This window comes from Ascidiella aspersa, chromosome 4 (genome assembly GCF_963924565.1).
Source record: "Ascidiella aspersa chromosome 4, kaAscAspe10.2, whole genome shotgun sequence".
NCBI lineage: Eukaryota > Metazoa > Chordata > Ascidiacea > Phlebobranchia > Ascidiidae > Ascidiella > Ascidiella aspersa.
The window spans coordinates 16,083,978-16,156,066 of record NC_139450.1 but is presented as its reverse complement, the minus strand read 5'-3'; the positions used below and the strand labels follow the sequence as shown (position 1 = coordinate 16,156,066).

Below are 72,089 nucleotides of genomic sequence, written 5' to 3'. Positions count from 1 at the left end.
TTAACGCTAGACGCGTCTAGTGTGAACCAGCCTTTAGAGTTAAAGAAAGAATTGCTAAATGTCTAACTCGAGAGTTTTACGTTTTTTGATTTTTTTGGTAAATATCAAATTGAAAAAATCCGGGACAAATTGGTTAACCGGCCGGGACACCGGGACAAGGCCGTAAAACCGGGACTATCCCGGCTAAACCGGGACGTATGGCAAGCCTACCTATAGCCTCTAATCAAATTTTGTTATCGTTTAATATTTTTTTTTATTTAGGAAGCCTATACACTCGACGCTCTTTTGATGTTTAAAAGAGGTTCAACAATTTCGCAAAGCGTTCAGAGGGCATTACGGCTAGTATAGAATGTAAATTACGTTTATACAACGGTTATTTCTTTAATTGTCAATGTAAGCAAGGGCGTTCGGCTGAAAATTGTTTCTGTTGATGGCCAAAACACATCAAAAAGGTTTCCAATCTGCAGTTAAAGTTGACAAAAAATAGTTGCGTGCGGTAACGGGACAAAATGGTAATAAAAAAGCATTTGCCGATGGCGGACTGTTTACCAATTTGTTTACTTTATGGGAATTTTTTTCACAATTTAGCTAAACCTACTTTTTTTTAAATAGGCGGTGTTCACGTTATGAGACCGCTTTGAGCATAAGGCATTTGATCATGAGATGTAGCCAGCATACGTCACACATCTGCGCACGGCACCAATAAGGTACGAGTATGCTGTTATTATTTGTAAAATAAGGCGTTTATTACAGGATGTTAACGTATAGGCTAAATCGCCAACTAATTACGGAGTGTGCCAGATGGATTCGATAACTCGTACCATCACAAATTTGAGACTAGAGCACAGTTCTATATTCGCTTACCGAAATTTAAGATATTTTTGGTCTTATAATGCACATTCTAAACGGTTTACGCCTATTTGGTTGCGAACTGGCATGTGTTTTAAAGTTAACGAATCTAGTCTGTTATGCGACATTAGGGTAATTTTATGCTTTTAAGTAAAATTATGTACACTACACCAAACATTAAATTATTCTGTAGTTTTTTATTAAATCCATTGGGTGGCTAATTTTTGTTTCTTCAAAATTAACATGCCAAAAACGGCAACCAAAAATATGGTATGTAAAATTGGTAACAAGTGTATTTAGATCGAAAATATTACTACATTTCTATTGGTTGTATATGCATACAGAACAATGCGTCTTAGTATATTGTACACTAGATGACAGTACAGAGTAAACGTAACGGGCCAAAAAATATAGATTTTGCAAATCAACGCGTAGAATTTACACAATATAGTTCCAAATACTATATAATAAGTAAACTAATTCGTCAAGATATACCAAATCATTCGTGCTTACATTTTTAGACTTGGTGCACTAAGGCAGCATTTTTTAGACAATAAACGGGTAATAAAATTCTTTAAAGTAGTGTTACTTTTCTTCACGGGTCAAAGTTCGCGTGCGAGAAAGTTGCATTGTCGCGTGACAAATCGCTTTCATTTCAAACACTTGAAAGAATTTTGAATCTACGGTCATCACAGCCCCGCAATTTGCAGCTTGAGATTCTTCAAACAAACGAAACACTTAAGCGGTTCAAGGACTTTAATTGTCGGCTATTACACCTTAACTATATTTTCTTCCGTATGGTTGCGTGACAAGAAGGTTTAGCGCACTTACGCCTTATTCGGGCGCGTCGCATGCTGTGGCGACAAAATTGTGACGCCATTGTGTTTTCCATTGGCTCATGAATTCATTTTAGACAAAACGATTTCAGCGCGTCGTCATTGCATTGTGAAATAAAAGAAAGTGAAACGTTGGTTCGTTTCCAAACCTGACACGACCGTTGTTCAATTATCAAGAAAAACAGTCACAACTTGGTTAAGCTCTTAAATAGCCGTTTTTACTCAAAAAGTGAACTTATTTCGCTGACTAACTGGGCCCTTGCCATGTTCACAACGAATGCCAATAGGAAGCCTATGCCACATACAGACTGGGCGCCGATACGCGTGAACTCTCTCCTTCAAGTATTCAACTTGTGCGTGAGAACAGCGTTTAAAGTGGGCGGCTGCGCTAAATTGGAAAATCCTAACGGAAGACGAAAAAAATAATGAGCGCCTATGGCCAGTTGAGCCGCACGCGATTCGCCGCGGCTTTGTTGTCGAATAAAGAAGTAGAGAGCGCATCTTTGTCTCAACACAAACGGTCTGTGGAGTCATAACAGCGCGAACCGTCAAGCAGCTAACATCTCTCAATGATCGATTGTAGTCAAACAGTTCCGCGGTAATTCAGGATAGCTTTTGCGGCAGGTGGTTCGAGATTTTACGACAACGTAAAATAATATATTTGCAATGTTTAAAGTTGGATTTGCGATGTAAATTTTTAGAAAACTTACAATATTTTTATAGTTGAATAAATCTTTGTAATATTAGATTAGTATTACCTAAAGGTAAAAAATATTTTTGCGATTGATAATGATTTCTGTGTGTATACAATAATATTAAACGCCTTAAAAACAAAGTTAATCTTAATTGAAAAATAGTTGCTTTATCGGCGTAAATAATGCGCCGCCGATGTTTCTCCAGACAATAGGCAGTAGACAGTGATTGTCCGTAATTATGTGACGTTTCGCTGATCTAACCTTCAAATTCGCGGTTGGCTTCGCACGCAACTTTCTCGTATATCGGTTCGAGTTATTCGCTTATCTCGAGCGGAGATCAGCTGGTTGCCTGTGGGACAAACAGGCGGCGCTGACTGCGCCGTTCGGAGAGATGTTTTTCCATTGTCTGAGTAGTGTGGGCGCAAGTTTATGGTGACTATTTCGCCGACGTTGTTTAAAAATTAATATTCTGCTTTCGCATTGTTAAAATGTGAGTTGCTGTTTTTATTTATTGATCAGTTTATTGTTTAGTAACATTTCAATGATATATGACTTTATTTTTCAGAAGACGGTCTGTCGCATGTGTAACTCAAAAAAACTGACCGCTCGACACTAGTGATAACTGAACGTCACACTGTGCCTATTTGTTTGATCATCGAAATCATCATCATCACCAGTTCGAAAGCTAACCCCTCACTCATCGCTTAATTATTTTTTCAACGACGATCTTCTCTCGAAGTTTCAAGACCAACTGTAACGTCACAACAATCCATCGATGACAATCATGGAAAGTCCCGAGCATTGCATCAGAGATCATGACACTCCGAGCCCGACCCCCTCGAATGAGGACAGGCTCATGGCGAAGCAAAGCATCGACGCTGGTCACGTGAAGAGGCCCATGAACGCTTTCATGGTCTGGTCACGTGGTCAGAGACGCAAGATGGCACAGGAAAACCCCAAGATGCACAACTCAGAGATTTCGAAGGTAAGTCTACACCGCACACTTTTGATCCAACTTTCCAAAACTAAAACAAAACTAAAAGTTAATGCCTATTACTCAGTACTTGTTTTAAATAACGAAAAAGTCTTAACCGTTTTTGACAATATGTTTGCAATTTTAGAGATTGGGAGCATCTTGGAAGCTGTTAACTGAGTGCGAGAAGAGGCCCTTCATCGATGAAGCCAAGAGGCTCCGCGCCCTTCATATGAAGGAGCACCCCGACTACAAATACCGACCGAGGCGTAAGCCGAAATCCCTCATTAAGCCCAAGGACCGATTTGCCTTTCCAATGTTTCCATCTTCGGGAGTCCCATCACCCACCCACGACCCTTCCTCGATGGTGATGGCCGCGCAACAAGCAGCAGGTTAGTTTCAGAAAACACGCTGTCGACCTCTTTTATGTGAACGTTTCCTTATCGTATAAGGTTATAGACGTACTTGACAACAAATTGCTTGCATATATTTGAATCGACATTTTTGTTTGTTTCAGTTGCTCAACTTTCGATCGACGCCAACGTAATGGAGAAGGCACGCGCCGCCGCAGCTGCCGCTTTTTACCCGACATCACAATCACTAACGACGACTTCCTTTCCGAGTCTGAACCACCTATCCCTGACGTCACAAGCGGATGCAGTCAATCTCGCGGCGGCCATCACCCAGAGTCGCTTTGCAGCGGCCGTAGCAGCGCGCGATCACCTGACCTCGAGCTCCTACCGAGCCCCTTCTCTCTATTCGCCACCGATTCCCTGCACAGGTGTGTGTTGCGTCGTAATGGATTTTACCATATTGAGTTATTTAGCAAAAATCTGTAACGTGATTTGCGCGAGAGATAGTTTGCTACCTGCAAACACAGCCTATATACAAACAAGTGCCACTTGCGCCAACATCAGTTTTAAAACCGTTTATTTTCATTTCAGCCTCGAGCAACCGAAACGCGTTTCTCCCGAGTCCATCTTCGCCGAGCGCAGCAGCAATGGCGGCAGCTGTGATGGGTGGAAGTCCCTTCGTCTTCCCCACTTCACCACGGGCCGGCTCCTGGTCCCCCGTCATTAACCACAGCCCCTTCGCGTATATTCTGGTTCCAGGGGCCACTTCGCCGGTGGCGACCAGCCCCATCAAATCGGGACTTGATTACTTCTCGCCCGTCCCACTACCAGCGATGTGAGCGACAGCAGAGGAGGTGGTTGATGCTTAGCAACGTACATGGTGTGCGTGACGTCACACGAGATAGCAAAGAACGGCTACGTCACGACGAGAGGAGCATGAGGACACTTGTACTTTGAAAGAGCTTTATATATATATATTGTAATTTTGTTGAACATTTTTTTTATTATTTTACATTCACAAAGAGTTTCCAAACCTTTCGAGGGGTTCGCCTATATTCCAACCCCATTTCGACGACCCGCGCAGCTCGCGTGGCGAACAACCGCTGTACTAACATTCATTTCGTAATAACGATACTTTGTGGGTTCATAGGTGGTGATTTTGAATAACACGCACGAGTACCATTGTACTTCAAGTGCGCTGAGATTGGCCGCGCGTGCCTCATAACATATACATTAAATTTTGTATATCGCTTCCAATATCTATTTCTTCCAAAAGTAGTCAAAGCAAGCGTTTGTCTTCTTAGCTACCGGTTGTTGCATTGCCAATATCATACAACTCGAGTGCCTTACAATAGGGGCTACAGCTTCATATGAAAAAAAATTGTTTATTAAAAAGCATTACTAACCTTTTTCGCTGAACGATTAAATCGAACACACACCGAGCCACACCAAAACGACGAAAGCGAATTGTTTCGCTGATAGCTTTGCAGGTGTTTTGCGATGAAATACGAAAGTGACTTCAAAATTTATTCTATTTTGTATTGTTTTTCGTTGTGGATTGCTTCAGTGTTGTGCTGTGCCAAACGTTTTGACTTGAGTGGCCGCGAACAGTTCTCCCCCACATGATCCGAGGACAGCCGGTGGTTTATGCTCGTCTAGGGCAATATCTGTCAGGATCCGAAAAGCATCTGTTCTGTTGTTCTCGCATACTCTATGAATGGTGTCTTTGTGTAACATTTTGACCGCCCTTGCGTCGTGCACAGAGCGCTGCCTGTCATTTTCTTGACGAAACAACTGCCTGAAAACGACTGACAACAGTTGACTTTCGCTTTGCCCTATACATCGAAGCGTCACTGCGCATCGAAATACGTTTTAACTGTGTACGCCGATTTCAACTTTTTCCAAGCTGACCTTTGTGGTCGAAATACACAATCGAAAAATGTACCTTTTGTTTCTTTGCGTCTTAACCCATGACAAATGTTTAGCATCGCATTTGCGATATTAGACAACGAAGCTTTAAATGTTTTACACATATCAAAGAAACTTAAATACCTCAATGTTCAACTAAATTGGACAACACGCTAGTTAAAGAAACAAACGTGCAGTGTAATCAGATTATAGCAAATGTCTCAGGCTGTGGGTTGCAGCAACCCCGTCTAGCATTGCTTGCTAGTTTGAAGGACCCATAGTCGATTTTGATTGAGCCGTCAGAAACACATTTTACGTCACGTTAATAATAATTTGTTTGTTTATAATAGAGCGAGAAAAGCAAAGAAAAAAAATAGATATTTTTTGTCAAATGTTTTACGTAGAAACTAAATGTAAAACTTTTCATTTCATAAAAATGTTACCTAGCTCAGTCGAGAAAAAAGTGCGCAGCAAATCGAGTTTTGTGGCTCCAAACATTTTGCTTGCAAAACTCACTGCAAAAACAGAACACACCTCTGTTTGTTGTAGAACAACAAAACAGCCTTGCTATTATTCACAACACGCTAGACATCACGGAAAGGGCCATTTACAGGGAGCAAAATTGCGCGTTTTCGCCCAACTTGTTTTCGGTTTGCAAAGCGAATTCCTGCTCCCTGTTCGGGTGCCAAGTTTCAAAGGAAGAGAGTGGCAAAGCGATAGCGCTATTTATTTTGTAGCAACTCGCCACACCCTGAGCGTTACGTGTTGTGTCCGCGCCACTAACAACAAGGTAATTCAATTTAGCTTGTGCGCCCGCCTGCCTGGCATGCCTCATCATGCATGACCTGGCGACTGAGGTGCCCACAAACCGATAAACAAGGCTGTATAGATAGCAAGTGTTCACCCTCACTGGTGTCCTTATATGGAATTTATCGGGCTGCAATTCCGATTTCGCTGCACGTTGAGGCACGTCGATTGTCCTCCGACAAAGAAAAAACTCTCTTTAGCAATTTAATCTTTTAAAGAAAGATGCTGCAGTAGAATGAATTTTTGTGTTAAATATTAATTTTTAAAGCTCCAAATATTTGGCTAAAATTTTGCAAGTGAGATCTATTTTTGCAGAACTTGACAAAAAAATTCAAAATAAAAAATACTTTTACACATTTAAAGTAGGTCCGCAAAATAAAGTGATAAATGTCCTACAACATCAGAAGAGATTAATCGATTGTCGTTCCAGATCAAAGTATATGAGAAAACAGTGTTTAATTTTACACGAAGAATTAAATGTTGCTTTAACCACGAGGAATGTCAAACTAAAAAAAATAGCAATGTGATTTATTAAAGGAACCGCCGCGTCATCTGGTCCGGTTTGTCCACTTTCCGCGCCATATGTTTTGACTTTTTTGCAGTCGCCCTTAAGCGCCTCCGACTCCGTCGTCTTTGTCTACCGTGAATCACAGAAATGTCGGCTTACGGCATCGCGGCATATACACAGTGCGTTCAGGCCTCGGGTGTGCGTGCCGTGGCGCGTCAAGTTCACCGTCAGCGACCATGGCGGGATGCCCCGGGGCAGTTGGCCTTCAGCGAATCTGTTTGCCTTTTGCTCAAGCTATCTACGAATCCCCTGCGCTTCGCACGCGAAGTCCGACCAGCGTGCTTTTAATTACAGGGTCAGTGGAGTAGCCGATTGGCGAGTTTCGCCGCTAATCGTCGCACATTACGCCGGCATGTATTCCAGCCTTGTCACGCGATTCTTCGAGCCAACAATGGCTTTGATTCTTTTTTACGTCTCGGCTATATTCGCGGAGGGGACGCGCGTGTTCCAACGCTCCCGAAGCCGGGGTTGTGTCTCGTTCGGATGGTTAATTGCTAATTAGCGGCGAGTGGCTTGTAAGCAAAGCGACGTCGCCTTCGTCCGCCCTGACCGTTGAGTTGGAGCGTCGCACGCAACCCTGTGTGACGCGGCAAATTGCACGGAAGTCGACCTTGGAGAAAAAAGGCTAAACGAAATATTGTTTTGATTGCCGATTTGCAGTACGCATTGACAACAAAGGGGTTGGCAAAAGGTCGGACAAGTTTTACCGTTTTGTTGTCTTTTTTTTACGATTTGGGTTTAATACATCTCACATTTAATTGCGAATTTTCTCATGAATTAAACAGTATGTTTTTAGGAAATTTTCGTATGCTTTGCTTTTGTGCTGTGTATAACGTTAAAAGTAATAAAAACTAACCGACGTTGATTCCACAAGTTTAATGTGAAACGTATTTATGAGAATAAACCTATAGTAAGTTAACCTAACTTTAGAGCGAACTAAGATACTACAGCGGGGCTGCAAAAAATAAGCCTATAAGTCGTTCATTCTTACTAAGCGATCAATCTGGCCGTTTTGAAATTCTTCGCGCCCGACTTTTTCGGTATCGAAAGGCAAATTTGGCGCATGACTGTGCATAAAGCGAGGGAGGAGGCCGATAGCCGGGAGGGCGCTCTATCGCCTTCAAACTCTTCGAAAACGTGTCATTCTGCGGTGGATTTCGCTTAACCGCCTCTCTCCCGAACCGATCACAAACACCTCGCTGTGACGTCACAGGCGGAGACGTTCCAGGCTCGACTCAGCGCCGACTCAATCGCGTGCGAAGGCGAAACCGCGGGAAAGGGAAGGTCGCCGATCGCAGAGCTCGAGACCGCTCGCAAACGCTCGTCCGCGGTACCATTTCGAGCATCGTGCTCATTGTTTCGCGGCGCTGAAACAATGAGCGCGATTATTGCATAGCACGTTTGCCGTCTTCAGCTTCTCAGCAGCTCTTGAAGACAATTATTGGCTTTAATTGATCAACATACCGGCTCGGCGGATGCGGAAGAGCGGTACATTATTGCCGACCACTCAAAAGGATATAATTTCCATTTGTGGAAGCAATTGAATGCGCGTAATGAACGCAGGCTAAATGATTTTCCTTCGCCAGTTGCTGTTAAAAAGTCAAAATATATAAGTGCGTTTTATTCCTTTTTAAAAGTATTTGAAGAATTGTTTTTAGCCGCAGGCACTAGCGATAAACGCGAACGTCATCGGCTAAACGCGAACGCCTTACGCAAGTATCCTATTTCATCTTGTGGTAAATCTCGCCAAACTTGCGGTACATCGGCCTATGCTTGTGTAGCGCATCGGATTTTTTTAACAGATACGACGGCAATTCCCCTGGTGTTTACCAAATAGCCGGAAACAAACACAATCCAAAGAAAAAAAGAAATGGCTTCCGCGCGTGGTAAGTTAACAGAGTTGATTTCGTGGCGATTACCAGTAACCCAGCTGTGGGTTTGGTTTTGGTAAACGTCTTTAACTTAAATCGAAGTTTATTGTAACGCTGGATCTTTTTTACAACCTTTGTGGTTTTGCTTGAATTTTATTGTAACGTATATTATTTACTGGTGGTAATTGTGACGTCGCAACAGTTAATTTTTTAGGTTGACCAGTGCTGGATCGCGCGAATATTTTCTTTCCAATGCGGTCAGTAAATTAAAGTTAAAAAGACAAATAATGTCCCTAAGCCTTGTTTTTGTAAATATGGGTTGTATATGGTAATTGTTCCTGCATCCATATTGCGATTTCTTTTGAATATGGTTTTCAGGTTTTGTCTGAGGATTAATCAAGTTTGTAGCGATGTGTGGGCTGGACTTTCATTTATACAATCACTCAGATAATCGCTGATCCACGTCGTTTGGTCGACCTATTTTAACACCGGCTGCATCCTTTTTTCACAATCTGTTTTTCAAGCCACAATGCTCTCTATTCATTAGAAGCACGCATCTCTCTGGTGACGAAACAAAGGTCCATTATATAGCGCTATTGTTGCGCATTTTGCAATACAACAATGTCCGATTTCGAAGCAACAAATGGGACCATTAGAAACCGATTGTTAACGGTCGTTTTATAGCACGTAGTATAAATAGCAACGTTGGAAACAAAGGATCGCTAAAACTGTTCGTATACTTTTGATTATTTGGCAAATAATAGTGTAGTTGGTTTGATTGTCCCCAGTTGATTTTGTAGCAATTGTTTTTCTTGAATTTTGTCAATACAGGCATTTTTATATTTTTGCGTTGGCTCGCTTATAACACAAAGAACCGTTGCTCTCCCATTTCTCTAAAACCACGTTCGCCAAAGTGACATCTGTTGACCAATTGAAAGGGGCTGTGTGATCTCACAATACATATTACCTTCACTTACCAAAATAAACGCGCAACAATCACATTGTCTTCGAAAGGCAAGCACGAATTGTTGTCTTGACACATGCTCTGAACATACGACAAAAGCCTATACGTGTTTTACTTTGTCGCAATCCGCTTTCAACGCAGGTCGATTGTTGGCGTTGGCTTTTTCAATTTTTTCAGGCACTGTGACATTACAAAGCAACCACCGCGAAGCCATGAACGATTTCTTTGTTGGAAGAAAAATAACACGACATTATAAAGTCACAATGCCTTTAGGAGCAAAGATAACACTCGAATTCGACACAAAACGATGGCAATCAGAAGAATAGGTCTTTTGAAAAATTGGCTTCGGATGTTTTAGCGTTGTGTACCCTGTGTGTATCTGTACTTTGCACTAAATGTTTGCGTTTATTTTAAAAGTGTTTTTTAAAACTGTTCAAATTTACGAAATATATTTTTAAACTAGTCGTTTTGTAAAATTACCTTGTGAAAGTAATATTATTTTTGCTAGGTAAACCTTCCATAATATATTAAAGACCAACGGAATAAAAATAAAATTACTCGTCAAGTGCTTTTGAGATTCCTACCCTTCAAGGATGACGCAGAAACTACGCTCAGAACGGAATAAAAAAACCCGCTTTGCCAATGTTGTTAGGTGTTGACTTTTCTGCTTTGCCCGATGAAGTATTCCTGAAATAGGACATCCTTAAATAGACCACTTAAAGAGTTCCAAATCATTGTTGTGAAACAATGGTTTTGTCACGGCGAAGTGCTCTCTAGTTGTTGTTTCTTTTGTTACCCAACAATGCCGTGTATTATGCGATAAGAACGGCGAACAGGGAAATTTTTTCGTCCTTGTCGAAGTGCAAAAATAACTTAGTCAACTTGTGCTTCAAGTTATCAGCGCAAAAGTCTGTTCCAGAATTTTTAAAATTCTAAGCCATTAAATTATAACCCTTCGGTCGTCATGCATGACAGTGCTAAAAATATATTTCGTGTTGTCGCATTTGTTTTGTAATTTGTGTTTACCAATAGTTTTACATAACCATATCGAAACAAACATTTCACAATTTTTTAGATGTAACAGTTTTTATATCCAAGTGTAAAAGTTTTATACCGAGACCCGCAAAACTAGTTGTTACATTTCGGGAAGCTCTGGTCCAATCCATGTACCTTTTGTCACAAAATTCGCACGGTAACTGAAGGGCTACCATAAGGCCTCTTTTAAGAAAATTTTTCCTCTTTTTCGAAGAAAAATGAATGGTCCCTCAAGAAAACTAAAAATGTCCAAATACTTTTTTGCGTATTGCGTTTTTTGCTAATCATTTTAACAGATTTATATATAGTATGTGACTCTTCGACATGAGAAGTTAAGTCAAAAGATTTTTTGGCGACAGACCAAGTTCTGATCATTTTCTTTGTCAATGATTCGCATTGAATAATTCAGGGAAAACAATAAATATTCGTTGTGTTCGTCTTGTAAAAAAAGTTGCCTAGTTTTTGTGGGTTTTTAGTTGTGTCTGTGTATATTTATTCAAAAAATGATAAATTCTGAGAAGTAAAATATTATGTCCTCTTTTCGATCGAAGTTTTACCGTTTTGGGGTAATGAAAATATGGTAAGCCTAACGTTAACACATCCGTAAACAGTTGTTTTTTCAAGACATCTCAAACCACATGTGTTGTTATAAAACTCAAAATGGTGGTTTAGGCATAAATTGTTATGGCATAATTAAGACAAAATGTGACGCAATTATTACGTGAGTTACAGCCGTTTCAGGGTTAGATCTTACGTGACAGATGTAACTGCCAATACATCTTGGTGCTGGTAAAGCAAATTAAAATTGGGTGCCAGCAAGTTACGTTAATTTGAAAAATCCTATTTTGTTTTACAAGCATTTTATAATCTTATTCAAACAAATGATATTCTTCAGTACAATAAGAAACTGTCGTTTTTCTAAATCCAATTTCTCTAAAAACATAAATTTTGTAATTGCAATATACATTCCATCTATATCTTTAGAGAACCTTACAGCATTTTCTTCTATTTAAATACAGAAATGTATTTAAGCAAAATAAAAAGCGCTAATTGCGTAATCAACGTTACTGCAGGGTTATACGATTTTGTTGTTAGAGTTTTAATTTGGGAATTCTTAAAAGCCTACTACACGATCTTATCAATATAATATGTGTGACGTATAGCATTTAGGCTGACTGGTTTACGTTTGAGAAATTTAGATGAATTTTAAAAATATGCATGACTAAACAATTCTGCCAAACGTTGATATAATACAGAATTAGAACAACGCCAGTATTCATGATCTGCACCAACAAACAAAACGAGAAAGAAAGAACGACATTAAACTTTATCAAAATATATCGTGGAAGTGGGAATAGCAATGGTAAGATGGAAAGACGATGGTTATGGGTGTGACAGTAGTAGTCCGACAGAGGCGGTTGTTTAGCTGTGCTTCGGTTGCGCGACAGTTTGAGCCGCACGCGATGTGGTGACGATAATAACCGGTGCTAGGCAAAGCTTTTGCCACATTTAACACGGGCCTGCGGATTCCTGGCGGTGCTAAGCGGTTTAAATCACAGGGACGATCCCGTGAAAAATGTTACACGTCGCCACGCGTTAATTTGCGCTGGGACAGGCCGACATAGCGGCGCACGAGTAATTAAGCTAAATCCGGATTTGTTTGTGTTCCTGTAAGCAAGGGCTTCTTTACCGCTCAGCGAGAATGCAACCAGCCGATCTGAGACTTATAAACACGGGACGCGAGGTTAAAGCCAATAAAATATGCCTTGTTTTAGATCAAATCCGCTCAACGAAAGTCACGGCGAGCTATCGAATGTTAATTTCTCACGAATATTAATTTTCGAGTCACAATAAACCGACGATTCTCAAAGCTGCACGGGCGTGACTATTATGTCGAATTAAAGTAGAAAACTTTCCTGTTATTTTGCGATCTGGCTGGGCGGGATAGCGAAGGCCACGCCTGACTCTTTTGTTGGCAGTTAGTTAATTCAACGTAAAGCAAAAAAATATATTTTTCAGGCTTGGTTCAATACACGTCGATTACATGTAGTGCAGTTACCGCTGTTTTGCTTAAAATGGCCAATGAAAATTGGCGTATGGTAGTCGGTTTCGGTATTCTTCATAAAATCCGACATTTCTGTTGTAAGATTAATTAATGTGATAGACATAATCTGAATACTTCAAATAAAGTTTAAAGCACAAAATAACTTGGAAAGCACAAAATAACTTTTGTTGCCTACGATTAATATTTGGACTTCCCCACAGTTTGGACGATACGTGACGTACATATGCAAGACAAATCGCATGTGTCATTTGTACAAAGCTGTGGTTATGAAATCCTTAGAGCTTAGAAGATGTCAACTCCTCAATTGTCATGGAAAAACCCATGTGACAAGTATTTTAAGTCACAGACCTTTTACAAGAAGGATTTGTAAGCGAAACTAAAGAGAAACAGACTTTTATGAAAAGCGGGACTTTTTATAATAATGTATTCGCGCACCAACTGCCATAAACTTGTAAAAAAGTGTTCAAACCGAGTCGTTTCGCTTGTTTTAAACAATTCGTGTAAATACAAGCTTTTAACGGTATAAAATGTTCTGTTATAAATGGCCACTCATCGAACCGAAACAACACGAAAAAACAACTTCCCAATTAAATTCCTTCATATTTAACCCTGGGCATTGTTATATGTGCCAACAACACTTTAGTCTCCTCAAATCCCCAGAGCCCTTTGCCCTGCGCCGTGCGCATCGCACGATTTTTGGCCCTTTGCTGCATTATCTCCTGTGTAGGGCATTGTTTGCCTTTTGCATTTATAAAATTATCGCGGAATCTCACTTTTTAAAGGTCAGCATGGCCTTGGAACCTGATTAAGCTGGAATTTAGTGGATTAGAACTCATGCATAAAGGGAGTGCCAACAAAGCCGTATTGATGGCATCGTTCGCATCAAAACTTGTTAGTAAACCGCTTCCTAATCCTATCTTTCAAAAGGCACTCTGAGTTTGTTTCCGCTCTAAAATAGACGACGTTTTCAATGTGCCCTTCAAGGTTTTTATTACAGTCGTGTTTGCAAAAGAAACGGTTAATTTCAATTCACTGTTTACATGCCTATAGCTAAAAAAAAATGTTTACATGGCCAGACTATTTGTTAAAAGTGAAAAAAAAACGACATAACGTTTTTACCAAGTCGCAACATAAATAGGATGTTATACAATTCACCAATTATAAAATAGTTAGGCATTGACGACATATCACAAAAACATGTATATCTATAAAAGGTAATTATATTAAAAAATTGATTGATTATTACTATAACATAACGTGGTTTGACATGCGCGACACCTGTATTTGCTTTAATCTTAGCTTTATAACGCTAATACCAACCGGTTATGGCATTTCCTGCGTAGATTGAGATTATAGTTTCCACCCAAACATGCCTAAATTTATCCGTTGCTTCAGTCAGAGGTTAAACACCGAGATCGTAAGGAGAATTCATTGTAAGAAATCACGGAGACTGTTACTCGAAGTGAGTAAATACATTATTCATTTTGCACACGCGTTGACCCTTAACGCTGCGAAGGACATATAAAAAAAGAAACGTCATTTTTTTGGAATTTCCCAAAATACAAGCCACATGGCGAAACCAAAATATCAGTGTGTGATTCACCGACCTTATTGCTTAGATTTGATGGACGATTAAGGCTCTGATTCATTTTGGTGTTTGTGTTCTTTTGGTGCATTTCATGCAATTAATAAACCAGCATAAGGCGATTTAATCATGTACGAATATACGTTCATATTTAATTGCTTTTAAAGCTAAACGTTTTGTTTGGGGTTGCTTTTGGCCTACGTTTATTTCAGTTTTCTGTCTACAATATTTTCTAATCCAAATTAAGACACTTTCACCTACCGTATTAAGAATAAATTGATCGAAACCTATTCACTCATTTACAATAGTTTTGTCCCGATAATTACATTATCCAGAATAAAGAGAAGACACAAGATGTAATTTAATTCCAACTTCAGGTTAAAATAACAAGATAAAAATAGTTGAAAATTGTCGGTGTTTACCGCCGCACCCAACAACGGGTTATTCGTAAGCCATGGAAACCCATATCTTTGGCGAACAATGGCCCGACATTGAGATGCATTGTAGCGTACTGCTCGGTTGCCAAAGCGTTCCCCAAAAAAGTGGGGTCTGTTTTTGCTTGGAATTCGAGGTCTGCTTTGTGGGGCAACCAGCCATGAAATGGGCTGGGCCAACGTCCTTTACAGGGCCGGGTCGCGTGGTGCCCGCGGCGGTGAAATACGTCTTAACGGTAAACTCCTCATATCGGTGCAAGTGCCGTGACCAGTCGCTATTGTGGCGGCGAAAAATCGATGCTCTCTTCGTGCCAAAGTTAGTTTAGGCGCTTGCGCTGGCTCTAAAGCGCAAACAGCGGGTTGTGTTGGCAGCGAGACGAGACGAGAAGAGTCAGCCATGTTTTCTACTTGGAAAACAGCACTTTCGTGGGACAAAAAACGCAGAGTTCTGTTGTTGCTCACCCATGTAATGTTTTATATTTATTTTTTCCATTCAAAGTTTATTACCCTGCAATGACGACAAACGTTTGAGGCGCTTGGCAGCCTAAGCCTGTGCTTTTCAACCTTTTTTGGTTTGGTGGACCCTTAAAGTTGTTGTGACGAAGTCATGCACCCTGTTTACTTAAAAGGTAAACTGAGGTAAAAAGCGATATGAAAAACCATTATTATATGTCAATATCATCATGTCAATTAAACCGAGCGGTACTGCTGAAGTTTGACACACTATCGGTGAGAGTTAGATTATGGCTACAGGCTGCTTGTGTGTACTATACATGTCATAAAACAGCTTTCAATGTCTAATATTAATGGTTCATTAAAAGTTTGTAACGCACCCTTGTATACGTATTGGTGCACCCCATGCATATTTTGGTGCACCATAGGGTGCGCCGTACACACCGGTTGAAGAGCACTGGCCTAAACCATTCAAACGCACAACAGGAAACGTCACGTTACCATTCAGCATATTATTTTTGAAGTGACATGTTTCACATTATTAGGTTTGGATGTAAAAAAGCCTACGTGTGGCACGTCAGTCTTAACGGTCCTAAGACAAGTTAGGTGAATATATCTTCAAATAAAAAACGCTTTTGTAGCTGATACCGCGTCGGTAGTTGACAGAAGCACGAAGGAAGTGTAAGTCTTCAACGTGCTATAACGTCATTTGTTGTCAATAAATCGTCACAAAACATGTCAGTGACAAAGGAAGCTGTGAATAAACAATTACTTCTAATATTTGCTTATAAGGGATGATTTGTGTTTCTCTTTTGGCTTGTCACGTAGTATATTTTTAAGTGATGGGTTTATTTTTTCTACAAGAGACTACAGTAAATAAACGTGGTTGACACACAAATGTTTCGAAAATGCCTTTCATTTAATTCTTAGCCTACTGTTAACGTACGATATTTTTTCTAATAACGGTATCCATAATTTTACTAAAGTACCGCCGTAAAATACGATGTTTAGCTTTCTTTCACTTGAAGCTAATATAAAAACTAAAGAAAACGATACAACGACTTTGGTCGATATTGGATGTCGAATCGATAATTACATCTACATCAGTGGTTCTCAAACTTTTTTAAAAAAAATTACGCAACGGCCCCTCAGCAACTTTTTAAATCGCTCACGGTCCCTCAAAAATATACATAAAATAACATTTGCTTTTAATGGTATAAATGGGATGGGTGCACTTGCTTCTTTGCTTTCAGCTCGGCTATGTTAACCTCTAACGAATAACTTTATTTGAGTAAAAAAGCAATCACAAACAGTTTTTAAAACCGTGATAACTTTAATAAACAACTATATTCACTTTGTTTTGAAAAGTAAGTTGCCTGACAATTTTATTGTACAAAAAGTTTTCTTCATCAGTAGCGTCGTGTTGATTTTTGGTTAGGTGCTTCGCGGTCCCGGAAAATTGTCTTGCGGACCCCAAAAGGACCGCGGACCCCAGTTTGAGCACCACTGATCTACATGGTATCGGATGAGTTTCGCGACAAGCTTTTTTAGATTAGAATATCCATAATGTGTAAGAACTATTTTTCCTGAAAGATCTGAATGTATTCTTAATCAAAAGGTTTTACATCGCAATTAAAACTCTACCGACATCGTGCGGAAAAACACGAGTACAATGTGCGTTTAAATTGGTAAAACAATTAAAAAAACACTTTTAAATTTAATATATAAAATTTGTTAGTTTTCTCTTAACATGGTAGTTATATTATTTTTTGAACAATTGAAATAGAAAGTCTTAAAAAAAACAATTTGAAGGTTAGATTATACCTATTTATTCTAACATTAGATGGAAATTATTTAACCAATTGGAATAAGACTTGTAGAGTTAACTACACGATATGGTCATGTTTGCTTCAACTATTATATATACCTTTTACATCGGTTGTAAAATAAAATTGCGTGTCAAGATATTAATTGCAACATTAACAAACCGAAGCACCGTTTTTATGCCTAAAACTCTAAAGTAAATACCATTAAAGTTATTTTGACTATATTAACTTAACAGTATACTAACAAACATAACATAAGGAAAATCTCTTTAAAAAGCTATTACAAAAGTTGCTTATTTAAACTTTGAAAAGTGGCCTTGCCTGTCAAATTGAAAGTTATCGAGTTGGGTTCGCAATAGTGTTTCACCATACGTTTTATGTATTTGTACACGAGAGGCAACTACTGCCGTTATCTTCTAACAACGACAATCGACAACGCTTGCGAAGATAAATAATCACGCTTAGGTGTATATGTCACGCTAATACAACAAGGTTTACGAAACGAGACACAAAGAACACCGAGAACAAAATTGATCAAAAGGAGTATCGGAAACATCGAAGACTAAAATACGATAAACAAACTGACACTACAATAAGGCTCTATGGAAGCATAGGGATGTTTGGCGTGACTATAAAGGAAGGCACTTGTTTAAAGAAGTCAACCAGAAAAATCTCAATAATGCATATATGTCAAAGGCGATAACTCAAAACAAATCTAACGACACCGAAGAGCATGGTATCTTGAAATATAAGACAAAAAGATTGCGTACTAACTTAATTCTAAAATTTGAAGGCCAAACTCGTACTTTTCACGGGTATGCTAAAACACGAGCGATAACTGACTATACGATTAAAAGATAAATTACAATTTTTACCTATTACACAAAATAAATCTGTAAAATACAAGGTTGATGTATGGTATTTTAACGGTAGGCAAATTTACATGTTTTCCAATAAATCGTAACATAAAAATTGGACAAAAATATAGAAAACAGATAAAGATAAGCTCGGCACCCGAGACAAGCGATCTAAAGCAAGGAGAATTTAACACACCACCACTAAACCGACTAATGTAAAACAAAATAAACCTAGCGCAATAAAAAGTAACAGGCATATTCGGCCACTTTTTTCATCAAACGGTTTAATCTATTGAGCCATAAAAAGAATTGGTTCGTTGTACCGATAATACCTGTAAATTGAATAAATACAATGAATGAGAGAAATGCAGGAGGAAATTAGAAAGGTAATTGCCATTGGCTGGCCCATTTGATTTAAGAACGCTCCTAGCGGCGTATTAAGCAGCTCTTGCATACGCTCGAGTTGAGGATCCTGGATTACAGCAGGCGGTGTTTGTTTGTTGCCTTGAATATTGATTTGATGAAACAAAACGGGGTCGTTGGGTCGAAATATCGTTCTGCAAAGATACGAAAAGGTCCATCACAAATAATTACAATTTAAAAACTGCTTAACTTCGTTGTCTGCAAAAGTCTTTTTTGAATAGAAGTCACCCATTAAACAGCTAACTGTTGTTTTGAATTGTAATACTTTGGTAAAAACTGAGAGCAAATTGTCTGTGGTGAAAAATTCTAGCAACATCTATTCCTTGGCTATACTGCAGCATTTATTTGGTAATTTTAAACGTTACAAATTTCTATATTTTAGGGCTAAGACAGCCTGGAAAATATTTTGATAAGACAGTCTGAAAAAATTAATGTTTATCTTTGACTCTTGTTTAAGTAAAACTGTTCGAAAACGTAAAGCGATACATACTCGTAATGTTGTGAGGTGTTTCTGCACTGATCGCTTGTCCCGGCCTCATGTCACGTGACCGACCCCACCAGCTCGTTCAGCTGACGTAAGTAGCCTCGACGCAGCGGAAGCGAGAAGGTGCGCTCCTGAACAACGCGTTCGCACTGACGCTGGAGAGTAAAAACATATGAAAAAAAGTTAATATAAACATTTTTTTTAAAGAACGATTTTACTGGTTGAATACGATATTGATCAAAACACTTATCTTCAAACTTTATTTGCATTTAAAATGTTTTTAAGGTCAAAGCCTTCACAGCGCTGGGCTGGAATTTATTCTTCATACCTTCATTTTGAAAGCGGTTTTGTTTGATTTTTGTTCGTAGCAGTAGTTAAATTCCTCTTCCCAGGGCCGCGAGAGGTTGACGGGGAGAAGGTGGCCCTCGGTGGTGAAAATCTGCTTCATCGACTCCTGGTTGTGAAGAGGATTCTCGAAGTCGAACAACTAGAAAACAACATGACCAATTTCAGAAAAATGACACAACAAACGAATATTAAAAATCTCTTATTTATTCTCTACAACGTTTCGTCTCCCTATGCAGAATGCCTTTATCAAGGAATGCAACATCACGTTGTTACCACGCAAAGTAAAATGACATAAAAAAAATGGGATTTTCTCTGAACTAAAAGTCATGCAAAACACTTACTTTTTCAGCTTGCGATAAAAAAAATATTAATTTTATTAATTTGTGGGACATTTGTTTTAAACTACTCATTCCATTACTATATTATTTTCTGTGTATTTTTTCGGTGGTGATTTGCAATTATCGCATTTCCTATCATGACAGTATGTAATTTTTTTTACCCACTTCAAGTAACAAGAAATTAGGGTGTTACTTATAACATTTTTGGTATTAGCCGTCAATTTTTTCTATTTTTCTTGGGTTTCTAAAAACATTTTAAAAATATTTAGTTAAGTTATACACAATTTGTGTATAAAAGTTTCACCTTGCACCTCTCTTAAAGTTAGTGTTATTCAAGCAGAAACGCCAGCTGACGTAAGTCTTCTATAGGTGTCGCACGAAACAAAGAGGTAGTCCATCGAATGTTAATTGTTAAACTGTATAAGCAAACATCGGTGCACTAACCAAGTATAGATACTTGCACGTTTCACTGAGGAAAAACGATTCCATTCGATCTTCTTGCGACTTGTCCACCACGTTGTGCAGCGATGCGTAGCCGCAGTCAGTTCGAGCGTGACGCTCAAAAGAGTCCAGAATCTCGCGTCCAACATGCAAGTAGAATGGATTCTTGGTGGCCTGCATTTTAAGAAATATAAATTTGTAACCAGTTAAATACGCCCAAGAAACAGAGTTACGTCGTTTTTTTATTTGCTTGCCTAGGCAAAGGGCGATGTAAAGAACATTTTGAGTCGCGTGATTGTAAAGATTACGGAGTACTGTGACACTCAAGTTTCGAAAAGTGGTTAACAAGTCGTTTGCTTTGTGTTATCACAGCTATGTGTTACCCTTGTAATCAGTTCGACGACTTCAACTATCTGTGGGCGCGCTATAAAACAGTGTTTCTCATATTGGTGAATGGTTCACACCAGAGTTCATCAAATGTTAAAAGCGTGCACCAACAGGGGGGTGAAAGATTTTTTATGTCGGTTTGTGCAAAATAGTAAAGTTGCACTTAAAAAAACACATAAAGATTATCATCAACCTTTAAATCGGTTAACACCAAGGACTTTAACCTTGCAACGAGGCTTAACCAAATAAGCACTGTACACAGCAAGGAATAAAAAAAACTACAAGCATATTTAAGTATATGTTGGTATAAAATAAAATAAACTATATTGTAAATTAGTGGTATATTTTTTTAGACGTTTGGGCTACATGGTGCTTTCAAAAAATAGATTTATACAGTGTTCGTAATCTACCTTGAAAATACAAAGCGCCTCTGAACAGAACATAATTCTAATTTCAAAACACAACGACGAAATGGCAGATTACCCTGTACAGGAGGTAAGTGCTCTCGATTAGCTCGGGCCGAAGCGGGTAGAACCGCACATCGGGCGCTTTCAGGTGCCAGTTGAACCTCTCTGGCAGGGCGTCGAACTTTTTCCAGATCGCGTAGTACAACGCGTGGCAGCATATCGCTTCTTCGACGTCACCGTTCAAGACCTGTTGACGTGGAATGAAAAGATTGAAAAACTCCTGAGTTTGTGGCTACTCAGCTCGTCAGACCTAATCGACGCTTGCGGATTCGACAACCGCAGCCGACCTAAATTAAACTTTGTTCGGGAATCCACCTGACGGTTTCCAAAACAAAGTTGTGACTCGTAATCCACGTTGGAAATTCCCTTGGTTGTTGACCTTTGATAAGATTTTCGCTTTTAAATATAGGAAAAACATAACATTTCGATAACGTAATTTCCTAATTTACAGAAAATAAACGACATTATAAGATCAATTGGCGACATAACTGCATTAGTACAGTTCATTTTGTCTGTAAAATAATAATTGATTTTTAGAAAACAAAATGTACGACTATAACGATTTTAAGCATAAATATTAAAATAATATGACCATTTTAGAAATTAAAGAATAAAGATATATTAAAATGAGGGTATATTTCTGTTCGTGGCATGCGAAAGAAGTTAGGCGCTAACAACCTTATTTCAATCCATACGTCAATGAGTCGATTTGTTGTACTTTTTAGGTTAACACAGTATAACTACACAGTCACGATGTTTTTGAAAGTTCAAACTAGGGTATTTGAGTCTAAACAAGTTGGACAATGTACACACATTGATTTTTAATTGACGTACAATGATCTGTTAAGCAAAATTTCCAGGCAATTGTGTTCATATAAAGTAAAAGCATTAAATGCGGTATGGTAAGCAACTAAGCCTAGATGTAGAGAGATATTTAAGAGGATTCCGCCGCTCACTCCAAACGTATATACTGAACAAATTTGAATGCAACTGAATATCACAAACATTTTACAAGTTAACTTTTAGCGTTTGGTCAATAAAAAAGAAAGTGTTCAAAATTCTTAACGGTGGTTTCTTGCATATTTTTTTGTTTTTAGCTTACCAGAAGGCCTGGTAGAAAGGCCTGTAACGAATCCACCCAGGTATTGATGAGGGTACCGCTTTGAAGGTTGACGTTCACATAAATCGGGGGATCGCCGTTACCGCTGTTGCAATGCTTTCTCCTGATAAGCGAAAAATATGTTAGTAACACTAACTATTCGTTTAGAAATGCATTCACTGATGTATCTATTAAGTATACGTCTAATCGTATCAAAATAAAATTGTCCTTTATCATGTTTAATCTTCATTTAAGCTATGGGGAGTCAACATGAATAAAACGAGAGAAAAAGGTCGATTGTACCAAAAATATATTAAATATTCGCTATGTAAAACGAGAAATCTTTTTCGATTTCTTGATTCTAAGAAAAACAGACATGATCTTTTAGTTTATTCTTGATGTTCGCATATTTCCTGACAATTAAAAAAACGTTTAGTTTTTAAAACAAATCTTAATGAGATTCGGTATACGAAACTTCTAAACTGCATAACGCGCTGGGCCATTCAGTTACAGAGCAGTCGCCAAACAAAGATTGAACTATAAAAAAATATTTGTTTTTAATATATACATTATACAACTCTTAAGAGTTTAGGTTTAGGGTAATATAATTCACAAACGTTTATGTAAATTGTAAAGGATCAATGAAGTGATTAAAAAATTGAAAAGTTTACTAACTTAGGAGCTGGTTAAAACGTAACAGCCATTAAAAAAGACAGTAATATTAAATTTAACCTACCCACGTCGAAGGTGCTCTTTGATGCTAGCCATAGCTTCGTTGAACATTTCCAGATCTTTTTCTTCACCAAAAAGTATGTACGACTAACGATATAAAAAATGTCCTATTGAATTATTTTTAAATAGTCAAAATAGTGATAATAAAGTATTTTTTCTGTTCAATGATATGTGGCAAAATTCAACATCCTTGCAGTGTGCCAGTTTCTACAAACTATAATAATAACGTACCCTGGCAATATATTTATGGATTTACTTACAAACACGTATGGTTTTAAGTAGTGCTAGAATAGAATTTATTCAAACCAAGTTAGAATAATAATTAACCTGAGCAATAACAGGACATTAGTAAAATACCTTTAGTAAATACTCAAAAAATGAGTCAACGCCAGCACCGACACCACTCTGTTGACCCAGCCATTTTCCAGTGTTAACATCAATTGCAATTCCTGTAAAATAAAATATTTACCATTATTAAAATAACACTGAACCACTCGAAGTAAGTATACATCAAGGAGTCTTAAATCCATAAAACAAACCTAGCAGGCCTGTTTTGGCGTTTCGTCGTTCCCAAATTTGTTCAACAGCACGTCGAGCAGCATTTTCAAATGTTGGGTCGCCAAGCAACCTACTTAACGTGCCGAACTCCAATAGAAGGGAACCTGCCCCAGCAGTTGCTGTATGGGTAAGACTGTTATTGGGGACTCCGTGCCTCAAATTCACCTGTAATTAAACCAAAACAAAAGCATTAGATTACACCAGTGGTCAGCAAACTGTGAGTTGCGGTCCATGAGTAGGCGTTTTAGCCATTTTTAGAGGGCCGCAAGTTATTTTCTATTGGCTGGAAAATATCCCCTAATTGCTACTCCACCTTTACAATTTTCTGCGCATCAGCTCGTCGAACTTGGGACTCAGGGTAGTTTTACGTAGTCTTACTCAAGTCCCGATTCCGACTCCAGCAAAACACACCGACTTCACAGCCCTGCCTTACTGGAATACTGGGATCTTTTGTGCTTCTCGGTAATTGTATATAGAGTAGAAGTCGTTTCTAGTGAAATTTGTGCGGCCTATGTCAACAATTTATATTCAAACTGGGCCCATAATTAATACAGTTACACATATCTTGCTTTAACCATAGTATGTCTGACATATAAATAAAAATAAATTTAAATAAAACTAACAGAATCTTTCTACTAATCCTAAAACTTACCCTTGGAAATGGAATTCCATTTTTAGTGTTTTCGAAAGCAGGTAAAAGTCTTGCTGCAAGGTCGTGGGCCATTTGCAGCAACTCATTACTGTATCCATCTGGTCGCATATCACCAAATGGCTGTTTAGGATCTGTTATGATTAAATGCGATGCAAGGAGAGATCCCAATACTCTGTAAGTAAGTAATGGTTATTTTGAGTTGGTGCTGAAATTACAATACACAAAGTATGACAAGAAACAAATTTATGCTGGATACAGCCAGAGCAACGATGGGTCCAATGATCTTTTAGTCAGCTGCATGCAATGCAATACAGTTTTTGTAATGCAAATCTGTGTATGTTTTACTTTATACAACCTTGAAATAAGCAAATTATAGAGCATACAGCTTAATTTAAGTTGTCTGAACTTTTGTGTGTTATTTACAAAAAAGTTTACTCCTTTTTATTGTCACACAGATAATTTTACATTTAAATACAATTTCATGCAACCTGAATATTAAATAAAATGTATTCATTTGAAGCCTGACAGGAGAACTAAAACATAGGAAACTTTGAATATTTAAGATTTGCTTTACCTTTATAAACCAATATTAGTACTCTTTTATTATGAATTGGTGTTATTTTTATATTGTACTAAAATAACAGATTAAACATTCAAGAATCCATAAGCTAAAAAAATTTGGTATTTTTTAGTAATCACTCGAAAATCATAAGATAAACTATTTTTTTTGGGGGAAAAACTTTGTTGACAAAAAACAGTTAAAGATTTTATTGTTGAACACCTCAGGAAACACAAAAAAATTAAATGTATTCATTTTGTACTTTTATATCATCGACATTTTCCCACAGTGTTAAAAGCAACAAACCAAGTGTAATTTAAATTACTTTTTCTTACCTAATGTTGGTTTCAAAAACTTGTACTGTAGAGTTAAGGTCGAAAGTGACATTATCAATCACAATGCCAACAGCTCGTTTAAATTCTGTTGAATTGCCCAACACCTAAACATAATTATATCAATTTAATACATATACATCATCAATTTAAAAAAATTGCATAGTTAAATAATTGAAAAACCTCATATCAGGACTGTTTTTGAGTAATCAATTATTAACATTGTTTTGCGGATAAATGTATTTGGTTCAAAATGAGGTTTTAACTAGCATCACTTAATGGCAAACTTGGCAAAATCCAATTTGTAAAGATTATTGAAACAGTGCTTACTGCTAAAGAGTCAAGAGAATCCACAAGAGTAAGAGAGAAGTTTCCCAGCACATCATTGATGTTGAGGTTGTCTCTGACCAAAATAAATATTGATTATAATATATTACTAAATAAAATAGGGAACTATACCTTAAAAATACTTATAATAGTAACAACATATAGTGACAGCCTATCGGGATGAACACAAAATCAGCTGGTATATGAAGGTTTTGAAACAGCAGTGGTTTATAAACATTCTACTGCGACCCATATTAAATTGTCCTGTGCCTATTGACAACCTCGTGTTGGATTGCTTTATGTATAGGGAGTTTTTACTTTAATAAACTTAATTCAGCTAATATATGTAATGTATGTAATTTGACTTTAGCATTTCAATTTACAGTAAATATTTTTCTAGAACTGAATCCAAACCAGGAGACAGCTGACTCAATAAACCGTACGGTCTTTGCTGTTTCCTGGTAACGTCAAATAATGTAAAGCAATTTGATATCGTTGATTTTTGTATTTTATGGCTGTTCCAAATAAAATAATATATCTATCTATCTATCTATCTATCATTAAATAGTTTAAAATAAGCTACATTAAAAAAAACATTAATTTACGGATGAAGTAGGTCTGGTCCACGTCCCGTACAATCAATAGGATTTAGTTCATCTTGTGGAAAGGCATGCTCCATGTAACTATTATATGCGAAGTAAAACATTTGTCTTGCATCTTCTTTGCTTTGCAGCCTCTCCTTTTCTGAGAAATATCGATGCTTTTCTCCATAGTAGTTACCCCAAAATTCATTGAGGTAAGTTTGCTGGTCACCGCTTTCGTCAAACTTTAATGGCAGTGAACTGTTGTTGGCAAGGGTTAAGTGGATAACCAACAGTGCCACAGTTATCCACAATCCAAAGATGGTAGACATTTCACAACGTTTTTTATAAGATGCAACATACTGACCTAATACATTTTGATGTTGCAGGTTTACTATAAAGTACAAAAATAAATCAATTTGTTCGAATGGAGTTAAATAAAATAATTCACTAACTTTAAATGACCACAGGCCATACTACAAATCTTTGATTCATTGTTAGCTAATTCTTACGTTCTATTATTACAGAAACTTTAAATATATGTTGATTTAGTAAAACAAAATACACAGCAAAATGAACATATTTAATTATTCATGCCCATCGGGTCGTAAGTAGTTATCAAAGTTTTATAACCGCTTACTATCACGGCGCCATTGTGACATCACTGAAGGGTTAGCGAATAACAGCTGGAGGCGTAAACATTTAGAATACGTCATTTTCTTGCAAATCTAGGGGATTTACCGAACAACTAAGCCTTTTTGTGGCAAAGCTTATCCTACTACAAAGTTACAAACACACGACGGGGATTAACGCTTTATTATTTTTATTCTACAAGGCTATTATTTTGCACTTTTAAAGACAAAAAATTGCCACACTTTGTGTGATTCTCGGCGCTTTCCATGCGGCCAAACCGTCGAACGAACTTTACTCACTGGTTATAAAAGGTTGGTAGTTGGTACGCCAGATCTTTGGCGTATCTTCGCTTTACTTTTTTTAGGCATTGAATAGCTACTTAAAAACATATTTTTGATTAACAGGCGATAGTAATTTAGCATGCCATTTTACCAAACATTTAAAAAACAATTCAATTTAGCATGCCATTTCAGGAAACATTTGAAAAACAATTCAGTTTGAAACCAATGCTTTGCGTTCCAAAACAATTTGATTTTTTTGTTTTAAATTAAAAAAATGTCAAACTCAAAAAAATAATAATAATACAACAAAATAAGAAAACTCAAAGGTTAGGCATCAACAAGCAATTGCAACAGGTTGTGTCAATTCCCCAAACAACACTCTACTCTTTGAGTTTTCTTATTTTTTATTTTACTTTTTTTTAATTCAAAACAAAAAAATTAAACGTAAGTATACTGTTGCTATTTGTCAGGGTCGCTAGCAATATTTTGTTGTGCAAACCTTTTGCAGCCTGATTTTAAACCTGGCGATACAGGTTAATAGGCTAATATTGGACCACATCTGTGAACAATACAAATATAACCAGTTAAGACGAGAAGCCTCTTTTCAAGCGCTTTGCGAAAAGTGACCCGTTTGGGCAACTTATTCGCCATCGCTGCTCATTACCAAAGGTTTAAAGTTTTTTGGGCCTAGTGGCCATATTCAAAATTAAAATGTATCTTTCTTAATCGTTTTTTTTAAATCGCCATTGCAAACCTATACGATAGAACTTTTTGAAGGCAGCATCCTCTACAATCTACATATTATCTCGAAAGTGGAAGCTAAATATACATTGACATAAACTTCGCACACCAGGTGGCAAATTTCAATAAATATTTGACACCAATTATTGGAACTTTTATTTAGAAGTTTGAACAAAACACAAATTAAAGACGAACACAGGATGGTACATGCTGCTATGCAAGTTCAACAAATGCACTTAATTATAACAAAAAATTATAGGCCCTACAGTTATTATGACTAGGTCATAATTTTTAAAACAAGTATGTAAAGCTACAAAAAAGCATGAAAAAGCGTCCGGATAAAAGCTCACAGCCGGTTGACTTACACAATGAGCTTTTTCGGGGTACAAATAAAATAGATCATTTCACATAACAAAAGGTGAGTTTAAAGCACATTTTACAGTAATAGTGATATATCAATGAATTAAATTCTTCCTGATATTTAATATATGAACGATGGGATAAACGGTAAAAAATAAGACGTATGCGTTTAATTAGACAAAACAACGGAAAAGGGTCAAAAGCCATTGAAGAAAATTAACCGAAGCTAAGAACCTTAATTGCACCGCAGACAAAATCACATTTTGCAAAGCACCACCCACAGCAAAATAAGCATTTATTTAACGTGTGAGATCTCCCAGTGGTTACAGTGTGAAATCTTTTACTGGATTCAACTCGGCGGCCAGTTGCAGCCGTTCTACTGTAGACGGCGTCGCTATGAAATAAAAAAATGGTGAGAAACACGATTTATCCATAAACTAAGCTAAAAGTTTCTTTTCATAACATCACCCAGTATTATTAGACATTTGTAGATTACATACTACAGGCAAGAAACCTTAATCGAATTAAAACTTACGCATTTGAAAGTATTCGTTCTTTTGCCGATCATGTTTGGACGCTTCTAAAGCATGCCTAAGCGCGTCCACAACCGAGACCGCCATGCACATTGGAGGCTCTCCTGAAGCTTTGCTTCGTAGAGTTCCAACTGGATTGGGAGCATTTTTGAGGAGCTCCACGTTCCAAACAATAGGAATGTCCTGGTAGAGGTTTCAAATTATTTTAAAGAATACAAGGACTGTTGGTGAGAGGGATGCTGCTATTGACCACTGGTGTGACTATGTCGTGTTTTAAAGTTTTAAAAATCTAAATAAAGTTGTTTAACAGCAAAATTAAGGCATTTTAATTAAACATTTTGGGAAACCGGAACGATTTTTTTTAATTACGTTTATTAGATGTTTATAACTTATAACAAAACATTTTTGTGTATCATCGGTCAACTGATATTCTTAAGACTTGTTAGTCCACATGTTGAAAATAAATAAAGTATTATTCGAAACGTTCGAAATATGTAACTTATGTCGTTATGGGCTTTGCTATTCGTTCTACGTCCAACTACAACCTCCAGCCATTATGTACCAAAACCTGAGTCGTGTTTCGCTATAAGCCAAAATACATAAATATTTTCCGTCATTATTTTCTTGTTTCTTAACAGTTACTTCACTAGCTCAAAATGATACAGTCTCTATACACAATTGTTGAAATTGGCTGTTGCAAATATGAATCGTCACCTTTGTGGTCGGAGGTTTATACTCCCAAGTCCCGTCGGTCAAAAGCATGCCACTTTCTTGATCATAAACCATATTCTCAGTCAACCAAAATCCAAGACCCATTACAAAGGCTCCTTCCACTTGGCCAACGTCAATGCTCGGGTTCAAGCTGACAAGACACTTTTGTAATATTTTTACCATGAAGATATGTATTTTATTTTTATGCAAAAACAAAAGAAAAGCATAACAATATGTCGGCAACCTGTATTTAAAAACAAATTGAACGAGTAAGGGCTACAATCCGATAATATTGGGCATTCCTAATTCTATTTTTTATCATGAACAGTTGAACACATTGGGAAGTTACGAAAACTTCGGCAAATTAATTATTATTTCGGCTTGTATGTATAGAACTTTACAGTCAAGGACAGGTAGTAGACACCCTAAATATACCTGATACCACAGTCGAACACTGTGTCTACTCTATCGATGTTAAACTCCCCGGTCAGTATGTCCAGCTCAACCTGAGTTGCAGTCACTCCGTATGAATTGTAGATAGACGTTTCCTCGTCAGGAAAGGAGCTGTTGCAAAACACAAAAATACATTACGAAATGTAAGATTAGAATATACCCTTGAAATTATTAATAACCAATTTGCTACGTATGTAAATTGGGGATGTCCGATAATAATATCAGATAGGAGTCAATGGATGTCAAGTGACAGTATCGCTACTCGTCCAATACTAGGGTGATATAAATACCAACACGATACTAAATTAATATAGGAATTTTAGGCTATGAGTTTCGATTTTACCGTAGCCATCTTTACCTTAAAAAGAAAATTTTAACTAAAAATAGCACGTTAACAACTGGCGATAACTAAACCCATTAACTTAAAATCACATTCGCGCCTAGAACCATGGAATATTGGAATAATTATGTTTGATCTTTTCTTTTTTATCTAAATAGCTTGTTAGACCACAGTAAAGACGTCATTTGGTATGGATAAACATCGGGTATCGAAATTAACTGTCAAGTAGCGGTTATCTTAAATGGAAATGCAAGTTTTTTAGATATGACCTATAAGTTGTATAAAGCACCAAAAAATTACCAAACGTCGACACGTTTATATGCACCAAATGTACAATTTTAACAGAAAGAGAGACGATCACAGCTGTAACAAAATTATATTGTTTTGGTACCACAATAAAGCTACGTGTCTAAGGTTACTGTCAGCCAACTGAATATCGAGGTAGTTGTGTATATGTATATCGAGGTAGTACTTACCAGTGTGAAACAGCAAGGTCGACTTTTGCGTTGAAACAACGTTCAATCAAATCCCTCCATCGATATCCTTCAGGCATCTTCGCACGGAAAGGTTCAACTCGCGAGCAAATGATCTTACTGCACTCCAGTGCCGACTGTTGGGACAACGTGTTGACTTTTAACGTAAAATGTATATACCAAACATTAAGAATAAAACGTAGGTGTAAGATTAATATACGTTGTAGGCTCCATTAAAACATCATGTTCTGGAATATATGTCATAGGCCATATCTGCGATTGCATTGTAGGCCACCAACCTACTTTATAGCTGCGTAAAGGGAATTTGATTTTTTTCGTTTTATTTACAACTAATATGAACATTGAAAGTGATTAAAAAATAATTCATTTTCAAATAAGTCAGAAATAAGCATAAAAAGAACAAAAACATTAGCAGGTCTAGCGCTTTCACACAAGTTGTACCTTTTCCCCAACCCAATACACAGCACCCACAACACATTTTTGCATATTTTTTCTGTCGATAGTTCACATTCGTGTGGAATTACTTCCGCTTTCTGCTTTTGTTAACCATCGAATTTCAATAAGAGTTGTTGACTCAAACTGTTACCAGTTACTGCAGCAATTGTTCCATGATTGCTTTAAAACCATAGCAAAACAAAACGCTTGTCGTTCAAGGCGATTTTAGTCGAGGAGGAATTAGAAACTGCTTCACGGCAAAAATGACTGTGGGCGGTAATTTAAGGTAAATCGCTGTGAAAAGTAACCTAGACAAAAAGTCAGTAACATAAACCTAAGCGGAGATAAAAACGATTGAAACTCCAAAACACTCAAAATGACCGCACCGGCAATTCTACTGTAGTGTTAACCACATTTTCCAATATTAAACTATATGAAAAATAGAATATCAATCCACTGTAATATTACTAATTAGGTTAAGTGAAATATTATCCAAAAACTTCGCATATCCATAAAAAAGGTTTGGCATTCATGTCCCACTTAACGGAGTAGGTTAAATAGTCTTTGTTGTAATTTGATACATTAATTTAACATATTCCTCTACAAGCCAACGAAATATTGCACAAATTACAGGCAAAGGTTTCCCAAACTTTGCATTTGCAGTAACAACGACAAAAACTTTTTAGAAGATTTGCCATGAAAGTTCTTTAAAAAATAGCATTTACCCACCCTACACGCAATTTCGCTCGTTATGCTTCCGCCGGAACATTCGCTGTTGGATCCTGTGATGGTGCTTGTGCGCTGAACCATGACGCTTTCCACGGGGATGCCGAGCTGGTACGCCACCACCTGGGCAACCTGGATCACACAACAGTGCTAGTTTGACTCACAAGCATAACTTACAACATTTATACGAGTAGACACTTTGCCGCATCTATGTATTTTTAGATCTCCCTCGTACGTTTATGCATGGTGGAGTGCCACCATGGGTATTTGCCATCCGTTCTTGAATATGTATTTGTTAAACATAAAGCATAAAACAAAAATAGCACATTTTAAGCAACCAACAATTAAATCTAAACCCATTTGTTAACCGCTTTGGTTTTAAAATTACGCCAGGTTTACAAAGTAACATAGCCATAGCTGGACACGTCGGATGCACCTTTGTGTTGATTCCCTGTCCCATCTCAATTCCACCGTGAGAAACGATGACACTTCCGTCGCCCGAACAAACCGACAGCAATACTGTGTATCTGCCCCACGAGCCATCGACTCTAAATAACAGAGATTAACAGTGCAGTCTAAGAACTAATATTTAGCTCTTACTGGCATAATTCGTTGTTAACTGATGACATCCCAATAATATCGAAACTTAAAAAAAAATAATAATCATATTTTCGGGTGTCGTGGACCGGACTATCTGTTGCACCACTCCGACTAGAGAATGAATCCAGGTTTTTAGTTTTATTAGAAACCTAATATATACAGTTATACACGTTACATGAATTTCTTGGTTTTACCTTTTTTTACCTCAAAAACTGAAAGTATTGTTGTAATTTTTTTTTACTCAAATACAAGTACACAAAAATTTCCATAAAAAGCGTGTTAACACTAACTTATAGCGCATAGGAGTCAGTGACAAGCCTTTCTTTTTCCACTTGTTTTGCTGATTGAAGGTCGAAATTTCCTGCTGCCGTTTTGCAATCTCGTATTCCTTTAATATTTCTAAAAATACATATAACCTTAGATCCAATGTCTCACTAAAAGTTAAAGGTACCAAATTCAATTGCAGGTTGTCCACTGTCCACTAATAACAAACCACAGACACGACATTTTACAACGATTCAAGTCGGACAATAACGACAAAAGCAGCATGTATAAATGTAAAAAAATAACGGGCATAACCGCAGCTTACTACTGTATATCCTCGGCAGATTGCAGTGCTGGAGTTTGGTACCAGAAAAGTCAGTGTCACCATCTTTGTACAAGTTAAGCCACTTCACATCCACAGGATTTTTTTTTAGATGGCACGCCACATGTTCCAGAACCTGGTCTAGGAATGCGCTCACTTGTATACTGCCTGAAAAATATTATTATAAAGGTGTACAAAATTTCATTTTGAATATCTGCTTTACAAAAATAAACTTAAAAATATGATTGGTCCGTCATAAGTCAGTGTTCATTGAGGCAATTGGTTGGTTATTATATGTTTCCTTTACCTCAACATCGCTAACAGCTAACATTTGTATTGTGGCCTAAACTCTACATGTCTGCATGTTTACCAACATTTTTCAGCCGATAGTTGTGACTATTTTACCTGGGGATCGGCACCAAGTTGTGGATGGTATATTGCTCTTGCACATGAAGTTTTGATATCTGCGGTTCGGGCAGCGGTACGCTGAAATAAAATATTTTCAATTAAAAGTAAAACGTTAACTTAGCATTTACAGTTTCTATATTTAACATGAAAAATTATATACAAAAAAGTAGTTTTTATGTACATTAATTCGGAATAGCAACAATGTTGATACAGGCAGAGCAGTCTACACAAAAAACCTTGTAATTTTTTAAAATTCTTACCGCTGTCACCGAAACTCGAAAAGAGGGCTTCATCATCAATCTCACCATCCACACTGGTCGGACCACTATTGGTATACATCTTGCAGTCGATCGCGTCAAGTGTTCCATCATTGTCGAAACCTGCGAACGGACAAAATGGTTGATTTCACTTTTTTGTTTTTTTGTCATCAATAGTAATTCTGACTTTTTAAACGTGCTCCATTTAGTGCGTCATAATGTGAAAGGAGTTCAACTTTTCTCATTCCAAAGTAATGTTTTGATTTCACCTTCGGTAAAAATGGCCTTTGTATGCAACATTAGGACATAAGCTAACAAACGAGACTCTTACGTATTAAAAGCTTGAATAATACTTTTGTAACTGAAATTCATTGAATGGTACCGATTAAATAAAGGAATAATAACTTAAATAAATAGCTGAAATAATAAAACCTTTATTTTAAGAACAAAGCAAGGTACAAACTTACTATACGAAACGATATGGGGCGTCATTATTACCTTTTTTATAACCTACCAACAGTATAGTAGAAGCTGTACGGAGTTCTGGTGCCGAAAGTTGCCATGCTAGTCTTCAGATCAGCGTGGAAACAAACGGGTCTTTTGGTGCAGTATGACGCAAGGGCAGCGGCACACGAAATGATGAGCGAATTTGTTGCCTTCCCGCCGTATCCACCCCCGATACGTTTGGTGTTTACCTCTACCCTAGAAAAACCGAGCTAATGGTCACGCGAGCCTTATCCAGTCAACTAAGCGAAATAAAAAAATAAACGATTACAAACGAAATATGCGCAAAACGCAACATGAATGGGTAAAACGGCTTGATATACAAAATTTAAAAAACGAACTAAACTGTTAAACAGCAATATCGAGTATAAAGCCAAGTAATTAGTGGTTTTATTTTTATGTCATTTCAGTGCTGATGGACGAAACCAATGCACCTGTGCAGTGTTACGGTCAGTTTTTTTGTAAGGTTTGGTTTGGGTGACCGCTAAGACGGAGACCGCAAGTGTTTCATTTAAATACCAAAAAATAGTCATATTTGCTTAAACAAATTATTTATTATTTTTTGGTAAACCGCTTGGAAATTTTTGGGAAACCGCTTGAAAATCCAAAACACCTTAAAAAAACACTGGTTACGGTCATCAGATTTTATAATTTTGAATGAGAGGAAATTCGAGCCCACTCATGGTTTTGGGCTGTTCAAACACTTACTTATTGGCGGAAGTGTTGAAGGCGAAGGCCACAGCATCCTGGACCCACTTTTGCGTCTGAGTTGCACAATCGAGTTTGAAGCCTCCTTCCTCGGTCAATTCAGCTCGAGCAATCTGAGTCTCCAAGTAGAAATGATACTGGTGGCCAAAGTGAAGTTCGCCAGACACCTGTACGCAATTGTTGTATAACAAAAACAACACTATTTCGCTAATTATTGTGAACGTTCCAGAATTTAAAACTTTTTTGGATGGCCATCTTATTACCAATAGCTAACGTTTCGGTATTTTACGATCAGGCGTATTTGTATCTTACAGTATGTTTTCCGGTAACAGGCAAAACACACAAGCTCACTTTATTTCGGGACTTTTCTAGAGCTTGTTCTACATTGCCAACCGATTTCTCTGGGTTCGGAATCGGAAAAAACGATTCGGCAGAGATCGCATCCTGTATGCTCAGAATGGGCTTACGTCGATTCTTGTACGTCACCTTCACGGCGCTTGCTATCAAGCGAGCTTGTTCACGAGTTTCTGGAGAGGAGAGGATAAGGTGTATACTTATAAGTAGGGCGATTATTTTTTGACCTAAAAAATAAGAAATTTTGACTTGAAAAATTAAAATTTTGACCTAGAAATAATTTATTTTAACAAAATTTTGACCTGTTAGAAATACATTGATTTAAACAACACATTGTTGTTTGGAGTACTGCATTAGTGGGGCGTCGTCGTCAACCACACGTTTGTGATATTTGTCAGACTACAAATCGAACAAAATAATCATTTTTTTCGGGTTAATGCAAAACTCATGAAAATTCTTATTTTTGTCATTACAAATAATCTTATTTTTGTCGTTACAAAAAGACAAACAATTATAAAAATGCCAAATTAGAAAAATGTGTTGTAAACGGTTGAAATGCAACGTAAAAATAATTGCAGAAAATAAACAAAGAGCAAGTAATCGAAATAGAAAATTGGACAATCGCAAATCACAAGCGAAAAAAAGACAGCAAATACTGTTCAGCTAATTTTCAAATCACAGAGGCCTCGGTGGTTAATTCTGCTCGCGTATACCGTATATTTCTCTAATAAAGATATAATACATATAAAATCTCGTTGAATATAAATCACAAGTAAATTTTTTTGTTAAAATTGAACGACAACTTTCAAATAAACAAACGAAAATTTCAAAAAGTTGACTATTGTTTTTTTTTTTAATTTTGTAAACGATTTTATGTGCATTTTTATTCAATACGGACTCGAACTAATTTTGACAAATTTCGACCTAAAAGGTAAATTTTGACAAATTTTTAACTTTTTTTGACAAGTCAAAAAATAATCACCCTACTTATAAGCTAACCAAAATGGCCACTCAGAAAGTGCTGCAATTTAACATGTAAACAAATTTTAACAGCGGCAATAACGATCAAAATTCAAACCGTTTAATAAACATGTAAGGTTTTGCTATTTAGAGCCCGGTGTTCATGCGACAAGGTGGATAGTTTCTACTGTTCGTTACCTGCCACGACAATGGCGAGCGGCTGACCAGCGAACTCAACGTGGTCAGTTGCGATGATCGGCTGAGTAATGTCGAACGGGTACAGGTGGGTGTTGGTCACTTCCGATGGGATATTGGAACCTGTGGAATTGTAATTTCGAACATAAAGATTTTATTTTATGCCCAAGCAATTTACGGTTGTTTTGTTACTGTAATTTAAAAATTGAAGTTGCCTAAATTTGTGCAGGTTCAGCTAAGTCAGTGGTTCTTAAACTTTTTGAGACACGCCCCTTTTACAATTTTAACCAAACTGGCGCCCCACCTTGTTTCAAAATTAAAAAAAAATAAGCATAACAGCAATTTATTTCCAGGTAAGTTGCATCAATGCGCAGGATGTAACTATTTTAACCTAGCCTAACCTATAGGGTTGCCTTATTTTGAAAGTTGAATTTCTGACAAATTTACCGCGGTTACAGTGGCCAACTCCAGATCAGGGACCTTAAAAACACTCGGAAACCACGTCGAAAAGTTATGTCAAAACGTGACGCATGTTTTATATTAAAAGATTGAAAACGATGGTGTGCTGCGTGAAAAATGCCTTTGTATATAGTTTAAGTTATCCAAATTTTCATTTTCGATGGTGCTGCGATGAGACGCATTCTGGCTATTCCGATTTTAACAAAACGGGTTAGACATAGATTTCGCGCTTTTCATTTACATAAATTTACAAAGTTTATCAGAACTGATGTGCGATTTTAAATTCGTGCTTCCTTTGTATGAAACTGAGATATATGTGGCTGGTTTGTAAACTAAACATTCTGCTTCCTATTCAAATTCTATCATTTCTGAAGCATGGATATTTGGATATTCTTGTATTTCACACGTGGATTTACAAAGAGATCATGTTTATTATAGCAATTCGGCTAATAAAAAAAAAAATTGTGTGTAGCTAGAATTAGACTTTAAACAACTCTAAACAAGTGAGTTTCCACAAAATTTAGGCTTGTTTGTTTTGTCAAACATTTTGTTTAGGCTTGTTTGTTTTGCCAACATTTAACTTGCAGTACAAACATAAAAAAACATGCTAGGTAAAGTTTCTAACTGAGCCTAATAAAAGAGAACGCAATCCGCAAAAACTCTTCAAAAGCCAAAGCAAAATGATTAGAAACCATAAACTAGGTAGTGTGTGGCGTAAAAATGAACAGTATTTTCAAACAATGAGCAGTATTAGCACTTATCGAGTTACCCTGTGTGAATATTTGAGCTATTTATTAAACACTACAAAAATTTAAACAAGTTTAGGTATTAACAAATATCGTTTATAATCGCATGCGTGCGTGCGGAACACACCATGTTTTCCTCGAATGGCCGATCAGAGCAGGTAACCTAATCACGTGATTTATGCGTTAGCATAAAGGTTTTGTGGAATTATCTCCTCACAAAACGAAAATACTAACCTTAAAATCAACAGGAATATTCTTCATAACACAAAAACTAATGTGTGATAACTCGATGTTGTCCATTGAAATTGTTAAGATTAACAGTGAGCTTGCTAAACCGCATTTTTATGTAAGTACTTTATGACCTATTTAATTGTGTGATCATTCTATGACTTGCGGTCAAAGGTCACTGAGCACATGGTGCCTTGACATTGTAGTTGTCCTTACGGCAGTTGGTGTTACTACCTTGTCGCGGTAGGAGCTCATGTTGTTAGTTACTTGTAAGTGTTTGGCAATGATGTTTAACTTACTGATTCTGTTTCTATTTTATTAACATTGTTTTGTATTGATTCTATTTGAATAAGGAATCCACTTGTTTAAGCCTTCGCGTGTTTTAATAAATTCCTGTACGTGTACACTGATAAAGACTTCAGTATCGGATCGGATCCAATAGTTTTCATGGTAGCAGAGGATGGTTACAGGAAACCAGTTGTAAACACACAAAATGGCAACAAGTGCAAAGAGATCTCCACCAAAGTTTAAAGACGACTTGCCTTATTCTGCATGGAAAAACAAGGTACGAATGTGGCAGCTTGTCACGGGCGTCGTCAAGAAAGACCAAGCAATTATTGTTCTACTGGAGGGCCTAGAGGGCAACTCGAAAGCGGAAAAGGCTGTTTCGCAATTAACGCGCGAGGAACTACACGCAGAGAGTGGAATGTCCACGTTGATTGGAAAACTCGATGCAGCGTTTAAGACGGAGTCTGTAGATGATGCGTACTCTACATACACCAAGTTTACAAGGTTTGATAAAAGTACTGATATGACGATGATTGACTACATTCTAGAGTTTGAACATTTATCGCATAAGATGACGTTTCACGAGATGGAATTGCCAGATACAATTCTTTCTTTCTTACGTAGCCAGTAATCCAAGACATCGAAAAGGTTTTGATAAAAGAAAGTTCAATCCTATCGATAAGTTTGGAAAAATATCTAGATGCGTCATATGCGATTCTAAAATGCATTGGGCGGCAAAATGTCCTCACAAAAGTTCTAATACGTCTATTTCTTCTAATGATGTTTCAGACGATGAAGTCAACATTGTGCTATTTTCAAGTGTTACCAACAGTTGTGTAGCTGAAACCTACAAGTCGGCAGTTATAGACACTGCTTGTTCGAAAACTGTCTGTGGTGAACGGTTGGTGCGAATTTATTTACGTAATTTACATTTCAAGTTTAAACGTGACGTTAAAATCACTCCTTCGCGTACAGTTTTTAAATTTGGTGACGGAAAGAGAGTCATTTCCAAATCCCAAGCCCTAATTCCTGCTTGTGTTGGTGGAAAATTGTGCAGCATTGACGTTTCTGTCGTAAAGAACGACTTGCCCCTGTTGCTTAGCAGGTCGTCACTTCGGAAAGCAAGTGCTGTACTTGATCTTACTCGTGGTCGAGCAACAATGTTCAACAAAGACGTTGAACTGTTTGTGTCGTCTAGTGGTCACTACTGTGTTGGTGTTTTTCCGAGGAGGCACAAACCTGGTGACAACCACTTCCATGGTCGGAAGAAATGGAAAAGCCCTGGCAATTTGGCCAGATCGTCGTGCCCAGTAAGAGTGGCTCCTAAGGTCAGTGAGCCTAGTAGAGCACACTAAACGAGTTGTGCGTGTAATCAGTAAAATCACAGATGCAGCGCAGTACGAAGACTGTAGTGAATGTCCACATCTCGCCAATGATGAGCGGAATCGATATTACTTCAACGCGTGTAAAGAATGCAAGAAGGTAAAAGGAACTATATCCAATGGTTGGATGCTTCGCCCAGATGATAAGTACGGTGGTCGTCGAGCGACAGATGAGTTCGTCAACATGTCATCGGGTTCTTACTTTTCGTCCTGTCAACTTGAGGTTGATCGGTTGCTGTGATGGTATACGGGGGAGCCAAGGTACATTGCTGTACTGACGGCCCTATTGTGCGTGTCACATCAACGCAGTAAATTAGTTGGGTGTTGGGACGGACTGTTATGTTTCTATTCTTGCGTTTGCTATACATTGCCGAGTGTTCGTTAATCTTTCTATTCGTTGCGATTCACTTTTTTAAGAAAAAAAAAATAACAGTGAGTTTGTTAAGATTAACAGTGAGCTTGCTAAACCGCATTTTTATGTAAGTACTTTATGACCTATTTAATTGTGTGATCATTCTATGACTTGCGGTCAAAGGTCACTGAGCACATGGTGCCTTGACATTGTAGTTGTCCTTACGGCAGTTGGTGTTACTACCTTGTCGCGGTAGGAGCTCATGTTGTTAGTTACTTGTAAGTGTTTGGCAATGATGTTTAACTTACTGATTCTGTTTCTATTTTATTAACATTGTTTTGTATTGATTCTATTTGAATAAGGAATCCACTTGTTTAAGCCTTCGCGTGTTTTAATAAATTCCTGTACGTGTACACTGATAAAGACTTCAGTATCGGATCGGATCCAATAGTTTTCAGAAATATCACTTTACCTTGAAGTTTAGTCATAATTCATATAGCGCACCCCTTGTGAACCTTACACGCCCCCCCAGTTTAAGAACCATTGAGCTAACTTAAAGACATTATACTGGAACGTAAGAACGGCGATTTAATACCCAACTTTGATTTACCCTCCACCAGTTTGATTACGGTGTGCAGGTGTACCGTTTCGGTGGCGACATAGCCAAGCAAAGCGACATTAAAAATCGACGCTTCGGCCTTTTTTGAGGAACACCTAATAATATTTGCTTGACCAGCACAACGGATGGATGTTCATTTTACCTGTAATGATGGTAACGAAACCATCCATCTCGGAAGCCTCCGTGAAATCCAAACATTCAATGTCGGCGTTGGCCACTTGCGCAGTAACAAAGGCACAATTCAGTTCTTCTGGCGAAGGGATCTTGTCGCTAATATAGACAGCCTCGCCGGAAGCCTGAAACCAATTTAAGGACATTTATATCGGATTTCGGGATACGTAAAGACCAGGAAGACTTTTTGTTACACCACATTTTTAAGAAGACTTTTTCGCTGCCAACAAAGGTGATCACGTCATTTTGCAAACCTGGTATTTCGACGAAAGCTTGGGTATGGTCTGTGAAACCGGGTAAGTGTTAGAGTCCACGTCGAACACTTGTTCTCCTGAAGAAACGGGGCGTTTCAGCTGGGAAATCCCACTCTCAATTCCTGGACCAAGTAGGCTTGTGTCGCACAATGACAAGTAGAACTGTTTTCAAAGGTTAAATAAACTATAATCAAGAAAGTCGTATACACTGTTGACTACATACATTTACGCCATCCATAAACTATATTAAATAATATAAAAGCGTAAATCCATTTATGATGCAAAATGCCAAAAAAGTTTAGACCAGTAAAATGACAATTGTATGCCTATAATTTTTACAAATATCGTATAGTTAAGTGGTTATGATTAAATTTTTCGGGTCGCACTATTAAACAAACCGGTCGATCTAGTTAACATATTTTTTGCACGAAACGATTACGACTTTGCAATTTGGCGGTGTGTAGTATTGAACACCTCTCTAACTTAAGATTTTACAAAGACAAACGCACGGTTTCTTTTATTCCGCGAACATTCTATGTATGTACTTATAATGACATCCTCGTCTAAATTATATGAGCTGAAAATTTATTTTACGGGGCAAATCTTGTTTTTGTCGGTATTCTTTTTTGGTTTGCTTTGGTATGTTTCAGATCGATTTTTGTACGAAGTTTTAAAGAAAAAGTATACATCTTAAAATTTTCAAATTATCAGACATGGAGCAGATTGGAAGGCGCATAAAATAGGTTTAGGAGTCTGCACCACCTAGGGGCCTTTGTTTGGAGGCTAAAAAACGAAAACAGTGTGACTCGATCGTTTTAATAAAGAACTCGTTCATAAGCGCTTGCTTTGTTCAGCTCGCAAAGCAAGAAGCGACGGGCATAATGCTGCGCTCTTAATTATCACTGGGGAGATAAGCCGCGCGTGCGATGTTCATTGGGCGGAGTCGCTCCTTTTAGTAAAATGGATTTTTGCTCTTACTATCAATATACCATACTTTACCGCAAAAAAATGTGAAATCTGGTGGTAATGTAGACTTCTCTTTTAGCAATTGCTTCGTATATTGTTTCTACTAAACATATCAACTAAATCAGAGGTTCCCAACGTGGGCGGTACAGCCCCCTTGTGGGCGTTGGCGAGTTACAAGGGGGCGTTTTTGGTCTTTTTCTAATTTGGGGGGCGCTGAACGCACATAAGGGGGCGTTACATGAAAGTACTGATGGAAAAATTTTGTAAAAGGTTCACATAAAAATAGTGACAAACAACATTGTAGGTAACTTTTAACCTTATGGCAACTTCCGTACTGCGAACTTGTAGTAGTAAGTTTGTTGTTGCGTTTCACCGTTTTATACGCGGCAAAATGTTTGTATATTTAAAGCAGGGGTCGTCGCCGGATTCGGCCAGCCGCGCCCTTTTGACAACTAGACATGAGTTCATTTAAAATACTTTTTGACTATTTTACCTTTAGTACGTCGAAAATTTTTCGCGCTTCGCGCGAATGATCTTTCTACGCCCAGTTTGCTTACACATTTTGAAGCTGTTTCTGGACTAGATCAGCGCTTCTTTACCATTGCGCCGTGAAAGGCTACCAAGTGCGTCACGGAAAAACGGAAAATGTCTTAAAAATTATTACACATATATTTTTTAACATTTTTTTTGGCAATGGAATAATAAAAACTAGCAGGAAATTTAAAAGAAATGCCGGTATACCCCCCAAAAATCGCGCTCGCTTCGCTCGCCAGGTGCGCCCGGACTTAAAAACATTAACAAACACAATTAAATGGATTTATCCAAAGGGAGCTAGGAGATATGCTTTTGAGGGAGGTACAAGTTTTTTTAGAGACAAAAATATTTTTTTAAGACGGATTATATCTATTTTGGATGTTGGGAGATATTTCTTGGTGTTTTTCCTAGGGGCCCTAAATTAGGGTCGCACTGGTAATTCTAGTGTTAAACAAGCCTACAATGTTTTATAAAAAGCGTAGAAAAAATAACCTTGTAAAACAGTCCAATCGCAAGGTTGCGCTTATATTGGATACTAGCGTCAACGGGAGTTGATTGAACCGGCTGGATTTCGTCAGAAAGAACCGATAAGGCACCTGGAAATGACAAAAGACAGGTCAACGCAAGCACACCAGACAAGATAAGTTTAAGCCTTTTTTAAACCAAAAAAATTCGCCTTAATACTTCGTAGGTGATGTATTGTGTATTTCCAAATGTGTAGAGTATCATGTAATGAGAACTACATTAAGTTGATAAATTGCAGGTAATTTCCGCCGAGCAAGACAACATAAACCTAATAAGGTGTCGCCGGAGTTAACGGACTTCCCCATCAAGAATGCCTCGGTGTCAGAAGAGTGGCAAAATCCATCACTTACACCTCCGAAAACCAACCGGGGACGGACAACCTCAGAAAACTTGCCCGAAGAGACGAGCGCTTCAAATGCAACGTTAACATAGGCGTGCGCGTTCTGTAAACATTAGAATATCGGAAAACTTGCTTGTGGAAATCAATAATAAGGCTTCCATGTTTTTACTACAAAATTAAAACGAGATCTGGTTTTTGCCTTTTGTTGAAGTTTAAGAGCTCAGCAACTTAAAACACGTGAATTAATACAGACGATTTCTAATTTCCTCGGCCAGTCTTTTTGTTGACTTGGGACTGTACTTGCCTATTGTGCAAACAGAAAACGCATTAGCAAATATGCTTTATGTCACGTTCAAATGGAAACACTTTATAACATGCACCTTACAAATATTGCAAGCGAAGGATTACCGAGCTTAAACACAACGTGGGCCATAACATGGTTGTACCATACTTACTATCGTGTTGTATCCAACAGTTGTAATTCTTACATAACACTAACTTAAAGAGTTAGTCATTTAGGCTACAGATGTTTACTTACCTGCCACCTTGGCATTACTTTAAAAGATTTAAAAGAAACATCCTCGCTTTTGGGAATTTCTACAGACAGGATAACCTACAACGAAATAAATATTAGGTAAACCTAAAAAAAGAAATAACAGCCAAATTTAACGTTTTTATCAACCTTTTGGTTCATTTTTATGTTCAATAGTTCTTCAGGAGAACAAGTAAAAGCTGTATTGGTTGCCACATCATGAAGTTTTATTTCTGCATTTGCTGCCTCAAGCAACACAAACATGTCTGAGGGGAAATCCCTATGTGCATACTTTATCATCACGTTGCCAGCCCAGGAGCCAACCTAAATTGATAAAGATATAAAATTTGACATATTTTTTGTGTGCAACTACTTGAAAAACATCCGTGTATAACATTTCTCAGCATAAAGCAGGTATCCAAATCCAATATCATATAAATAACATCTTGTCATCAAGCAAGTTGTTTTATTTAGAGTACGGTAGCCTAAACATGAACAAACTAATTGATGTCACAGTTTGGTCAATATTTGTTTTTTTCTTGTTTAGGCTAGAAAAACAGTAAAATAAAATGTCTAAAAACATACATTTCGAATTGGCACTGAAGCTATCTTCCTTGCATGTTCACCAATTGCTTTGCATTTGTTGGACGATTTTAAAGAGCAAAGAGCCTTGACCATTTGGTTAATTGACAAACAAGATCCAAAGGTGAAGTTGTTTTCTGATTCTTTGCATATAAGAAGCTCATCCAATCTTGAAATGTCGAGTAACAATTGAGGCTTTAAGGTCCTTTTATAAATTCCTTTAAAACAGTTTTTTCTGTGAAAGCTTTGTAGAAAATATTTATGTAAAAATTATGTTTAGTTTCTAGTCCTATTAAAAAAGTGATATTATTGGAGACTGAGACTGATAGTTAATTGATTTTATATACACACATATAGAAATATGTATAAAAATACCTTATCGATTTACCTGTAGCAGTATTTCCACACACAAGTTCTGCTAATGGATTATTTTTAATTGCTTCATATAACTCCTTCAATGAGCATGGTCGTATCCAAGTTGTTTTATTTCTGTTGATTTCAATACACCTTGTATCATTATTTAAACCGTTTTGAGAACACAACCGGGAGCATTTTTTTCCTAAATCCTGTGGAAAACATTATAAAATAAAAAAATAAGTTATCAGATAAATATTACTCTTGGTCCACCAACTAATTTCTTTTCAATTAGTGTAGGTGCCTCACAGTGGCGTATCCAGGGGGGGGGGGGAGTGTTTGACTATTTTAACTACGTAAATGCGAAAAAATTTTGCGCTTCGCGCGAATGATCTTACTAAGTCCGGTTTGTTAACGTTTTGATGCTGTATTTTGAACTAAATCAGCGCTTCTTTACCGTTGCGCCGTGGAAAGCTGCCAAGTGCGTCGCGGACAAACCGAAAGCGTATTCAAAAAAATTTGACATATATTTTTTAACATTTTTTATTTTCGGCAATGTAATAAAAACTTAAAAATAAATGAAATAAACTAAATGCCTTTATATTAAAATAAAAAATCACGCTCGTTTCGCTCGCCAGCTGTGTCCTCACTTAAAGCGGTTTATCAAACGTTGAACTAGATTAACTAACTATTAAAGTTATACCGTTTTTTCGAAGTAGTTTTATATGTCACGCTAATCGAAAAACACCCGGGAAAAACGATCTCCGTTTAATATTGCAGGTGGCAACAGACGTGCTTGTAATTTAGCCTATTCCCGTAAATGGATCTACCAAAATCCATCACACATATTTCACGGTCTTGGTTTAGTTTTTCGCCTGAAGTTAACGATTGCACACTAAGCGGTTTCGCAGTTGGCGCCTGGTATGATTGTTGATAACGCACGTGTTCGCTTTTGCTGGACGTTAATTGGCTGTTTCGGATGATTTTTTTCTTGTTATGACGTCATTACCATCGCTATTTTATGACGTCATATCCGTCACTATTTTATGACGTCATTAACGTCAGACGAAAAAACAACGGGGAATTCCCTAAGTTGAAATTCGGAACCCCCCCTTTTTGAATTTCTGGATACGCCCCTGGTGCCTCATGTACAGATTAGAATTTACATGTGTGAAAGTTTGGACTATTTTGGTCGGACTTTGGTTATCTCACTAGTCTACAAAAAAAAATTGTTGTTTTGATTTTGTTAATTAAGTCTAGGTTAACTAAGTCATTTGAGGTCAGGGAATCTGAATATAAACTTAGATTGGCTTTATCATGTCAGGTTTTTAAGTAATAAACACTTTTAATTTCGCAACCCAACATTATGGCTTGACTAATTGGTTTGCATATGTGTTAAAGTACTCCATATCAGTGCTTCCCAACCAGTGTGTCGCAACAATTAAATGTGTTGTGTCACATTAACTATTTCAGTACATAGGCCAGTAGTAAAGAACTCTATTTGTTTGGTCATATCTCATTGAGGGTCGCACAATAAAACTTGCATTAAAAGTGGGTCGCGAACTGAAAAAGATGCTTGCAATTTTTGTTTTAAAAAACTAAAAACTATATTTAAACAGATTAGATCACTCCTACAATTAATTCCAAATGAGTCAGCGCCTGGCAGGTGTAATTTAAACGCCATATTTGGCTAATCCGAAACCCATTAAAATATAAATTGCTTATTTACTTGAAGTGTTGCACACAACTGTTAACAATAAATTTCATAACATGTGATGTGTATTTTGCGGTGATGTGTAGCCTATTGGGTCATTCCATCCTTAATTTAAAGGCCCGGAACCCATGTTCTTAGATTTTCTTTAAACTTAGTACAATTGAAGATATTTTTAAAAAAATAAGAATGCAAAAAATTTGAGCGTTCTGTGATAAGCGGTTTCGAAGATATGACAGTTTAAAATATTTTACCACTAGGTGGAAATAAGTATTTTTTGGTTCCGCTTGAGTGCTTTTTGCTCTGTTGTGGCTTAATTTTGCAGTAGAAGCCTGCAGTAAAATGCTATTTCACCATTTATGGGGTTGCTAATTTCAAAAATGATGATTAAACCTATATGTGATGAATTCTTCTACATGTAATTTACATTTAAAGTTTTCTGACTTCCGAAGACTTTTCCGAAGCTCTGCAATTTTTTTTCAATTTTTATGCTGGAAAAATAATCTTGAGACATCATAGTATTTGGAATTTTTAAAGTGATTCTTGGTTATTTGCAATTAGTAATTGTTTTTTATGTTTTAAATTTGTGTTAGTTATAAAAAATGTAAAACACTAAAAAGTTATAACTGATAACTAGAGGCGGTAAAAGTAATACTTTTTTGGTGTAAAATCAAAAAAATATTGTTATGGGCGTCATGTAAGAAGGTTTAAGGTCATATTCTCTGTTTTAGGTCATAAAATATGACCTTTTGATGTTACTTAAACTTTAAAGATTTGGTCCTAGTAATTTTGTAGATAAAGTTAAAGCAGTCCCCTCTAGAAGTTCTCATGCTGAATTTCATGAAGCATTTAAAGCATTGGAGCATAATAGTTGGAGGTTGTAGTAAGACGTAATAAGAATAGCAAAGCCCATACAGAAGTAGGTATCATTTTGAACGTTTCGAATAACTCTTTATTCATTTTCAACATCCATTTTTCAACATCATTTTCAACATTTAAAGCATGATTTTCATTGTTTTCTGTACTTTAATGCTTACTGTTTGATTTCAATTTACATTGTGACATCATCTTGACACATTGTTTTGCAACACACAGTGTTGAATATTATAAACACTTGCCATAGGTCAGCCCATACAGTCAGTTAGATCAGAGTTATAACTTCTATGGTCAGGCAATGTTAAGATCTTAAGAGCTCCGGGTAGTTTTTAGCCTACAGCTCAATAGTGTATTTAATTTCTCAGTGCCTTTTCAGGATTTAGTAAATTTGTGTAATCTCTAAGTGTACATTTAGCCTTGCTAGTATCTGTTTTTGAGCCTTATAACTACACAGAGGTTGTAAATTATGGAACCGTGTACTATAGGCATTTTAAAAGGGGCAGTAAAAGAGTGCCACAGCAACTCAAGAATTAGTAAACAAGGCATGACTAATTTCAATACAATAAGCGATGAGGAAAGAATTATTTATTTTATGACTTTGCACAGAAATTTGTGGAAGAGATAGCAAAATTTGCAACCACCACAAAAAGCAGTTAGGGGACTACTTTTTATCTGGAAAGATGAAGTGCACTGATGTGTATGGAAAACATAAAAAAAAAGCCTTAAGGTAGCCGAATCATCAGTTTGGATATGGCACTCTACCTGAAATCACAGGAAATTAACAGCATACAAGGAGACAAATTGTGTCGAAATTGCTGGGGCTTGTTGTTCAAAAATATGCAGGTTGAAAAAGATCCTTCTGGTAAGTCATCAGATTCAAGTACAACAGAAAGTTTAGAGGACTCTTTTAACCAATCTAATTCATTAAAAAGGTCAAATGAAGTACTAAAGCTATTGGGAAAATCACCAGTTAAACTACATTCCCTCAAAAAACGCCAACACCTATCTTATGTTCAAAACACGGTATCTAATGTAGTCCGGAACTTCCAAGAAAATTTATCACTTGCAATACCAACAGAAGATGAAGAACAAGCATCAACTTCACAGTCAAAAAAACAACAAGAGGAAAATGCAATTAAAGCAAATGATTTGGATATTTTAATGAACAAGCTTAAAGAAAAAATAGTAACTGCTAATCGTGAGGAAAAACTTTCCATTTTGACGTTAAAGCTGCACTCCTGGCATTTTGCAAAAACTCGTAAATTTTTTGGAGTGTATATTGTATGTCAGTACAATAGTTGTACACGAAGTTGTGACAGTGTAGCGTATCAATTGATTTAAAGTGTCACCATTTTTTATTGTTGTATTTTAATTTGTTCCACAATTTGCATGAATTTGAAACTTGATAACCAACTACTAATTGCAAATAACCAAGAATCACTTTAAAAATTCCAAATACTATGATGTCCCAAGATTATTTTTCCAGCATAAAAATTGAAAAAAAATTGCAGAGAGCTTCGGAAAAGTCTTCGGAAGTCAGAAAACTTTAAATGTAAATTACATGTAGAAGAATTTACCACATATATATTGTTTTTATTATCATTTTTGAAATTAGCAACATCATAAATGGTGGAATAGAATTTTACTGCAGGCTTCTACTGCAAAATTAAGCCCCAACAGAGCTAAAAGCGCTCAAGCCGAACCAAAAAATACCCATTTCCACCTAGTGGTAAAATATTTCAAAATGTCATATCTTTGAAACCGCTTATCACAGAACGCTCAAATTTTTTGCATTCTTATTTTTTTATTAAAATCTTCAATTACCTAAAATTTAAAGAAAATCTGAAAACATGGGTGGACAAATTTCTAAAAACTTTAAATTAAGGATGGAATGACCCTATTGTAAAACAGCAAAGGCGCTGGCCATCGCTTGACCGTTTTCCCCTGATTGTATCTGAAACGGGTTAACTTAATGCTTTCCCACAATCAGACTATGACCAAATAATGATGGTCTGTGTGGAAGCTACATTGAATTGACTGGCGTGATATGAATAATTATCGCTCTAATCTGCGTGGCTGTAAAAAATCAAATCCAATTTTTTGTCTTGTAAGATAAAAATACTCTTTAACTTTTAACTGACGAAAACCATGACATTTATAGATCGCAAATTCCTGATAGTAAATTACTGACCCCGCTGAAATATAAAAATAAAAATTAAACCTTTGTCACCATAGAAAAATATATACAAAAAAAAGAAACCATAACAAACAACATTACCTCAATATCAGCAGCCTTTGCAAGTAGTTTTGGGTCTGCATCACATGCAAATGACTTTGCACTATCAAGTATGGGTCGATAACCAGTACAACGACAAATATTTCCATCAAAGCTGTCTTCAATTTCTCTTTGACTCAGTGATGCACCATTTGACAACAAACTAAAAAATAACACACAGTTAATTGCATGATGGATACGAAACATGCAAAAAGACATAGAAAGCAACAATATATAATGCAGACTTATTTAATATCCTATAGCATTTAAGGGCCAAAGACCTAAAAAAACAAATATGTAGTAAAATTGACAACAAATTACGAATTAACCTTGTTGGTTAAATACATATAACATTAGTGCCTCTGTTTTGGCATGACTGTTTAGCCTTATTTTGGGTTAGGATTTGGGTTACAGTTTGATTAATCAGTGGAGTTAGTGATGAACTCGGGGTAGGGGTTAGGTAAGATAATGTTTAAATCTTGTTCTGGCTGATTAGGGGGGTTATTTTCAGGGGTTTATCTTATTCTAACTGTTTCATTCCTTCAGTAAAGTTATTCTTTAGTATGTTCCATGGTACTCCAATTGACCAAGACACCCTATATTGAGTTTTAACGGTTTATACCTTATTTATATTAAAGAACTTTAATCTACATATGTACAACCATTTTACCTGTGTAAGTTCATAACGAATCCTGGGGTACAATATCCGCATTGGGATGCATTAAATTCAGCAATCCTTGATTGTATTTTATGAAAACCTTCCCGTTTTGATCCTAACCCTTCCACTGTCGTGATTACGCAACCATCTACGGTTCCAAGAAGAGCTAGGCACTGAATTCAAGGGGAATATTGGTGTATCAAAGTGAACTATTTTTTAATAGTACTTTTTTATTTAGAAACATGAAGTTAATATATTTAAAACATTAGGCTATTATAAATATAGAATATGATATTAAAATATACTATATTGAAATGACTAATCATATTATAAATCTTAATAAAAAGTAGCATCTAACAATAATCTGGTTCAGTGGTGTATCTATTCTAGGGGGTTGGGGGGTTTGGAACCATTTTTTTATGAATACTAATATTTTATTTTCTTGCCAGGCTTTGCCTCGCTGTTTAAAGTGGCAATGTTGCAATTAAATCGCTGTTTTAAGTCTCTTGTTTACACCTGCATCGACCATGGAGACAGGACATTTTTCTCCATGGCGTAGAGCACCTTTTTCTATTTTTTATTGGCAAATGATCAATCAGAAATATTTTGTTGGGATTTTTAGCTAAAGTTTAAAGATTGCACACACAGCGGTTTTGCAGCTGGCGCCTGGCAGGATTGTCAACGGCACAATGCTTTACATCTATTGGTTCACTTTTCAACGTTAGTTGGCCTACAAGGGTTGCACAAAAAATCAAAGACAGAAAGTACAACTATCAACTTCACACATAGCCTTATGTAAATGTTTTTTTATGCCCTTTGTTATGCAAATGTAGAGATTGGTGCAAAACAACCCCTTGAAATACACATCACTTCAACATTTGCAGATAAAATATTTTTTTTATGTAAAAGGGATGTGGAAAATTTATTAAATTAAATGGGTCATAGACTAAAAAGTTTAGAGAAGCCTTGCTTTACAATGCCAAGCTGAATAGTATACATTTCAATCATGAGATATTTGTCTAAGATTAATATGTTTTTTTTTGTGTAATGCAAATTGCCTCAAAAATAAAGAAAAATAGAAAACTTTGTCATATGGTGATTTTTTTATAACCAACACCTTGTAAAACTAATTGTTATGACATATCTATAACTTAAAAGAAGAACATATATATTCAGTTGGGATCACACTGCGAGTTGTGCAAAAAAAACAACTAACAATTTGATATTGTATTTTTGCAAATACTTGCCAGTCTACTTTTAAATGATATTAAAATGTAATTTTCTAATTTTACTGTCCAATATAAGATAGTCTTATCGTTGTACATTAAAAGAACTAGCTATAAAACAGGATTTAATATAATAAAAATCAGAATATATCAATTTCTATGGTATTTCCTCAAACAAACAACACATTGCTGCTGAAAAAAAATGACTTCCATGGGACCGCAATATCAGTTTAAACTTGAAATATATATTAATTATTACATGCAACTGAAAAATTCAACAACACAAATACCCCAAAATCTATTTTTAATGCAACATTATCAGCATTTCCAATTGGTAATTTAAGTTAAATAAAAAAAATATGATTAGTCAATTACCGAGTTGATAGCAACAACATGGCCGGGCCTCTTTTCCATTGCAACAATACAAGATCCACACCCACCCTCTTCACACATCACCTTTGTTCCAGTTAGTCCAGGTTGGGAACGCAGCCATGAATTGAGGCTCATAAGTGGGTCAACATCATTCACTTAAAACATATGCCAAAATATTAAATTTTAAAAGCCTGACCTAGTTAATGTTAGTCAAAAACATGTCAATTACAACATTTTGTTTTCTGGTTTTATTGGTTCTGTCAGGAAAAATCAGTTTGGGAAATGAAACCCACGTCTTATGGTTTCTGGGCATTTACTCTTTTATAAAAAATGATAAAAATATGAAAAATAATTAAATATTATAATTATATGTGAGACACACATTTGACACTTAACTAATCTTGAAAAAAATGAGACTATCTAAAAACAGACAAAATTATACTTACATAACATTGGCTTTCCATTTACTGTAAAACATATTGAGGATTTGTTTAAGTTTTTGTGTCCTTTTATGGAATCCATTTCAAATTGGCATATGATTCAATAAAATGTGATTTAAAGTCAAAATTATTTTAGTAGTTGATGATATAACCCTGCTAAGAGTACCTAAATGTTAATCCTGTTTTTTTATCTTTGGATAATATTTATCCAACTTTTATCAAAGCTACAAAAATATTTTTTTTAATAACATAATTAAAAAAAATATTTCTAAAATAAAATAGGAATGTATTGAGTATTCTAAATCTGGTTGTAATCCAAAACTGAAGACACTAGGCTCCAAAATATGGCTGATTTTACATGACCTACTTTTGTGTGTACTACAACAAAATTCCATGATGAACACATTTTGTATTTGTCTAATGATACTAAAATTAAGAGTGTTAGTGCTTTTATTACTGAACAAACACAAGGTAATGTTTTAAAATAAAAAAATTTGACCCCATGTAATATTTTGGGCAAAAAAACAAAAGTTGACTAAAAAGCAATTAACCAAATACAAATGATTTGACTTTGCCTAATAACACTTTAGATTTAGGTATATAGTTGATTAATTGTTTAGGAAAATTGACAGTTGTGCTAAAATGTAAAACAGTTTGCCTGATTTTAATTGGTTTCTGATGTTTTTTTTTTAGATCAAGTAGTTTTAATAGCCACATATTTTTTTTTATGGCACTGACTTGAATTTACCCCAATTTATTACCAAAATTTTTTATTGGATATGTATCATTAGCATGTTTAATTAGGTGTCTGTTTCTCAAAAGACTTCAGTGCTCACAATATATTTTATTTAGCCCAGCATTATATTAAAATATTTTTTCCACCCCTAACTGCAAGTGTTGCTAACACGTCACTTTACTAGGAGATTTATGAACAGCATCTGAACATGTGGGATATTACCCCACATCAGGGGTCACTAAATTTTTTTCACTGGTTACCTGTAAAACTTGACCACTGCTGGTCGGATAACTGTTCGGATTTAAAAAGCGGACTCGATATAAAATGCTTTGTAGAATTTTATTAACCCAATTATCGCTATACGAAGAAAATACAAATAGACTATCCATAATGTGGCCCATCAGCCATAATGTGGTGACCTCTGCACACATAGGTTTGAAGTTAGTTTCTCAAGGACAAAAGATAAAACGCATTTCATCTTACAGAAGCTTTTGTTATAAGATTGTATGGTATACATTCTTACATTAAAACACATTTAATATTAGTTATCTGATATCCCAGTGTTTAACTTATAATGAGTTGCATTGTATTGCACTGCACTGCATTAGATGATATTGCACGTGGCACTGAAGGTCAAGCTAAGGTTGCTCAAAGTCAACCTATATTTCAATTTGCCAAATACTGTGTGGCTTCAAAAGATGCAACAGTCAAGCTAATAAAAATTAGCAACTGACTATGTTACCATCGCATTAGTGTTTTTCCTTGAAAGGTTGCATTTAAAAAAAATGCATATTAAGAGTAGTTTAACACTAATAATACAAGTCAGACCGTCAAATAGAAGGACAGCATTGTATTGGGTTAATAATTAATTAATTCCGATTCAGGAAATTGGCAATTTCCTCACTTTTCGTTTGATACATCCATTTTCTAACGATCTCGCATTTTAACATTTGCGACTGGCGGGAAAATGTGTGGCATCGTTGGAAAGGTATTGTCAAGCGCTATGCGATTTTGTTGGCCTCTAGTTGCGTAAATTGATTTTTGAGTCTTTTTTGGTCGGATGTTGGTGGGATGAAAAAACTCGATATTACGCATAACAAATGTTAAATTTGAAATATTTTCAACATTAAAATTTTTTACTTTTTTTCTTTCTATGGCATTATAAGGTTTGTAGAAATGTCTTGATGAAATTTCGTTCACTTGCACTTTGAATTGGGCAAGTGACGGGCGTGTAGAGAAACGACGCATGTCTGTTTGTGCTTGTAATTATAGCGTGTTCGCCTGGTAAAGTGTTAAATATTTCACCTAGATACTCATTTCCTTTCGTGGCCGTTCTGGCAAATCTAGCCGACATTCGACTCAGCTAATCTCCATCACAGTCGCTCTTGTGCTATATAGTGTCACGCTGCTGTTGGATTAAACACTACAGTCAACTGATGCATGCCTTACTTGCGAGACCCGTTTTTACTGCGCTGTAAGCCCTTTTATTGAAAGCGAGCTATGCTAAATTATGTGAATGTACAATAAATCTATAAGCGACCTGACAGTATGCACTTTGAAATGCTATGACAGTTTGTTTAGTTTCGATTTAGTGGAGTTCAGATAGCACGGTGGTCATGTCTCACCTGTTGAAATATACAGGCGTTTAAATATTGCCGCGATCACTTATGAATTTTAGGATCGGTTATCGACGATAAAAGCGTATGGCCTCAACTATCACCGAGTCATGTGTGGCATCGTTGGAAAGGTATTATCAAGCGCTATGCGATTTTGTTGGTCTCTAGGTGCACCCGATCCGTTAGAAATCAGTGCATTTCTAAGCAAAAAGGTCTACGACAATCAGGGCATCCAATGGCAGAAAAGTCTAGACTTTTAGACCTTGAGGTCCTGGCAATGCACTGATTTGGACCTTTAGGTAAACACCCGGCGTAGATAAATTAAAAAGATTCATTAAAAGTTCAGAAAATATAACAAAAAGTATGAGATATACGTCACAAATTGAGGTATTGGGGCCTGAAGCGTTATAATTATTAAATTATCGCACATTATTTGGGTTAGGGCGCTGGTTAGCGTTTGGGTTTGGTTGGGTCAAGTATTGTTAAACTTAATCTTCTTATGCACATTTGTTAATGCAAATTAGTGCATTGTCCAAGACCTCAAAGTCTAAAAGTCGGACTTTTTGATCCTTTGAATGCACTGATTGTCGTAGACCTTTTTGCTTAGAACTGCACTGATATCTGACGGATGGGGTGCTAGTTGCGTAAATTGATTTTTGGGTCTTTTTTGGTCGGATGTTGATGGGATGAAAAAACTCGATATTACGCATAACAAATGTTAAATTTGAAATATTTTCAACATTAAAATTTTTTACTTTTTTTCTTTCTATGGCATTATAAGGTTTGTAGAAATGTCTTGATGAAATTTCGTTCACTTGCACTTTGAATTGGGCAAGTGACGGGCGTTTAAATATTACCGAGATCGCTTATGAATTTTAGGATCAGTTATCGACGATAAAAGCGTATGGCCTCAACTATCACCGAGTCATGTGTGGCATCGTTGGAAAGGTATTATCAAGCGCGGCGATTTTGTTGGTCTCTTGTTGCGTAAATTAATTTTTATTAAAAATTATTGCGAATATTAATTTTGAATATTAATATTTTTATTAATTTTTAATTTTTATTTTGTAAATATAGTTCATTATTATTGTTGTGTTAAAATTTTTTTTCTCAAAAAATGAGGTTAAATATGATTTTTTTGCCTTTGAAATTTCTTCGTATAGCTAGTGTGGCGGCTAGCTTTTGGTTGTGACGATAAAGTGAACATTGTGCACTATCGCTCCATGTGCAACTTACAATGTATCAGTGAACATAGGCGTAGCCAGGGGGGGCCTGAGGGGCCATGGCCCCCCCCCAAAAAAAAAAATTATAAATATTTTACTCTTAATAATTTGTTTTGTAGCATTTATGAGCAGTACCACAACATTTGATCACAGGCATGCCACACCTTCAATTGTCATGCATTGTTACGCCACAAACGATGTAGTTAACATTTACTATACATTAATGCAGGGAGTCGAACCGGAACCGAACCGGAACTTTATGAACCGGTTTTGGGTCAATTTTTCCCGAACCGTAACCGAACCTGAACCGTTTTTTGTAAGATTTTAAGGAGCCGAACCGGAACTGAACCGAATAATTTGAAAGAACCTGAACCTTAACCGAACCTGTAAACAAAAGCGGTTCACTCCAGCATGACGTCACAACTTGTATGTTACGCCATGTTCGATATTTTATGGGAAAGTTTTTATGCCATGTTCGATATTTTGTGAAAAAAATATGAATATTAATAAATAAAACGTGGATTTTTTATTTTTCAAATATTTGAATAATGAGTGGCTGTCTTTTTAAAACGCCACGTAACTTAGATTAAATGACTTATAATTCAAATATTTACACATTTTAGATTTAACGCAACTTATATTGTATCCGAACCGGAACAGTATGAACCGGTTTTGAAATAACAATGGCCGAACCGGAACTGAACCGAAACTTTTAAATTGCTCGAAACCGAAACCGGAACTGAACCGGATTCCGAAAAAATCGTTGAACCCGAACCGAACCTGAACCGGAAAAGTCAAACGGTTCGATTCCCTGCATTAATGTACTTTTACTACTTTCAGACAGTTTTTGCTGATTGACTGTTTTTTGAGTATTGCGTTAACACTCAGTCAGTTGCTGCTCGAAACGGTTTGCTAGCATTATTACTTGTGTTCGTTACGGCAGTTGATACAATGCTAAGAGCTAAATAAAACATTCGAACTTTTTGGCCCCCCCAAAATTTCAAAATTTACGTTTTGGTTCGTGCACATATGACAAGTGAACATTGTGCGCACAATGTGCACCTTCGAATGCGGTGCACATATGACAAGTGCACATTGTGCGCATAATGTGCACATTTTGGTTTTGAGCCCGTCTCCCTTTTATGCGTTTTACGATGGAATGTTTTCTTTTCGAACTAAACGCTAAGGAACCAAAATCAGTGCACCGGGCATAACACGTTAGTTGCTCACCCAACAGCATTTGCCGGACACTTATTGAATCGGCGAAGGGTATCGGCAAGTAATTGGCCGCCCGAAAAAAGGCTGACGTCGCACTGCATGGCTATGTATAAAGCAGCACAATAAAAAGCAGCACAGCCAAAGCGACAGTGACAGGCCTTACGATCAAATAGACGTAACTTTCCGCGATAAAACGATTAAAATGGTTAGAATATTCTAACATCCCTACTGACGACTCAAAGCAGGTGTCAGAAAAAATTGTTTCCCATACGTTGACAGTCAAATGAAAAACACTAAATGAGGTTAACTGTTAAATTTTGCAAAGAGTGAACTTTTTGCACCCAGCTGGAGAGTGAAGCACGTGGTCCCCCCAATAACCGCTCCGTGTCCGTGTCCGTGGCCCCCTAGGGGGCCAAGGCTCACGGTTGAGAAACCCTGACATAGCTTGTTTATTATTTTAACATGTCTAATGAAACGCCTAATTAATGTTAAGGATGGTCGATTGTAATTGCAACATTTTAAATTGGATGGCTACTTTGCGAATCAAACAGCGACATGGCAAATGACATAGCATGTTTAGGATTTCAGCAACATTACAAATGAACGTCTAGCTAGGGATTGTAATGGCAATATTTAGAATGGAATGACTAATTTGCGAATTTAATAGGAACATGGCGGATGGAATAACATATAAGATTCTATAGTATTTTTGCAAAATGTCAAATGAAACGTATAAGATTGTTATGGAATTATTTCGAATGAAATGGATACTTTGTGAATTGAATAACATCTTTAGGAGTTTACCGCGTCCCCTTTGGTAACTTTGCAATGCCTTGCGCCCCCTTACGAAAAGCAGACACACAACAACTCGCTCGACACATTGATTTTTATCGCGAGCTGACTTTGACAAACGTGTTGTGAGAGCATATGTCCACATTTGTAAAGCTGTGGTGTCGAGCGCAAAAAAATAAACATAGCGTTATCGTGTTTCAAAAGAAGTTAACGCACACATCACAACGGCAATATTTGCAAAAAAACATAACGCAAAAAATAACGAGTCCCTCGGTTTGCTATAGCCTTTTATCATATACAAAATATGGATAAAAAATAGTTCGAACGGAGGATATATTTTATCGTTTGTCAGTAAGTTTGCAAAATTGTATTTAAATAGGGCCGTTTAGACCTTCGATGTCTCTGATATTATAAAATCATGCAAAAGTACTAAAGAGACTTTGCATTTAAAAGCCCAAAATTAGTAAACCGAAGTTTCGCGAAAAATGTTTTCAGTTTCAATGTTAAAGTTGATACAAAACAGAGTCTGTACAGCTGTAGAAGTGGAACCCAAACTAAACCATTAAAATCACTGAAAGAATTGTAATAATAAACTAGAACTCGCCCCTCCTAAGAATTGCTTGGTGTCCCCCAGTTAAGAACCACAGTTCTAGCTAATAGTCAACGTACCCGAATTTTCGCTATAAAATATAGGCTACACTGGATGTGCAGTTGATGTGCATGTGCAGTTGTGCACCCAACGTGCGCGGATGTATACCTAAAGAACGCGGGTGTTCTCATTATTTTTGTGCACCCTCTACATGTATTTTTTAAAGGGACGACCGAGTGGCAATTATGTGAACCCAATTTAAACAGGTGTATGTTAAAACTAAATCGAACAATATACGGTCTACAAATGTTATTCATTTTAGAATTGCGGACACAGTGGATAAAACAACGTGAATATTTTGCATTTTCTTAACATTCTAAATGCTCCCTGATAAAATAGCGCAATGCGATAATATATTTAGCAGGTTGTGATCTCTAGCGGAATTTATTGTCCTGAAACACGGTAAAAAATTATAAGAAAATGGTGTGTCTGTTTGGGAACCTATATGCATACCACTTTCACGCTGCAAAATTGTAATATTTATATCCTATACGCTCTATTCCCTTTTCATCTTATGGACCATAATCAGGTGTAAAATTTTAATATGAATCGCCGCTCTGTTCTTAGCGCCCTGCGGTAAAGCGCCTTGTCGAGGACGTACCTATACTACCTTCACCCTGTAGTTTATTTTGTTCGTTATTTAACAAATACAATAATTATAATGTAAACCGTTTATTGCAAACGTCTTTCTTTTTTTCTTTATGATGTGGTTTTCAGGTTGGTATTATTCGTTTTTTTAAATAAACAATGGATGGAAATACAAAAAAACTGATACTCACACGGTGCGACATCTGGCGGAACAATAAACGGGCCCTTTTGAAAAAGACAATTAACGCACCAAACAAAAAAATGACTTCCTTACTTAAAAGGGCTCGGCGGCAGTAAGCTTTTCGAAGGACACATTGGCTTGTTAAAAGTAGTTTTTTTCTATTTAATCATGCTCTCATATAAAATGTTACATTCAGGTGTTGCTTTCACTTAAAAAAATCCTGTTTCCAGTGTACTCTCGGGCCCACTGCCAGTTTCACGAACCCACGGTTTGGAACCAAGTTACAGCAAAAATACGTTAAAAATAGTGGCAAAAAGAAAGAAACCAGGCTACACTCTGTGTCAGGGGTGGGAAAACTGCGGCTCGCGAGCCTCATGCAGCTCGCCGGTATGTTTTTTGTGACTCTTCTAGTCGAATCGTAAAATTCCAAAAAAATTGTGAAGCCTACCAAGAGTACCGTTTTTGAACGTTTCTCTCTTTTTCTTAATTAAGGCCAGCTTTTTGTTTATGACGTAACACTAGACATAGAATCCGAAGAGTTAGTTAACAACAAATCAACGCAATTTCATTGCTAAGGTTTACAATCAAACAAAATACTGATATTGATAAATATTGTTCGTGTTATTTTGTTATTAACGTTATTATTATTGTGTTAATTATTACCTTTTTGCTATATTACAATTCTGTTATTATTGCTGAACTTACATTATTTACCGTTTTTGTATTAAAAAATTTTGATGATCCCCGGTACTGTTATTTTTACTGCAAATGGCTCTTCCATTAAATACAGTTGCCCACCCCTGCTTCATGCTATGAGAACCGGAAGCAAATGGGCTTGCGATTACAAAACAACATTTTTTTAGCTGCAAAATTTTCCTGGAAAATGGTAAGCAAATTTAATGTTAAAAAATACTTTCAATAACTATTTATTACACAAAGAAATAATATAAGATTTTGCACGACCTGGAAAAATATCTTGATTTAACAATAGTATTTGGTAGGAAGCGATTTATCTCAAATTACCACTAACGGTCTACCGTTAAGCAAATTATAATTCCTCCACGATTAAACTCGCCTTAATCGACAGCCTTTTGTTGTTCTATTGTTTCAAAAAAACAACCATGCAATAATTACTGCAGTAGCTGGTAACAGTTCTAGTTCATAATTTTGAGTCAACAATTCATCAAAATACGATGGTTGACGGAAGCAGAAAGCGGAAGTAATTCCAAACGACAGTAAACTATCGACAAAACAAAACTGCAAAAATGGCTTGTTGATACCCTGTATTAGTAGATGGGAAGAGTACAAGTGGTGAAAGTTATTGCCGTTTAAACTTTTTCGCTTATTTCAAAATTAATAGTTTTTTAATCAATTACAATGTTCGATTCATCGTTTTACAGTATTTTTAAATACAAAAGAAAATCAAATTCCCTTTAGGCAGCTAAAAAGTGAGTTGGGGGCTACAATGCAATTCGTAAATATGGCGAACGAAGTATAGGCCTATATTCCAGAACATGATATTACAAAGGAGCCGACAACGTTTTAACTTCACACCTACTAATATTCAAAAGACAACAAGTTGTGACATTTTACTAAATTTCATATTAACATCAATACAATATTATTTTAGATATTCTTCATCCGAAAGTACTTGGTTATCATTTGCCTTATGGTGAGATTGCAGTTGTTTGTGTATTTAAAACTAATCAAATTCTTTCATTGTCCTGGAGTTATTGCACAAAAAATAGGTTTCTTTGTCAAGATGGAAGATTTCACTTGTGTTGCTGTAATATTCTTTGAAATACTTAATTTTTAGCCAAGGTACAAGCTTGTATGATATTGCCCAGGGTAGGGTTTCTCAACCGTGGCCCTCGGCCCTTTGGGGGCCACGGAGCGGCCATTCGGGGGCCACGGGCATAACTCTGTAGCTATAGGTATTGCAAAACCAAAGTGTCACTATGTTCGAAATTTGTAAGTTAACTTAAATGTGTCATTTTTATTATGACTGTAAAACTTTCTTGTAACGTTTCGTAAAAAAAATTATGACACGCTATTTAGGGCGTCAGTAGGCATGTTTAAAGTATAATACTGGATTCGCTTTATTACGAAAAGTTACGCTTAAACGAACGTTCGCCATTGGTATTTTTTTAAAGGAACGCAGCACGATTTTAAAGGCCTGCCGCTGAAACAATTACTTTGCTGCTTTATATGTAGCCAAGTAGCGCTGAGCCAGCTTTTTTCTGGCGGCCTATTACTTGCTGATAACCTTCGCCTAATCCAGTGGTTTTCAACCTTTTTTGTTTGTGGCCCATTTAGGTTGCAAAAAAATTCTGTGGCTCAATACATTTTTATAAAAATAAACTGTAACATAGGTTTAGAACAGGGGTGACGAACCTATTAGCTGTCGCGGGCCACTTTGTCAGTTACCGCTGAGTAAGCGTGCCACACAGCTTTTAACTTATGCTATAAAACCTGTTAAAATCATAAAAAATGTTCAATGGCAAGCTAAGCTTACACTCAACTAGTTACTACTGCAATGGACTGAAGCAGCAACAGGCTCATGGTGTTAAATCTCATTATTATTAGTATATTTTATGACAGAACAATGAATAAACAGTTGAATCCTGAATTGATGGTTACTGTATGGATTTACACAACAGTTTCTACGATCCCTGCATGATAAACGCCAGTGGTTCTTAACCTTTTTTTAGCCGCGCCCCCTTTTTGTAATTTTTCTATGCCCCTACGAAAAGCAGTTCGGCATTTTTTGTTTAATATCACTGAGACAATATGAAAATAGTTAAGCGTATTGCTGGTCGCGCGAAGCGCGAAAAGTTGAGTTTTGATTTCCTTCAATTGGCTAAATTGCAATTTAGGAGGCTTTTAGCATTGGGCACACAACAAATTACTATGCTCGACACATTGATTTTCATCAAGCTGATTTTGAAAAACGTGTTGTGAGGAAATTGACTCCACAAGTTGTAAGGCTGTGATGTGGAGCGCAAAAAGTCAAGCGCAAAAATTAAACATTACGTTCTCGTTTTTAAAAAGATGTGACGACACACAACACAACGGCAATATTACAAAGAACGTTATAGATTTAAGAAAAAAAGAGTCCCCTTGTTGCTAACCTGTTATCATATATAAAATATGGAACAAAAATAGTTCGAAAGGGAACTTTTATCATTTATCTATTAGTTAGCAAAACTGAAATTAAATAGGGCCATTATTTCTTCGATGATATATGTATAACATATAGACAGAAAACATGCAATGGCACTCAAAGAGAATTTGTACTTAAAAAGAAAAAAAATAGATAATTGAAATTACGCGCGTAGCGCGACAATTTTGGGCAGTTTCAAAGGTAAAGTTGGGAAAAAAACAGAGTTTGTACATCTGTAGGAGTGGTGCCTAACCTAAACGATACCATTAAAATCACGGAAGAAAATTAAATAATTAAGTAAAGCTCGCGCCCCCTGAAGAATTGCTTGGCCAGGGGGGCGCGCCCCCCGGTTAAGAACCGCCGATTATTTAATTCGGCTATCAGCTTTTGATATCGCATCGCAAAGAGTAGAAGCAGGCCAAAGAAACTTTAAGACTGCCTTGTCCTCACATGAATGCTTCGCGGGCCACACAAAATTATTTTGCGGGCCACTTGTGGCCCGCGGGCCACGTGTTCGTCACCCCTGGTTTAGAACAAAACACAGCAGAACATATTTCAAAACAGATTGTTTATTCAACCGTGAATTAGTGAGATACTTGCGGCTGAACAATAAATTTACATTCCTTTTTAATTCCTCCCAAAGCCATTATTCCTGTAAAAGCCATGGCCCACTGGTTGGGAACCGCTGGCTTAATCATTAAGTGTGCGTCGAATGCTGTTGGGCGAGCAACTAACGTGTAGGTCGGCAAACTGTGGGCCACAGAGTCATATTTAGTCGGCCGTAAGTTACTTTTGACTGGCTAAGTGTTATCACATGTTTGTGGGCCGCGTGATAGCCGTACATTTATTTCACCGTATTTTAAAAGTTGGTGTGGCTAAGTATAGTCTCAGCGTGGTTTACGCCCGCGTGCCAAATGTGGCTCTGAGAGTGCCTGTCAAACTATATTTTTTACCAGCTTCAACTATGTGAACGCAAAATTTTTGTCACGCTTCGCGCGTATAGACTTCACTCTTCGTTATATAGTATCATTATGGCTTGCCGATGTTTACGGTATTATGGCGCCGTGTAATACCTCACCTTTTTTGTTGTTGTCAACTGCCTAACGCTGTGTGAACTTAGACACCCTATAGCCAACAACATGCAAACTCTGCCAAAATATATAAAGTTGTATTTTTTTATTCAACTTTGTAATATTGCTATTGTATTATGAGCAACATTTATTCAAATTTTAAATCAAGATTAACATAATGGCCATAATGTATTCATTTTATGTGTTTCGTGCGAACTTTTTACGAGATTGTTGATGCCGTCATTTGGCTGTGGAGATGATTGTTTTTGTCCCTAAATGATGAGCTATAATTTGAGGCATGCCTCAATTGTTACGTCACAACTATAAAACCTTTCTTCGTCCAGCTGGAACAGTACGTATACAGTTCGTCCCGCATAGTACGTGTGTACAGTGACTTCTTGAAGTGCAAAGGATTGTTTTTTTACAAAATTTAAAAAATGGAGGAAGATTTAGTATCTAAGCTGAGATATTTTTCAAAACTAAACCTTCAAACAAAAGTTGACATGTTCTAGATTTAAAAGGTTTGCATTAGTAAAAAAGCTAAAAACAACTCGCAACTTTCAAAGCGATTGGTAGCCAAAAGGGAGTGGCTGTTAGGCTGTGCTTTAAAAAATAGCTTTTTCTGCTTTCTTTGTCTCTTGTTTTCAATTTTGAAATAAATATGAAAGTATGCTGCCGTTTTGTTTTATTAGTACGATACCGTTTTGTGGTTGCTATAAAAAAATAAATGTAAACGTGACTTAAAAATATTACTGCCTCACCATCTAGAAATCTCACCGCACGTCACGGGTAAGAACTAACTGCAATCTGTCTGATGGGTCGAAAGTAGAATAATTTCGTACTGGAACGACGGAGAAATGTCTTACCAGAACGCATAGTGTTTTCAGAATGAAAATTACGCAATAACAGGACGTCTAAAAAGAGGAACCTTGACAAATTTGAGGAAGCCGTTCGTTTTCGTGCACAACTATGCAACTGAACCCGGTTAAAACGAACAATAGTTAGTTTTAATTTTATTGATTACGCTGCTGCAAGTTCAACTAACTTTATGAAAAGTGTCGCAAGAAAAAATATATTTGAGAATCACCGTGCTATGGTACAATTTTAGACACACTTTTGAGGCAATGTTTATTTCAATAAAACAAAAAAATGGCAAATAAGGAAACATTTATTAGGTCTCCCTAAATTTCAAATGAAAACTAATTATACTCTACCAGGCTATATAAATTTAACGCTATAATATGCAGAACGTAACTACTCGCAACCTTTCGACAGTTACGTGAAATAGACTATTCCTCGTGGTCAGCAGCTGTACGCAATTGTAAGTTAAAATTGCTCACCTCCATTATTTAGTTTTGACTTACATCCAACAACATTCTAAATGTATAACTTTGCAATAGAGTAATATATGATACACGTTTAGCGCATTGAATCTCAGATTTGGACAAATGTATTGAACAGTGTTTGCTTTATGTATATTCGGTGATGCTTTGCAGTTATCTCGTTTGTTGTTTCGATGATATGATAGCTGTTTTGCAATTCTTTTTATTTTCTATTTCAACTAAACTGTTTACTCAACAATTTTGAAAATAACCCGGGTCCTGTTTTTTGGCATTGTTATAGTTTTTCGTCTCTTTGATATTTGGTATATGCCAAAATTTTAACTATCAGCATTTGTAAGAAATTTGCATTTTAAACCCGAAAATATAACTGATTAGTCTTCAACGGTCGCCAGTATAACATCAAAAAGTGACTAATGATGCCAAAGACACTAAGGAACTCTTCGAACAACAATGTCTTGTTTAAATCAGTGTATTCCTGAAAATTGAAAAATTTGATCTAAAAAAAAATTGAAAAATTTGATCCTTGATCGAAAAAAAATTTTAGATAAAAATTTGTTCAAATTTAAATTTTATATGTCAAAATTTCTCATTTTTAGGTTGAAAAAAAAAATCGCCCTACTTATAAGGATAAGTCATGTGTGGAAGTGTCATTTAATTGACTGACGTGGCTTTATCAGGTCAAAAACTTATTTTTATTTTATTTTACCGTTAAAAATGTTTGCAGTAATCTTTGTAAATCTTCGTGAGCTGTTAAAACTATTTTCTCCGTAAATACCTTGATTCGTTCAACCGCTAAAAGAGGTTCAAATGTTCGGGTTATGGCTTAAAATTAGTTCCGATTCACTGATTTGGCTAAACGTTAAACCTAACCTACAAAAGCCGTCCCCGCTGGTCACCCCTATATACGCAGAGAGGTTCGAGTTATTTCGTAAAGGATTCGCACAGGATTTCACAACATAACAGATACATATCGGCCAAGTCACCGAAAAAATGGCGTTCGTGACGTTACTTGCAAACGTTCTAAATCGGAAACGTAGAGTTTCCCACAACCGCGCCCGTTTAAAACTAGCACATTGTGATATAGTCGACACTACTGTTTAGGATAGCATGTCATACAGCGCTTCGGTAGGCGGTGATAACTTTTGGTGAGTTTTTTTTTAACCTATTAACAAGGGAGATTTCACGTCAATATGTTTTACCATACAAGGTTGATTTAGCTAAGAACTTTGCAAGCTATAGGTTAGAAAATTAATTCTCAATAGGCCTTCACGGTAACTAGTTAATCGCATATTTAAACATACTTAATTATTCAATTCAACGTAAAAACTATACCCGTACAGATACAACAATGCGATGTCCTAATTTTCTTAGATGCACATTTTAATTTTCTTAGATGCACATTTATGACATTGGGCCGAAATAGAAAACAACTATACTTTTTTTATGTGTGCGCGTTATTGTTTTTTTTTCAGAATATCGCTGTTCAACCAAAATCACCTTTAAAAACTATATAAAAGTACGTTATATTTTTACCGTCACAAAAAGTAGATTTGTTATGTAATTTTTCTTCTTTGTTTCATAATTTTCTTTTAAGTTTTTTTTTTTACTTTTAAAGTTCTTTTTATTGGCATTCAACAAAAATTGTTTGTAACAACAGCATCATGAAATGCGAGACCATCCCGGCTATAATTGACTGGTTTTCCGGGCCGTATGTTGTGCTCGCATGATATATGGTAAACTATGTCAGACGAAGAGCACAGCTTCCCAGAAATCTATTGTTTCAGTTACAGACGCAAGAAAATGCTGCAATATCATAATTAGTAGGCCTACCTATGTTGGTGTCTGTAAGGCAAACAAACTACTGTAATACAAGCGTAACAGCCAGACTTGGGTATAGGCTAACTATATAAAGTAAAACTTCCCAGGTTGCCTAAAATTAAATTAGAATCAGAATTAATTTGCAAAGCGTTCAATCAAAATTACAGCAATGTGTTCGGAAAATATTTTTATACCAAATGGGCACGTTTCGCGATATTTAATTCGCCTAAGTGACTATAAACCAAATTGACAAAGTAGTTTATTTTTTTTTTTAAATAATTTAAATTATTTCATACAAGGCAAGACAAACTGGACTAGATTTAGATCATTTAGCATTTCGTGTGAACAGCCAGCAGAGAGAGAATCTGGTAGTACAACCAAGTCTGAACATATACAGCTGTGTGTAGACTGTGCCCAAGGCGCCTTAGGATAGGCACGAAATTCAAATAGTGTGTTCATTGTAGTGGTTCTCAAAGTGTAACGTCTTTCGTGTAGTGTTAATATTAATTATATGTGTGATATTTATCTATACGCTGAATATAAGAATAACTATATTCTCCAGGCGTTTCTATCTTAATCAAAGTCAGACATTATATAAAATGTAAAGAGAAAGCATATCTGATCAATAACTATCATGAGTTTCCTATTTTAAAAGAACAAAATGACTAACTTCGATTAGGACAGAAAACTCTAAGAAATATTTGCTTTAATTTGATGTCATTGTCGCCATTTACTTCTAACGACAAGGAGATCGTGTTTATAAACATTTAGTTTATCACAAACTACAGTGACTGACTGCATGCACTACAAATCATAACTATATTTATATTTTTAACTTTAGTAAGATTTTTATTAGGGAATATTTCATTTTGGAAAAGCTCTGCTCTACTGCTCTACTTTTATTTGGTAAAAGCTCAAATCAACCTCGTTTGTTTTTTCAATTGAAATTAAAAAAACAAACAAATCATATTGTTTCTCTGGCACACTACATGGTGCCCTCTGCGCTGATGGTTTGTACCCTCAGGCCAGGCGGTATACGTATAATTGGTTAAGCACCCCTGAGCTTTTCTAGTTGATTTCGAAGGAGCGAAATTTATTTAGATTTTATTTGGCAAAAATAAAAGGTTATTACTTATAGTTTCATGGTTGCGCATGAAAGTGCGTTGTATTTCAGTAAAGTTCAAAAACCTTAAATTTAGAGAGAATATTTTCACTCACAATACTATTGAAGTTATTTAAAACAAAAACATTAACAAAACGTTCGTTGTTGACAGTTTACCACCAAAAAAAAATAATTTCGGAAAGCTAATTAATAACCTGCCAACAACTTTCCTAGTTCAGTGATCCTCAAACTATAAGCCGTGCCACACAGCCTAAGTGTGACGCGAATTTCTTTGTAATTAGGGAAATAGCCTTCTTGCATTAATACCAGGCATGCAAACAAGTATATTAGGAACGATTGTCAAGTTACGATATTGTTGTTTTGTAGAAAGTGTGCAGCATATTTTTATATTAGTTTAGTTTTGCTCAAACTAAAAATACTTAAGGACCTCTGTCCTCGTCCCTTGGACAAAATTATAAATTTTTTATATCTTTTTACATTGGCAACTAAATGTTGAGGATCGCCCCTGTTCAGGCGTTGTTTAAATTTTGTACTGATTTTTTTTTTGTTTTATTTGTAAACATTTAAAGGACATTTTTTTTAAGGAAACAATGTTTTTAACGTTATTAAGGAAACAGACAAAATGTTAGCCGAGATCGTCGTGTTGGTCATGTCACATGGCCTTTAGCAAGAGCTTTACAGTCCTAATTAGAACAGAATTATTTAACATGCAATGATACGTACGGTTAGTTAGTCTATCGAAGGTACTCCAATGCATAAGACTTTAGAACGACTTTAGAATGGCTAGACCAGGAGTAGGCAAACTTTTCAGCAACGCAAGCCGTTTTTTAAACAGTGCCGTACATGATGTAAAGATTTTAAAGAGCCACATAAAGGTATAAGTATAACGGCTAGAAGTTATTTTTGTACTATTACTTGAGAGTTGGCTTTTAAGGCTATACAACTTAACTTTTAAAAGCCTTAAAATAAACAATAAGTGTTATAAATTTTTGATATGGTTAGGTTTTTTGGAGCATAAACGTAAACTAGTATAATGCGCGATTCTATCAAAAAAAACATTGCTGTTTTGCCACAATAAAAAAAATCATATTAAACAAAACGTAAATAAACGAAAACATATGTAGTTCTATGAGGTTCACTTTTATATTTTTGGGGGGTATGTTACTTTTTAAGTAAAAGACCAGCAAAAAACATATCGAATATTGTCTGGACAATAGAAGTATAGATCAAAGTTGCTGTACACATAGTTTTCTGGTTCTCTGTATCTTTTCATCGATACGATTTGTCAAATGATAGCAAAGAAGATTTGTAACAGCTGCATTACGTTTGCAATATCCCATTGGCCGGAAGTATTAAACCAGGGGGATATCTGGCCAGCGGGCTGAAATTGGTGATTCGAGGTCTACGATAATAGTTTGCACTCTGTTTAAAGCTGTCAAGAACAGATGATTTTGAAAGGCCCTTAACATTTTGTAAAAAGTTGTTATTAAATGTTGCGAGTTTGGCACAGTCAGGCAAATGTACGGTGCTGGCTGGAACGTAACATTTTGCAGTTCTATAGTCAGCCGCAAGGCATGTCGTCATGCAGTAAGCCGACTATATAGAAATAATGTTCTAAACCAGTGCTTTTCAACCCGTGTGATGGTGCAGTAATAGAGTCTCTCAGTGGTTCATTGCAGCTTAAGCTATCTATTTTATATTGGTCAAGGGTTAGGTAAACGGTTTTAATACACAAAACGGTTCATTGTTATTTAACAAATAAAACTAAAGGATGCGAACTTACTGTGCTTGTTTCGTGCAGATGGAAAAGTGCAGATGGAGATTTTAAAGGTTGAAAAGCATTGTTCTAAACAGTATAGTGCAGGGGTTCTTAAACTAGGGTCCATGGATCCCTTGGGGGTCCGTGAACTAGTTTTAGGATGTCCATAAATGTCTAATTGAAATATTAGTCTATATTTAAGAAGTAGCCTAATCAATTTTTTCATTGAAAACGGTTGAATTAAACATAAAACGAAGTATTTAGACTCCATTTCACTTTTAAAATTTTTTGACCGAAATCAGCAGATTTATGAAGTCTATATGTATTGTGACGTCAATTTATGATGTTATTTTTGAAATTTTTTTGCCTACCGTGGTCCACGCGAAGCAAAAATAATTTAAGGGGTCTGCGGTAAAAAAGTTTAAGAACCCCTGATGAAGTGTAATCGTGTAATAAAGCTGAGAACATTCTAAAATAAATCAATTTACTCATAATGTGTATATGACATGCCCACAAGTATATAGGCTGTCCCTTTAAATCTGTGGCTGTCAAACTTTCTAAGCTTGCGTCAAAAATCTAAAATATTTGGCGGCACACTTTCAACAGAACAACATGGCAACTTTACAATCACCGGTAACCCACGACAAACTATATGTGGTACCGGTATTTTAATGTTATCAATTTTGTAATGGATGTGCGTATTCAAGTCTTAAATGCTTATGCTGATGCCTATTTGTAATACAAATAACTTTTTTTTTTTAATTATAAAAGTTTAAAAGCACACTCAACGATCACTTGATGCAAACTAGTATGCCGCGGCAGTGCTTCAAATCTTTTTTTCCGTTGTATATACCTTTGCCAACTTATTAATAACTACGTATACCTTAAAAATATAAATACAAAGAACAGGGTTCAGGATTTTTCTGGAGGAACGGTGCATAAAACAGCTAAATTCATCTTTAGAAAAGAGCAATAAAAATGTTGATACGTTTTATCGGGTGTACCGTAGCTTTGATCAGGTATACAGTAGGCCTATACATGGTCGAAGAGCACTGCTGCAGAAGATTCGATTAAAAGAAGTGCATAGTAACTAACTTTTCAGCATATAAAACAAACAAAAAAACGTTTCAAACTTTATTTGTCGATTTAACCAGAATATAAATAAATGAACTGGTAACATTTGTTATTTATAGTTGTCAAGATATAATTAAGAGATATTTCGTACCGTTTCTGCTAACGCTATTTTTCTGTTAAAGGTTTTGCAGAAATAATCTGAAGTTCCTTTTTGCTACGTATTAAAAAAATGACGCAACCTAAAGGTATTAACGACGTAATCGAGTTGTCCAACAGCAGTGTAAACTCTAATACATACGATGAAGCACAACAACGCTACAGTGCACGCTCTAAGTCTTACGATGAGCAGCAAAAAGTGTTGGGATTTACGCCAGCGAGAGAGGCGGCTAAGGCATGTCTAAAGTACGCGAATAACGACGAAACAACGACAATAATGGATCTCTGTGGAGGTTAACGTATATAGCATCTTTGTATGTTAGCGTATGTAATCATAAAATACGTTACCAATACGCAATATGCTTTTGTTCTACCAATTTTAGAAAATATCAATGTGCTTTCTTGTCTCAAGTTTAAGTTTAGTTTACGATATATTGCAGGAACTGGAAATGTCGCTTCATATTTGCGAGAATTTGATTTCAAAGGAATAATCGACATTTTAGATGCCAACATGGACATGCTCGTTGTTGCTAGCAAAAAATCAATAAAGTTCAGGTAAATTCTGAGAATTAAAAATGTCCCACGTTTATTGTGCTAATGATGCTTTACCCAGAACTTTTCGGGACAACGGCGGACCTATAACATTTTGGTAAAAACCTTATAAAAATTTAGAAATGACGTCACAACATTACGTCATAACGTGACCCAAAATTGGTGCGTCAATGTTCATCTGAAATTTTTTTTAAATTCCATGGATATGGCGGCAACGTGTTTGCAAAGCGCGAACAATATTCTTTTATTTGGTTTAAATTGAAAAAAGTTTTTAGACCGATACAGATTCGCACCTTTCTTAATATAATGGCATTTATCAAGACGATTTTGGAAAACTGTAGGTCCCATGTGGCCACACAGCTGTCAGAAACCACATAAAAAGTTTACGCAAAGCGCAAAAATCGAACCGTACATTTGTTAATTTTAACTTTATAGTTGATACGCTTATCGTCATCGATAAAATGACATTGGTACACCACTTTGTAACCTTTATTGAATAGTTTGTATATCATTTTCAGGAGCATCATTTGCCACAGAATTAACGGGAAACTGCCAATGGCCGAACAGTCTTACGATGTTGTTACTGCAGTTGCTTGTTTCTTTGAGAGTCACTTATCACCTACGATACTTCGGGTAAATTCTATATTTCAACATAGATTTAGTACACCGAAAGCCATCACAGGCTTACCCAATCTATTGATCATTGATGCAAGCATGGAGGTTAGAAAAAACAACTAGCCTGCAATGAGATTTCTCTACTCGCTCCCATCTAAGCCTGTGTAGCTCTGAGCGATGGTCCCGAAATGACCAGAGGTCGTGAGTTCGAAGCTCATTGTAGGCTAGTTTTTTTCTGGTATACCTTGTTTGCATCATTTATCGACAGACTCGATTGGTCTGTGATGGCTTTCGGTGAACTATTATACGTAAACCGTAATCGTTAATGGTCAACAACATCTTCAGAAGAGCTAGATCACAGTTGTTAATTACAAATGTGTTTGTCCTTTGTATCTTTAACAAGCACCAACTTTCAATGCATTTGTCCAAAAATTACA

The 72,089-nt window shown here is 36.5% G+C and overlaps 4 protein-coding genes across 5 annotated transcripts in view; 2 read left to right on the top strand and 2 right to left on the bottom strand.

Moving 5' to 3' along the window:
- The first annotated feature begins 2,425 nt into the window (after positions 1-2,425).
- Positions 2,426-5,650, top strand: LOC146148199 (uncharacterized). The gene is made up of 4 exons (XM_083386668.1): positions 2,426-3,365; positions 3,502-3,745; positions 3,871-4,134; positions 4,298-5,650. Exons 1-4 carry the CDS (start codon positions 3,156-3,158, stop codon positions 4,543-4,545), a joined length of 966 nt encoding a protein of 321 aa, XP_083242794.1. The 5' UTR covers positions 2,426-3,155; the 3' UTR covers positions 4,546-5,650.
- An 11,669-nt stretch (positions 5,651-17,319) lies between these two features.
- Positions 17,320-26,197, bottom strand: LOC146148198 (ER degradation-enhancing alpha-mannosidase-like protein 1). The gene is made up of 13 exons (XM_083386367.1): positions 25,832-26,197; positions 25,230-25,302; positions 24,903-25,006; positions 24,009-24,180; positions 23,338-23,521; positions 23,156-23,247; positions 22,803-22,885; positions 22,070-22,190; positions 20,984-21,154; positions 20,117-20,287; positions 19,315-19,473; positions 18,993-19,141; positions 17,320-18,636 (listed from the first exon to the last, which is right to left on the bottom strand). Exons 1-12 carry the CDS (start codon positions 26,137-26,139, stop codon positions 19,043-19,045), a joined length of 1,737 nt encoding a protein of 578 aa, XP_083242493.1. The 5' UTR covers positions 26,140-26,197; the 3' UTR covers positions 17,320-18,636; positions 18,993-19,042.
- A 1,423-nt stretch (positions 26,198-27,620) lies between these two features.
- Positions 27,621-52,128, bottom strand: LOC146148197 (uncharacterized). Of its 2 annotated transcripts, XM_083386848.1 has the most exons (27): positions 51,983-52,128; positions 51,540-51,691; positions 49,951-50,111; positions 49,284-49,443; positions 44,453-44,630; positions 44,068-44,282; positions 43,633-43,806; positions 43,489-43,563; positions 42,879-43,053; positions 42,578-42,681; positions 40,586-40,747; positions 40,303-40,456; positions 36,090-36,209; positions 34,929-35,104; positions 34,578-34,744; positions 33,880-34,067; positions 33,369-33,488; positions 33,106-33,186; positions 32,704-32,868; positions 32,405-32,513; positions 31,951-32,062; positions 31,518-31,646; positions 30,336-30,469; positions 29,502-29,630; positions 29,070-29,217; positions 28,358-28,538; positions 27,621-28,216 (listed from the first exon to the last, which is right to left on the bottom strand). In XM_083386848.1, exons 1-27 carry the CDS (start codon positions 52,056-52,058, stop codon positions 28,146-28,148), a joined length of 3,816 nt encoding a protein of 1,271 aa, XP_083242974.1. In that variant the 5' UTR covers positions 52,059-52,128; the 3' UTR covers positions 27,621-28,145. The 2 variants fall into 2 exon arrangements, with proteins under 2 accessions (XP_083242974.1, XP_083242975.1); XM_083386849.1 differs by lacking the exons at positions 27,621-28,216; positions 28,358-28,538 and having other exon boundaries at positions 29,105-29,228.
- Positions 52,129-70,558: 18,430 nt separating this feature from the next.
- LOC146148196 (uncharacterized) overlaps positions 70,559-72,089 on the top strand; it is a 2,118-nt gene continuing 587 nt past the window's right edge. The window contains exons 1-3 of the mRNA XM_083388025.1: positions 70,559-70,778; positions 70,926-71,040; positions 71,556-71,670. Coding sequence (XP_083244151.1) covers positions 70,559-70,778; positions 70,926-71,040; positions 71,556-71,670 — 450 coding nt within the window. The remainder of the gene's footprint in view (positions 70,779-70,925; positions 71,041-71,555; positions 71,671-72,089) is intronic.

What these genes read in the sequence shown, in the direction of transcription:
- LOC146148199 (XM_083386668.1), top strand. Translation starts at nt 3,156, where the DNA reads ATGACAATCATGGAAAGTCCCGAGCATTGCATCAGAGATCATGACACT. An exon ending in GGCCGCGCAACAAGCAGCAG is followed by an intron (nt 3,746 to 3,870) that starts GTTAGTTTCAGA and finishes TGTTTGTTTCAG; the next exon opens with TTGCTCAACTTTCGATCGAC. An exon ending in GCCACCGATTCCCTGCACAG is followed by an intron (nt 4,135 to 4,297) that starts GTGTGTGTTGCG and finishes TTTTCATTTCAG; the next exon opens with CCTCGAGCAACCGAAACGCG.
- LOC146148198 (XM_083386367.1), bottom strand. Translation starts at nt 26,139, where the DNA reads ATGTCTACCATCTTTGGATTGTGGATAACTGTGGCACTGTTGGTTATC. An exon ending in GGACCAGACCTACTTCATCC is followed by an intron (nt 25,303 to 25,831) that starts GTAAATTAATGT and finishes TATTTTGGTCAG; the next exon opens with AGACAACCTCAACATCAATG. An exon ending in GCACTTACCTCCTGTACAGG is followed by an intron (nt 20,288 to 20,983) that starts GTAATCTGCCAT and finishes CTTAAAATGCAG; the next exon opens with GCCACCAAGAATCCATTCTA.
- LOC146148197 (XM_083386848.1), bottom strand. Translation starts at nt 52,058, where the DNA reads ATGGATTCCATAAAAGGACACAAAAACTTAAACAAATCCTCAATATGT. An exon ending in TTTCGTTACCATCATTACAG is followed by an intron (nt 36,210 to 40,302) that starts GTAAAATGAACA and finishes ACAATTCCACAG; the next exon opens with GTTCCAATATCCCATCGGAA. An exon ending in TTCAACACTTCCGCCAATAA is followed by an intron (nt 34,068 to 34,577) that starts GTAAGTGTTTGA and finishes CGGTTTTTCTAG; the next exon opens with GGTAGAGGTAAACACCAAAC.